Source organism: Cupressus sempervirens, chromosome 6, assembly GCF_028749045.1.
Source record: "Cupressus sempervirens isolate cs-2001-9-10 chromosome 6, ASM2874904v1, whole genome shotgun sequence".
Taxonomy (NCBI): domain Eukaryota; kingdom Viridiplantae; phylum Streptophyta; class Pinopsida; order Cupressales; family Cupressaceae; genus Cupressus; species Cupressus sempervirens.
Window position 1 is genome coordinate 279930937 of NC_143123.1, and position 72089 is coordinate 280003025.

Below are 72089 nucleotides of genomic sequence, written 5' to 3' on the forward strand. Positions count from 1 at the left end.
GAGATGGGTGATCTTCCTATTTATCAGTCTAGGGAGTTCTAGATTTTATCTCAGGTAGATTATGACCTTCCTTTGGATGAACCTCCCCCCCTAGATGTTGTGATTGAAAAGGAGATAACTCAAAGTGTAAACTAAACCAAAGAAAAAGAGCTGGTATTATTACTAAAGGGGTAGAAACTAGAAGCAGCAAAAAAGTCTAGCAAACCAAGATAAATTATCTTGCTTCTACTCTGGATAAATTTGGAAAAAGAGTAGAACAACAGTCCAAGGTGAAACTGGATGTTGGTCATCTAGAAAAATCTGGAAGAAGAACCACTAAGAAAACCAGAGAGTTAGAAAGTATGCAGAATATTGCTGATGGTAGGCAAGCAACTATTTTGGATTTTACCCTTAAAAATTAGATATGAAAATCATTATTTGGTATATTAGGGGGCTGAATAGTATTCATAATTTGGATATTGTTAGAATTTTGTTAGATAATAAAAGCTTGAGTTTTTCCTCCTTCAAGAATAAGTGCCAAAGAAAGAACTTTTCTAAGGAAGTTGTGAATAGAAGAACAAATTTGATCAACAATCCTAGGTGATTTTCCTAGTCTAGGAGGTTTCTTTGGTTGCCTCACTTTCCAATATTTTTTTCTAGGTTCTAGTGTCCTCGCTAGTTTCTTTTTTTGAACATTGCTATTGGTTTTAGGTCCTTGCTTGACCTGGTTTAATTGTACTGCTGGTTTCAGGTCCGTTTAAAACTTGGTAGAGCTTCATGGTATATCTTTATTTTTGATGTAAAGGGTTTCGAGGCCCCTTCAAAACCTACTTTTACCTTAATCTAAAACATATATTATTGCATCAAAATAACAACCTCGAATAGATGTTACATTCCTCAATTTATAAGAAATGGTGCTAAAATAGGACTCCACCTTTTTTATATCAATTGATGGGTGCATGAGCCTTTATATGTCTTAAAAAAAGAAAGAAGTAGTAGATAAGAAGAAGGAAGTTGTAAGAGGATCTAGGAGTCACTTGAACCTCTAAAAATGGAACCTTGGCCTTCTCTAAACATTTCTAGGAGTTAAACTATTGTCAGAATTTGTTTCTGGTGCATGGAAAGCTCTAAATTTGAAATTGATAGTTAACTATTGTTGCACCTCTTACTTCTTAAAAATTTCCAATGAACCTTTAGAATATCTCATCTCTAGAGTAGTGCACCTATGCACCTACTCAAAAAAATCTAAAATTTTCCCAAGTGTGAAACCTGAATTTTTAGCTTTTGGGTTTTCTTCCCCTTTATACTAGAGTGATGTCTATATGTTTGATCATGATTTTATCTATAATATCCATCACTTGGAAATATTTTGATAAATATAATGCCTCATATTTATGCCTAAATATTTGTCAATAGTTACTAATATCCATTTAAGTTTCTACAAAATCATTGAGTCTACCATCAAGTCTCAACAATACCTCTTCAACCTTGAATGCTTGCGTAACATCTTCATCAGAAAAATCATCCTTGAATGTTATTTGGAATTGTTCAACTACTTCTTGTACTAACTTGAGCTTCATTTTTGACTCATCTTCAAAAATATCAAGGGAAATAGAATCATAATACAAAGTCACATCCAAAATTTGCTCTTGAGATTGGCCTTTTAACTTCTGAATATCTTCATGAAGTTCTTCCATGACCTTATTTCCAATAGCTATCTTCTCAATCCAATCCTCAAGTTTATCAATCTCATCTATTGTATACACTTCCATGAGTGTATGATACCTTTGAACCTTTTTAGTTTGGAGTGCTTGAAGGTCTTTTCCCCAGGAATGTAGCTCATCCATAAGCCCAAAATATTGGTCTAGTATAGATACTAGTTTCTTCTCATTAGAATGAACATTATGCAATAGGTTCAAATTAGCCTATATTATCTCTATACCCTTCTACTCAAAATTTTCATTCCATTTCTAACATGCTCCCAAAAATGAATCAACTTGGACACTCCCCTTATCTCTCCTTTCTAGTGTCGTAGTGAGAGTGACCTATGGGTTTTCTTGATCCAATGGACCTACAATTCTATGTAGATATCCTCTTCATAGCTTGTTTTCTTTGTGCAATTTTTTCAACTCATTCTCATTATCATCAAAATTCCTAAACACCTCCCTAATTTCCATAGTAATCATTACTTTAGTTGTGTCTATTATGGGATTTCCTAATAGGACTTTTGTAATTTGATAGTCCTTAGGAGGAAAATCTTTGGTCTCAACATGTGGAGATGAATATGTGAGAAAGTAAGTCCTAATTTATATTCTTCATTATGAAGGTCAATTATTGTGCATCATCTATAGGTGGTTCAATCCTCTTGATGGTTTGTACTAGCACATCCATGCTCTCCTCTTCATTCAAGATTAGTTGTCACTTTTGTCAAACCATAACTTCCCTCTTTAGCTAGGCTGGTATAGTGTCCATAGGAGACAAGTACTTGGTTGAAGAGGAGGTTTTCCTAGTAAGCCATTTTCCCTTATCAAGCCTTTTCAAATTCTTCTCCTTGTGTAAGATATCTAAATTTAGTATCCCCACATTTGTAGTATCGAAAGTCCTCACCTCTATATCCTAAGAAGTTTTTTGAGGTTCTTCAAGTATTTTTCCTTCCTTGGATACTTCATCAATTGGTCTTTTTTGAAGCTCTTCTTCACACACTTCTCTCTCTTCTTTAGTGATAGGAGGGAAGGGAGTGGCTAATCCTTTGTCCAAAAATGACAAATCTTGAAATGGTGGTTGTGAGGTACCTAGAGATCCTTGAGGTAGAGGTGGCATTTTATTCCAATCCTCTCCCAAAGATTGGTTCATGGGCGTATCTTGTATTTTATCACCTACAATTTTAGTCCCTGCTGGCATAAAGTCAAAATTAGATATTTTGAAGATATCTGTTCCTTGCCCCTCTTGCTCATCTATCCACTATTTTTGTTCATCCTCTAAAGTTGTAACCTCATTAGGTTTCCTAGGAATATATGGTCATGTGATGGTGGAGCTCCTCCCTCTCTCTTCCTAGTTAGCCCTTGCCAAGAATTTTCTTTGATTCAACAAGAGATTGTCTTCTTCATCTTCTTCATCCTCTTCATCCTCTTCAGGGATGGTTTCTAGGACTAGAGGGATAGGTATAACTTTTCTTTGTATCTTCTTCCTCCTAGTCCTTCTAATCATAGGTCTAGCTCTAGCTTTCATAGTAGGTGAAGGAGAGGTTTGTTCCTCTTGTGTAGGTGGGGATACCTCCTATGCTTCCTATTCTAGGGTTAGTTCTAGTGGAGGCACCTATGGAATATCCTAATTTTGAGCTACCTCTTTATTTTGAGGCTCTTTGTTCTCAAGTGTTTGAACTACCTCTTGGGCTTAAGTCACCTCTTCTGGTTGAGGTTCTTCAACTTCAAGTTTAGCTTTCTTTGGAGAAGCCCTTTTCCTCTTATTCTTCCTCTTCTCCATCTTGAAGTAACCAACTTCTCTATCATGCTTATATATCATTTTTGGCCTAACTAGAGATTGTGAAGGGAAAGTTGGTATTGTTTTTTTGGTACCTTCACCCTTAACTGGGTGTGTAGTGGCATGAATGATCACAATTTGAGGAACTTGGTCTAGCTTAAAATGCTTTTGCATTCTTTTTGGTGTCAACCTTTGCATTCATAATTGGTCTATCAAATTTCTTGTCGTAATTATACAAGGCATCTAAGACCTCTTGATTGTCTTGTTGGACAACCTTAAGTGGGACCTTTATCTTCAAGGCACTACCCACTAGATATAGAGTCATCCTACAATAATCCCTAATTTAGATATCATAGTCATCTATTGTGTTCATCTGATGATCTTCCACTGCATCTTTATGAACAAATTGTTTCCCTACCAAAAGTTAAACTCTACCAATATTATCAAAAGATGTACAAGGAGAGTTATAATCTTCCAAGGGATATTGATCCCATTCTACATCAAAGGTCATGATATCCTATTTCTACTCAACTTAAAATGGACCTATAGTGATGGGCCATACCTAGGTCTTCCTATGTTGTTTCCTCACTCTATCATATGTAGATGTGAGTTGTCTTGCAATCTCTATTAAAATGAGCCTATTTGATGGATATCTTAGGAATTTCTCTAGATTCATAGTTGTACTTACTACCCTTAGATAGGTGAATGTCTTGAATTGGGTGTAATAGGCACCCATCTTTGCAATCTTTTTTGGTACCTCTACAAACATCCTCTTCACATAATCACCCTCAATGAGCTAGATGATTATAAAAATGAAAGCATTGTTGACTATTAGATATTCTTTTATTTGATCTAAGAGCTTCTTCTCTAATAGTTGGGGATATACCGTAGAAGGCCAGGTGTTAGCATCTTGCATGTGTCCTTTCTTATACAATCTTGGATAGTGAATTGTCCTTGCTGCTAGTAAATACACCAAGCATGATGTCATGTAAAAATTGGGGTTATCTTTGAATCCTACCAACTACTCATCTAAATTTTCACTTAGTATTCTGGCCCAATCAATTGGCATTTTAGTTGTTCTGATGGTCTTGATGAAATGTAACATCCAAAAATTCAGGTGCCTAGCTATCGCTAGACCCATAACCCTTCTTAGAAGCACAATGGAGTATCTGATATCATCCTTCATGTATCCTCTAGTCATATCTAACTTGCTTAATCTTCATCCCATTGATGTTCTCTCTATCAAGAATGATGGTTGTATGATCTCTTTAGTTTCCTTTTCATGTTTCATATATAATTTTTATGCTTGATGGTAAGTAATTTTCACATATTGATTCGCTCTCAGAAGATGGAAGAATTTCTCAATGTTCCTTAGTCTTAAATCTAGGGCTATCCCTTTTATGCTCTTCACAACTCTTTCTACTGACACATAATTCTCTACCAAGGCCATGACAAGCTCTAAATATTGCATCAATGTGGGATGTGAGGCCACATTATTCAAGCCTAATCTTGAAAATGTTGAGACCATTAGGGGCCTCTCCTTAGGCTTGTTGCAAAGTATCAATAATGCATTCCAATCTATATGTCCCAACTTAGTATCTCTAATCTATGAATGTGCATCCTAAAAGAGTAATTTCTTAGGTGCCCCTTGAAACTTGAAAAAAACTAGTTTTGGAGCCATCTTCTTTGCAAGTAAGGACAATGAGGAAGCCATTTTATCTACACAAAACATACACACATTAGTTTCAAGGGGTGAAAATTAAACCCTAACAAAACGTTGATTACCAAAAAAACAAATGTAGAACACCAGACCCCTTGTAAAACTAGTTAAACCTCCTAAAACCCTTGATTTATAGTTTAGCACACCTTGCATACCTTGATAGGTGTGCTAGGTGCACTAAATAACCCTTTAAAGGTTATAAATGGGTAGTGGTGCACCTATGCAGGTGTGCACACTTTGGAGTGCACACCTACACATATGTAGCTTAGTATGTGCAAAGGGGGCTTAATTGGACTAGCAAGGTTATGGGTGTGCATATGCACACATTGATGGGGTGTGCATATATGCACCCTTACATTTATATCTAGGGTAAAGGGTCAAAAATGTTGCACATATGTGCACCATTACCTCAGTCTCTTAGTTAGGTTTTGATGAAAGGTGTGCACCTGTGCACCTTTGATAGGTGTACATGTGTGCACCTTTCCTTTAGGAGTGTTTATTTAAGTTTTTAGAGATGAAAATAGAGGTGCACGCCTACGCACCTTAGATAGGTACATATATGTGTACCTTTATTATGCTTTGACCAAGTTTCATGTGCAGAAGAGGAGAAATTTATGCAACACTAATGGTGCAAAGGTGTACTCTCGAAGGCTCTGAAGGAGCAAATGAATAAGGGGAGTAGGGTGGTCTTGGGTATTTATAGAGCCAGGACCATGCACACCCTATGGATGTGTGCACATGTACAGGTGCATACCTCCAAAGGGTGTGCATGTACAAATCCACATCTAGCACACTTGCGCACCCATAATAGGTGTGCATGTGCACTAGGTGCACTAGTACACACCTTAACCTCTTAATTAGCTTTCTAGTCAAAATTACTTAAATCTGACAACTAGGTTTTTTAGTCAGGGTAGTAAGCAAGACATAAACTCTAGGTAGTGCCCTAAAAAATACTCAAACCCTGGACTAGGGTTCTAAAAAGTAAAAAATTTAATAGGGGGTCCCCATCTCTAGAAGAAATGGGGCATGCACTATGAATCCACCACACAAATGTGCTACTAACCTTCACAATATTATCAAATTTTATATGAAAAAAATCCTCCTATACCATAACCATCTGTTATCCACTTTAGCAACTAAGCTTATCATCTTAGTGGGATCCATATTAAATACATTGTCTCTGGATCTTGTACATATTCTAATTAACTTACCATCTTAATCTTTGATAATGTAAGTCTTTTCTATGAATTGTAACTAATCACCTTTATCTACCAATTGTCCAACACTCAACTATTAGAATATACAATCCACCAATATAACTGAGAGGAGGTGGAGGGGGAGTGAATCACTTATCCAACTATTATGACAATTACCAACCTTATTAAATCTTAATTATATGGGAAATATAATTTTAGAAACCACAACAAAATACTCTTGCAAAATAACACTAGATATGTTAACTAAGAAAACCATTGGTCAGAGGGAAAACCCTGGTGGGATGGTACACAAAAGAAAATGTACTAATATAAATATTCCTTGTTAGAGGATGGACCATATTAAGAGTATATTAAAAATATTTAGTACATATTAGTCCCTATTAGGAGACCTTGAATCCCTATTAGGATTTGCAGAAGACAGATGAACCCAGTATCCAAAAAGTTTCAGGGGCAAGACTAATGAATCCATTTTACAAATGATCTCTATATGATTCCTCACAAAATAATAGAATTGAAGTGTATTGCTCCTTCCTCTTTCTCTCTCCTATTAACCAAAGTTCTGCTCCTAATCTTGATACTAGATTACAAACTTCACATCCAATAATCCCTTTGATTGCTTACTTGCATTTACCAAATAATCTACTCTTGTTTTCACTTCCTTGAACACTTCTCATACTAGTCACACTTTACAAACAAGAAAAATACTTTCCTTTATACGAAGTCCTTTTAAAAATTCCTTGATTCATCCTTGAGGCTTTCCCAATTAATTATAATAGGATTGCAATAAGATAATTAATTATTTTGGCACTACATAGCATTGTCAGCTCATACTCTACACAACTTCTCACCTGTGTGACTTTAGGACTTGCACACTTGTGGATTTCATACAGACTATTGTTTATTACTATATAACTCTACATACCATGTTTTTTCCTCTGTTAAGAGGTAAAATGTAATCATCAGAAACTAGTTTATAGGTACTTTATTTCTGCATTGCTCTCTATAAATCACATATATCTTGCATATCTCTTCAACTTATGTTACATGCACTTAACCTCATTTTCATGACATAGTGTGGAACATGTCCTTAACTTGGCATCAACTGATCATCAAAATGTTCTTAGTACAACCACAATCTCAATCTGCTATTTTTTCAATCTTTATAGAATTACTACTATGTTGACATCAATGAAAAACATAGTCATGAATGTAACATGTCAATACTACCACATTTTCTCCAATGCTTAGGATAATCCCCAAAAAAAAAAATACTAGAAAATGACTATTTTAAATTAACATAAGATAAAAATAGCACTAGATCAAACCATCCCACTCCACCCTCAAGATAGTATATAAATAGAACTAGATAAAAATAGGACTAGATCAAACCATCCCACTACACCACTCAATAGACATAATGTCTTAAAGAAAGGCCTCTCAACCAAATAATAAGAAGTGAGTGACCATTTGTAGATCTTTACAACTATATCTACTATATCTACTATGATTTAAAGTGATTGCAAAAGATTTAACTTTCCACATTTGATAATAGTGGGAGTCTCTACTAATTAATTAATAGTTGGAGTCTCTACTAATAATTAAATGATATAATTAGTGAATACTATTAATGTTTATAGTTGAGAATAATATTACCTCAATAAATCTATTACCTCAATAATATTATGTGAAGTTGTCATAAAATCTTTAGAAAACATATTCATATTAAAAATCAATCTTAAACATTTTCATATAAAATCTTTTCTGTTAAGAGGTAAAATGTAATCATCAGAAACTAGTTTATAGGTACTTTATTTCTGCATTGCTCTCTATAAATCACATATATCTTGCATATCTCTTCAACTTATGTTACATGCACTTAACCTCATTTTCATGACATAGTGTGGAACATGTCCTTAACTTGGCATCAACTGATCATCAAAATGTTCTTAGTACAACCACAATCTCAATCTGCTATTTTTTCAATCTTTATAGAATTACTACTATGTTGACATCAATGAAAAACATAGTCATGAATGTAACATGTCAATACTACCAAATTTTCTCCAATGCTTAGGATAATCCCCAGAAAAAAAACCACCAACATTCATGCTAACAAGAAAGCTACTATGGAGACATATATTTAGTTCTATTTTTTGATGACTATTCTATGATGATGACTATAATGTTCCTAAAAGATAAATCTGATGCTTTTCAAGTTCAAATGGTATTTGGCTAGAGTTGAAAAAAAAATAAGGAAAAATATGAAATGCTTGAGATCACATAGAGGAGGTGAATTCATCTTAAATGAATAAACCGATTTCTGCAATGAAAGAGGAATAAAAGATAGGTATTGTCACCTAGGACACCAGAGAAGAATGGTATAGAAGAAAGAAGAAATAGATCCATCATGGAGTGTATAAGAAGACTAATGCCTAAGGAGAATGTTGCACCAAAATATTGGAGAGAAGCAATTAGTATAATAGTTCATACCCTTAACAAAGTTCAATTAATGAAAGGTACAAAAAAAAAAACCCTATGAATTATGGTATATGTACAAGGCTAAATTTTTTTTCTTAGAGTATATGGAAGTAAATTCTATATCTTGAAAGATGTAAGGAAAAGAAAACTTGATGCAAAATTTAGTGAAGGTATATTCATAGGGTACTCCAATAAATGTAAGGCATACAAATAGTTGAATCTTACTACTCACAAAGTCATAGAAAGTGCACATGTGAAGATTGATGAGTTTGCAAAAAGAAGTGAAGAACAAAGAAACAAGAAGCTTGAAGACTACAAAAAAAAATTTTACTATGAGGAGGAACTTGAGACTTTACCAAAATCAATTGAAGCCCATTAGCAATAAAGTGATCATAGAAAATCATTGGCAATATAATCCAAGTCAAAGATAATACAACCTGAGTTGTAGTCACAAATAGTGCAACTCAAGTTACAACAAGATTAGTAGAAGGAACCCAAGTCAAAAATAGTACAACCCGAGTCATAGTAAGTAGAAACCAAATTACAAACAAATCAACAAGAGGAACCTAAGAAAAAGGTAGAATATCATGGAGAACCAAGTGAACCAAGTTCAAAATCAAGAAAGAAAGATCTAAGACTTGTGAAATATGTTAGAAGACATCATGCACTTGAATAAATAATTAGAGCAGAAACAAAAGGCATACTAGCAAGGAGCAGATTAAAAGTTACATATTTTCTTAATGAATTTGAACCTAAATCTATAAAATATGCTTTAGAAAATGAAGGTTGGACATAGAAGAAATGAATAAAGAAATTAAGAAAATAGAAAAGAGTAATACTTGGTCTCTTATGCCTAGACCTAAGGATAAGAATCTGATTAGTTTAAAATGGATATTCAAAAATAAATTAAATAAGAAAGGAGATGTAACAAGGAATAAGGCAAGGCTAGTATGCAAAGGATATGCACAAGAACAAGGTATTCACTATGGGGAAACATTTTCCACTATTGTAATACTTGAAGGATTCATAATACTACTAGCATATTCTACAAAAAAGGGATTCAAATTATATCATATGGATGTAAAATTGACTTTCTTAAATAGAATCTTGGAAGAAGTATATATTGAACAACCTAGAGGTTTCATTGATCCAAAAAAGAGACATGGCATATAAACTTCATAAAGATCTATGTGGATTGAACAAGCTCCTAGAGTATGGTATGAAAGATTGCATGGATATCTAGTAAGAATTAGTTTTGAAAAGACAAATGATAATAGTAATTTATATATAAAGGAAGGACCACAGGACAAGATATTACTAGTACAAATATTTGTGTATGATATCATATGTGGAGGACATGTGATGTTACACAAATAAATTTCTAAAGAAATGAGGATATTATTTCAAATTTTTATGTTTGGAGAGAATTCTTTGTGGGTCTACAAGTTCATGAAATGAAGGATGGCATGTTTATCACCCAATCAAAGTACATCAAGAAAACATTGAAAGCATTTAGAATTGAGGATTCCAAACTAGTTGAACACCTATGTCTACTAGACATAAAATATCAAAGAATGATGATCCAAAATAGGTAAATTAGACTACCTATAGATTAGTGATTCAGAAACTTTAGTATGTGGTACACACCAGACTTGATATTGAATTAATAGTTAGCATAGTTGCAAGGTTTTCTGCAAATCCTAAATAAATAACATAATGAAAATAAAAGGATTCTAAGGTACCTAAAAGGAGCTAAATAACATGGTTTATGGTATCAAAAATGAGGAAATCTTGAGTTAAGAACCCTTACTAATGTAGATTGGGAAAGAAGCATTGATGATAGAAAAAGCACCAGTGGAGGAGCATTCTTTCTTGGAAAGAGATTAGTATCTTGAACAAGAAAGAAGAAGAATTGTATTTCTCAATCAACAACATAGGTAGAGTATGTTGCTATAGCACTCAATTTTTCTAATATAATATGGATTGAACAATTATTGGCATATATGAAGGAAGAAGTCAAGGAACTAATGGTTATCTATTGTAATAACACAAGTGCAATCAATATATCCAAAAAACATGTGATGCACACAAAGATAAAAACATTACAATCAAGTATCATTACCTAAGGGAATTGGTTCAAGACAAAGAGGTGAGGTTGGAATATGTGAATATCAAGGAGAAGATAGCAGATATATTTACCAAGGCTTTACCTAAGGATGTATTTATGTATCTAAGAGGTAAACTAGGGGTTATTCCCCTATCTAATTCTCACTAAAGAACAAGATAGTGACACATCAACCAAGTTTTATTGAAGATCTATTAATTTGATGTAGTTTATCACACTGAAGGTGTAAAATGTAGACTATATTTCATATGAATTAGTATAAAGGGTACACAATAACTTCAAAGTTTGCATCCTTTTGCATTTGATGTCAAAGAGGGTGAGTTTAGTGTCAACAAGGAAGATTTGATGTCAAAGAGTAAGAAGAGTGGATGCCAAAGAGAAAGAGGGAGATTTTTGTATTTTAGAAGGAAAAGTATTCAGATGATGGAATCTATAGCAAAGAAGGAGAAAATGATAATAGTACACAACAAAGTGATAACACATGAAAGAGGGAGAATTCATTTTGGAAGCAACTAAGACAAATCTAGGTAAAATCATAAAGGGAGTTGGTATGGATGAGAATAAAAATGAAATTAAGGATATTATCAAATTGGTCATACTCTTATCATTATATTTTGGAAAGTTGTGTTGCCATAAATTCCAAAGAAGGAGAATTCTAGAAATAATTCTTCAAATTGAATGTTGCCTTTGATGTTACAAAATGTTAGTACTAACTAAGTAGTCATTCAATGAAGGATATCCTAGTTATAATGTTAACTGAGTAGTCAAACATCAAAGGACCTCTAGTGTTAACTAAGTGATCAATCCCAATATTCAATAAAGTGACATCAAAATGCAATTGTGTAAGTTTTTAACTGATTAAGGCTAACAATTTAGATGTTTGATGTTTATTTGAAAGGGTATTCAAGCTAGTTTTTCAAAGATTATGATATATAAGAAAGGTCAAGTAGTGAGGATAATGTGGAAGTAAGGAGATGCATAATAAGATGGATCTATAAATGAAGATAGAGCAGGAAAGTGTGAAAGATAAACTGCAAAGAATATTATGGTCAGTAAGGATATAAAGGTCAAGCCAAAAAAAATATTTAAATCAACAAAGGAAGTTGATTTATAAATCAAGTCAAATTGTTGTTCCCTTCTAACCATTGTAGTAGTAAATAAATCTCTTAACAAAGTTGACTTAAAAGTCATTTTATAAATCCTTTAACAAGGTGACATTTCAAGATTGACATGTTTGAAGACCCCTAACTAGGCCATTCCTAACAGGGTTATCTAATCCACTAATAAGTTTATACTTAATAGTATGTATTGTAACCTATAACAAGGTTGGATCCTAATAGAGCTTATTTCAAAAGAGTGAAAATTATTGTGATTATTTGCATGGTAGTTTTCTCAAATTGGGTTTCCATCTTAATTCTTGGTGTCATCTATGTTCAAGTTATTTTCTTTATGCTTTATGTTTTTGCAACTAAGTTACCAAATGTTAAAATAGATTAATATTTATAAAATTTCTTTTTTAACTGAGTTACAATATTATTTTAGTTATAATAAAGTTGGAAAATATTGCATTATTTATTAAAAATTTTGATTTGACATCTAGGGACAGGGAATTGTTTTGTGGTAGTCGATTCACCATTCCCCTCTCAATTACTATCTTCATTTCCAAAACTTTTGAAGGTGATAAGCATGCTAAAATAATCAAACTACATAATTGGATATGTTTTTTTCAATATACTAAAATTATGGAAGATGAATCCATGAGAAGTTATATGGGTAGAATATTAGAGATTTTTGCAAGAATTAAATCTTGTTAGGGATCTAAAAATGAAGATGAGATTATTTGGAACATTTTGAAAAATTTGACACCATCATTCTGTTGGAAGCATGAATGTTGATGATATTCCTATGGGGGAGTATTGTAGAAACATGATTAGACACTTTTCTTAAGTTTACTTAGGTTAGTGCATTGTTTTATTATTTTACATTATTTTATCATTTCTCTTTATGAGACACTTAGGAGTTTGTGCACCTTCTTGAGTTGTCATGTAGACAACACAAAAATACACAACTTTAATTTAGCACATGTTGTCTATAACACGATGTACATGTTTCACCTTTGTAGGCTTATCCTCTCATCATCACCCTTACTTTCGTGCATAATGGAGGATAACCCATATCTGGTGGACACGTGCCTGGTTGTTGGACTTATCATGATGCTGATTCCAAGGCATTCTAGATGCATCTTAGAGGCCTTTATAATAAGGCACTCCTAGTGTACTTGTACATAGAATTGAATACTATATATTTATTCTAATCATACTCTGGTCTAATTTGTGCTTATGTTTTGAGTTCTTTGGTCTTGGGTAAATTCTGCCCTAAGGTAGATTCTTACATGGTATAAGAGTTGAGGGAGATACTCATCACATAGCCATTGGAGACCTCATTGCTTCATCTCTTTAAGGGACTCGATTCAGATCCAAAGCATCAACTCCAATTGGGAGCATTTAAAACCAAAGTGGGTCTTGCCATTGTGTCTGAAGTGACAATTTGATGAAGATTGACTATAAATTTGCCTATTTAAGGCCATAGTCAACTGGGAGGCAAATTTTTTTTGTAAATCAGAACCTGAAGGCCCGATTTGCAAATCTGGGTATGGTCTTTTCTGATCTGTTAATTTAATTTTTGGATCAATTTTTTTGTACAATTTCAAATTATTTTTTCTTCAAAATATTTTCAGGTGGCCAAGTAGAGAAATTTTTTTAGCACAGGCACTGGGCAGTGACACGCTGGCCCTATGCAGTACAGTATTATTTCATAAGGATATTCTAAATTTTTTAGACATCTACAACAATTTCGACCACACTCAATAGGCTATACCATTAGTTATCCAAAAAATAATATTCGGTTGCCTTGTGGCTCAAACCCACATTTGACAAGCACCTCCACATTACCATGGATAGTAGCTCTTGGTTTGTTACTTGTGGTGATTTTTATTTACATACAAGCAAAGCCCCACATTTTAACAATGTGGGACTAAACATAATAGTCCCCCTACCGCTTTTCCAAAGTCTAGTGATCACAAAAGAAACTCTAGCATTTTTAGATCATATTTTGAGCTCGCCTATAGATTCCTTTACAAATGCCACATCACTGGCATATTTTGATCATGTAATTTCAGCACCTTCTTTTGAAACTCGACAATCGTGAATTGATTTCCTGACAGCTCTAGCTCTTCCATGTGATGAGTCACTGAGAAATTGCCAAAGTGACACATGTTGCTTCATAAGCTGTAGAGCTCCGTCAGCAACAGTGTGGACCCAATTTGCCAAGCAGCTAAATCTTGAGTAGACACATGGCAAACTACCACATAGGTAGTCCAGTCAAACTACTCGCTCAGTCGAAGACACATCATCTATCATACGTTGAATCAGCTTTCCATGTCCAAATTTTTTGTATAGTTTGTACCATCCGTACAAAGACACATCATCATTCGTATAAGGTGACATCATTATAGGCTTGCACAGTTGTTGATGTTAGCAAATCATGAGCCTAAATTTGATGATCATATGACCATCATTCTAGGGCATTTTTAAACTATTGTGATAGCTATTTGATTGTCAAATTTAACACAGTGTTTTCCTCTGTAGACCCTTCTTCAAATGTAGTTTTGATTTGGCAGCCCGACTTCAAATAGCCATAACTCAATCATACGACCTCCAAATCAAGTGCAATTTTTTTTATTTTGGATGAAGTTACCTAAATTTTTTAGTGGTGTAGCTATTTTTTGGTTTTGGTGAATGAATTGGCCATTATAAGCATTTTTGTGACTTTACCTATCTAATCCTACTTTTTGCAACTTCAAATGCATCGTACGGGCTCATCTAGACTCCTTTTCAAGTTTCATTTTTTTTGAAAGTGTATATTTTTTCATCTAGTTTTTAGATCTGCAATTAGATTGTAGTCTTATTTGGAAAAAAGTATCACTTTCAGAGATAGGTCTTGTTTTGTATTGTAATGCTTCACAATTGACGTAATCTTGAGCTACATTATAATAGTCCAAATTTTTACTTTATACAGAGGTTGTAATTAGAAAAATTTAAAAGCCCACTTTATCCATTTTGTCAAGTGGCCCATTGTAAATGCACTATATATAAAGTGCCAAATTTTTTTTATTTTTTTTCGGGGGGGCGGGGGGGGGGGGGGAGGATTTTTTGATTGCATGAAAAAGGGAGGGTGTACTGTGTACTGTGTCTCCTTGATCTTGTGTTCTTGCATTGTGGGTTCTTTTTCAAAGTTAACTCCACATAATTGTGCTACTTGGAAAGAAAACATTAAAGAGCCATTGGTAGAAAAAGGTTTATGGCATTATGTCATTGGTGCAGCCAAGAAACCTCCTACTCAGGCTGATGAAGCTTGAAAAGAAGATTGGGAATCCAAATAAGAGATGGCCTTAGGAACCTTATTGAAAAATATGTATAATCCTATTAAATTTCACATTAGGAAGCTTACAGAACCAATAGAGGTTTGGGCTAAACTAGAAGCTTTGTATGGGATAGTAGATGAAGACATGGCTTACACCATAGAGGATAAACTTCTCAAGTTGGATCCTAGAAATTTTGACACAATTAAAGACTATCTTACTCAAGTAGAAATGTATAGGGAATAGTTGAAGGATTGTGGTGATCCCATTAAAGATGGAAACATGATCAAGCACATCATGACTCATCTTCCACCTGAATATGCTCCTTTTTTTTCTAGCTTTAATACACACAAAGTGACAATGGATAGTGCCTATGTTAAGCCTTCATTCGAGAAATTCTCAAAAATTTTGATCTTTGAACATGACAATCTAGTGGGAATGGGAATTCTCAAGTCTTCCAAAACCAAAGACTTGGTAGCAAATGAAGGTAATTCAAGTGGCAAAAACTCAAACAAGAAGCAGAAGCAATGGAAGGCTAAGCCACAAGATGACAAACAATAATCCTCCTTAAAAGAACAATCTTCCACAAGTCAATCTTCTTCCACTCAACATTCTTCTTCACAACAAGGAAAGTCTTCTTCGAAGAACAATAAAAAAAGGAGCAATTCCAACAAGAAGGAGAAGAAAACATGTTCCTATTGTAAGAGGAATTATCATGCTGAACATTAGTGCAAAGATAAGATTTTTGATGAATTGGTCAACATTATGAGGAAACACAAAATTGATGTTCCAAATGCATACAAGGATAAGGGTTCTTCATCCACTTCAAAGGAAAAGGGACAAGTTTTAGTTGCTAGTACATACAATGCTAAGGAATGGGTTCTAGATTTAGGAGCAACTTATCATATGGGTGCCTTAAGAGAGAAATTTTCCTCTTTAAAACCTTCAAATGTACCATACATCTATGTGGGAAATGATACTCAAGTTGAAGTAGAAGGTAAAGGGAATGTTGAGTTAGAGAATGGCATCTTCAAAGATGTACTTCATGTTCCTAACATTAGCACCAACCTTCTCTCCATCTATCAAATCACTCACTATGGATGTGGCAACAAAGTAGAGTTCCTCCCTGACATAGTAGTGGTGAAAAATCTAAAAGATGATTCAATGGTGGTGATTGGAAAGGAAAACCATGAGACTAGACTTTATTCTTTCTCACATTTTGTGCCTAAGTCCACGTTTCTTACCTTTTTGAATCATTCAAACACTCAAAGTAAACTATGGCATGAAAGATTTGGACAACTTAATTATCGCTACCTTCAGCAATTAAGTAGCAAGGAAATGGTCATTGGTCTACCTCAAGTCAAGTTTTCAGAGGGAGTATGTCCAAGTTGTGAAGCAGGTAAACATCCCAAAGAGAAATATGATAAGGGGAAGTCTTGGAAGGCAACTGCTATTCTAGAATTGGTTCATAGTGATGTAGCTGGCCCTTTTCTAGTACCATCTTTTGGTAAGTCCTGCTATGTTCTCAAATTTATTGATGACTTTTCAAGGTACACTTGGGTCTTTTTCCTTGGTCATAAGAGTGAAGTCTTTGACAACTTTATCACATTAAAAGCTCAAGTTGAGAAGAAATCTGGAAAAGCCATCAAGATACTAGGGACAGATAATGGAAGAGAATATGTCAACTCCAGACTTATAGACTATTGCTCACATGAGGGGATAGATCTTCAACATTTAGTTGCATACATGCCACAAAATAATGGTGTAGCTAAAAGAAAGAATAGAACCCTTAAGGAAATGACTACTTGCATGCTTCAACACAAGTCTCTCGATCAAGTGTTTTGGGCTGAAGCCATGTCCTATGCCAACTACATCCAAAACCAAAGTCTGCATAAGGCCTTAGATGGGATAACACCTTTTGAGGCATGGTGTGGCAAGAAACTAAGTGTTAAGCACTTCAAAAATTTTGGTTGTCTAGCATGGGCAAGGATACCTCCACAAAAGTGAAAGGTATTAGAACCACAAAGAAAACCATGCATATTTGTTGGATATCATAATCATCTCAAGGCATATAAACTAATGGATCCAGAGACTCATGAAATATTTTATGAGAGGAGTGCTCACTTTGAAGAGACATGTCCAAGCTTGGCTTCTTCAACTCCTCTTTCTTCCTCCTACATGGATAGTGATCATAGTGATGAAAGTGACACGAAAGATGAGTTTCCTCCAACTTTGACTCACGATTTACCACCTTCATAGGGTCAACAAATAGTTGAGGACATTCCTCCTCCTTCTTCTTCCACTAAACCTTGTTGGGCACAAAAAACTCTTGATGTAACAGGTTCATTGGTGGGAAATCCTTCAGACGCTAGGAGGACTAGGTCACTACACAAGTCATTTCCACATGCATAGATATCCATTTCTTTAGATCCACAATCTTTTAAATAAGCATCAAGAATTCCAAAATGGGATAAGGATATGGAGGAAGAATATAGTTCATTGATGAAAAATAACACATGGGGCTTAGTTCCCCTTCCTAAGGGAATAAAAGTGGTTCAATGCAAGTGGATCTATTGAACCAAATTTGCAGCAAATGGAAGTGTGGATAAACATAAGGTTAGATTAGTTGCCAAAGGTTTCCCACAAGTACTAGGTATTGACTATACAAAGACTTTTGCACTAGTTTCCAAAATGAACTCCATTTGCCTAACACTAGCAATTGTTGCAGCTCAAGGTTGGGTTGTACACCAAATGGATTTTAAGAGTGCATTTTTGAACAGTGACCTTCATGAGGAAATTTATATGGAGCAGCCACAAGGATTCGTATAGGATTCTACTATGATTTATAGATTGAAGAAGTCTATTTATGGTCTAAAGCAGGCTCCTTGAGCTTGGTATGCCAAAATAGATTCCTTCCTCCTCTCAGTAGGTTTCACCAGATGTCATTCTGATTCAAATGTTTACATTCTTTAGAAGGATGACTCTCACTTGATCCCAATGCTTTATGTAGATGATTTAATCATTATAGGGAGAACTGCATCCATCATAGCCAATGTCAAGACCTCTCTACAAGATAGATTTTCCATGACAGACTTGGGTTTGCTACATTACTTCCTTGGCATTGACATCATACAGTCTTCAGCAGGGATTTCACTTTTATAGCCCAAGTATTCTCTTGACTTGCTTTCTCAGTTTCACATGAGTGACTTCAAGCCCACTCCTACTCCCTTCCTATCAGGTGTCAAGCTAGAGGCTAAGTGCACCACTCCACTTATTGATGCAACATTATATAGACAATTAGTTGGGAGCCTTATCTACTTGACACACGCATGCCCCTATATTGCCTTTGTAGTTGGTATGGTTTCATGCTTTATACAAGAACCTCATGAGCTTCATTGGAAGCCTGCCGAGTGCATTTTGCACTATATCAAGGGAACACACACAAATGGGATTCTTTATGCAGTAGGTACAGGGCTTCAGTTGATTGGGTACATAGATTCAGACTATGTAGGAGACTTAGATTCTCAAAAGTCTACTTCAAGGTACATATTTCACCTTGGCTCTAGCCCTATTTGTTGGCAAAGTAAGAAGCAGAACAATGTTTCTCTTTCTTCCAAAAAGGCTGAGTATCAAGGGGCTATCAATGCAGCTATAGAGGCTCTTTGGTTACAACACATCTAGAAGGAGTTTGGATTTGATCTATCTAAGCTGATAGTTATTCATTGTGACAATCAGAGTGCCATTGAAATCTCTAAGCATCCAGTTCAACATCAGTAGACAAAGCACATTGAGGTTCATATGCACTATATCAGAACTTATTCATGAGCAAATCATTGCACTACAGTACTATCCTATAGCAGAGCAGGTCACTGATATATTCACCAAACCCTTCACTAAGGTCAAGTACATTCATTTGTGAGATCTCTTGGGGGCGTAGGATGTTGTAGAAATGGGAGTCCCTTAACTTCTCTTTTCTTCTTCTTCTTTTGGGGGAGGGATTTTTTCCTCTTCTAAGGTCTTTTTCTCTCTCTCTTCTTCTCTATTATACTTATCTCTCTTTTTGGAGGAGGGTTTTTCCCATGAGGTTTTCCCTCTTTCTCTTCTTTATGAGAGATTGCATTGTGTCATTCTATAGCATTTCTTTTGTACATTGGTACCTAACATGGCCTCATAGCCAAGACCCATTATGCATTAGTGAGCTTAAGTGCACTCCCCTAAGTTGCACTTAAGGGGGGGGGGGGGTGTTGGTGTAAATAGGTATTTACTATTTACACTTTACTTAAGTTTACCTAGGTTAGTGCATTATTTTATTATTTCTCTTTATGAGACACTTAGGATTTTGTGCACCTTCTTGAGTTGTGATGTAGACAACACAGAAGTACGCAACTCTAATTTAGCACATGTTGTCTACAACACTAATGTGCTTGTTTCACCTTTGTAGGCTTATCCTCTCATCACCACCCTTAATTTCATGCATAATAGAGGATAACCCATATTTGGTGGACATGTGCCTAGTTGTTGGACTTATCATGATGTTGATTTTGAGGCATTCTAGATGCATCTCAGAGGCCTTTATATTGAGGCACCTCTAGTGTACTTGTACATAGAATTGAATACTACATAGTTATTCTAATCATACTTTGGTCTAATTTGTGCTTGTGTTTTGAGTTCCTTGGTTTTGGGTAAATTATTCCCTAAGGTAGATTATTACACTAATAATTTTCTAGTATATGTACTTAGCCTTGAAAGTGTAAGATATTAAGTCTAGAAGAAGTTATGTAAGTTTCGATGAAGATTTTTTTGAGTTAGAGTTTATAGAAGCATATTCTAGTAAAGTTGTTATATCTCTTAGTAGAGTTATTATTCTAAGAATCTAAAGTTAAAGATGTAAAGAAGAAATTTGGTGATGACATGGTTAAGTTCATTCATAATAATATTATGCATACAAAAAATTATTCAATTTCCAAGGCAAAATATTAATGTTATAACTAAGTGTAATGTATTCTTAATGTAGTCCTATAATAATTAATTGAGAAGGTATAACAATTGACTCAGGGAATTTTTTTATGAATCTAGTATAAAGGAAGGACATTTTCCTTTATCATAAGAGTGGATGTAAGTGAAGTGATTGTAAGCAACATGAAGAGTGGAATGTGAAGTTGAGCAAAGCATAGTGGAAGTGGAGGAAACTTCATTATCAAGGTTTTATTGTGTGATCCAAAGTTGGATACTTGGATCCAAGGTTTGTGACCTAGTTTACAAGGTCTGATAGTGATTGGTTTAGTTAATAGGATGGAGCAAAGAAGTTGAAGTGAAGTACATATAATTATTCTACAAGGAATAGTTTTGAGATTAGTTGGATAGTGAGTTTGGTGGTCTTTCCCCAAAAGCTATTTGGACAGTGGGTCCTTTTATCTTCTACAACTCCTAATAGGGTTGGAATCTCCTAACAGGGATTCAAAGTCTCCTAATAGGGACTCATATGTACTAAATGTTGTAATAACTTCCTAACAAGGTCTATCCTCGAACAAGGAATATTTATATTAGTACATCATCTTGTTAGCATCATTCCCATCGGGGTTTTCCCTTTGATCAAGGGTTTCCCTAGTTAATGTATATGGTGTAATTATCTATGTGCATCTTGTTATGGTTGCTATTTACTTTGATTGAATGGATAATATTGTTTAAGTTTGATAAAAAAAAATTGATTGTTTGATAACTGATTCACCTTCCTCCCCCCACTTTGTTATCTTGGTGGGATATTATTTCTAACAATTGGTATCAGAGCATCAGGTCCTTGAAGATAAAGTTTAACAAATTTTGGAGATCCATGGTAAGAATGTCTAGGAAAGATAGTCTATAGTTTGGTGGAACAAATTATGATAGCTGGAAGGAAAAGATGAAGACACATCTATTTTGTATGGGTCCAGGATATTGGGTCTTGATAAAATCATCAAAGACAATCATTGCTGAAAAAGATTTGGAAACTTGTACTAAGGAAGGAAGAGATCTTTTTATGTGTGAAATGATAGCTAGAGAAGCACTATTGATTGCACTTCCTAAAATTGAATAAAATCAAATAAAGTCAATTGTTACTTCACATTTGATTTGGAAAGCTTTGGAAACTAATTTTAAATGTGATGAACATTCTAAGAAATTGAGGCTACAAAGTTGGATTTGTCCATTCCAAGATGCTAAAATGATGGAAGATGGATCTATAAGAACATATGTAGGTAGTATATAAGCAATTACTACAGGTCTTAAATCTCAAGGAGGAACCAAAGAAGATGATCAAGTTATATGGAAGATATTGAAGAGCTTAACACCACCATTTAATTCAGCAGTTCAAATGATATAGTTGTTGATATTGTGTACTAAAGATTTCACAAAGGAGACATTGCTTAGAAGACTTGAAGCAGTTGAGAATGAGCTTAGATAGTTTGGAGAATTGACCAAAATAGAAATAATTTTTAGTTCCTTGAATATTTGACCTAGTTTATCAAGGACCACAAGTGCTAGACGAGACTTTACTAGCAGCAACAAATATAATGAGGATAGAAAGATTGAAGGAATAGCCCTTTTGGTAAGAAGAGAAAAAGATGTTAATAAAATATTTAAATGTTGGACTTGTGATGAATTTGGTCATCATGCATCTAAGTGTCCTAAAAAAGAGAAAAATTATAGAGGAAATTTCAAACCTAGAAGAGATAGAGAATGTTTGTATGCAAATGAAGAAGGTGATTCTAATGAAAAATTAGTAAGTGCTAGTGATGATGAAATTAGATTTGTAGCTATTAAAGAATAAAGTCTAGAGAAAGTATCTTTGGTGTCATAAGTTGAAAAAAAATCTGATTAGATAATTTATAGTGGTTGTTCATGTCATATGACTAGTGATATGAACAAGTTTGTTGACTTCAAAAGCCAAGATGGAGGCATTACCAGAGTTGGAAACAATGCAACATGCCAAGTTAAAGATATTGAATCTATAACTCTTGATGGTAAAAGTAACATTGAGGATGTATATTTTGTTGATGGTTTGAAGCACAATCTTTTGAGTGTTATTCAACTAACTTGCATAAAGGTTATTAGTTGCAGTTCATAGAAAAGATATGCATAATTAGAGACAAAGATGGAAAGGTAATTGGAATATGAACCAGATCTAGAGGTAATGTATTTCATTTGAATTGTACTGAAATGACATGTTTAGTTGCAAAGGTAGATGACAGTTGGTTATGGCATAAGAGATTTTGTTATATAAACTTTGATAGTATTGTGAAGATCAGTAGTATGTTTGCAATTAGAGATTTGCCTAAGATTGTAAAACCTACTAACACATATTTCAAGGAGTGTGTTTTGGAAAAGCACAATAAAGCTTCTTTTCCCTACAAGAAGTTTACTACTACAACAAAAATCAGATATTGTACACATAGATTATATTTCATAGAGTACAACAAAAGTAGGGTATGTAGTAGCAAAAAAAAAATTGTAATCAAATCATGTGGATGAAGTAGATGCTAAAGGATATTGGAATAGAGTTTGTAGAACCTATTATAATACACTATAATGACACAAGTATAGTGAGTATGTCTAATAATTCTATATTGCATTCTAAGACTAAGCATATATCTATTAAGTATCATGTTTTGTGAGATAAATTTGTAGAGAAATAGATCATATTAGAGTATGTAATTACAAAAGAGAATATTGTAGATATATTTACAAAGTCATTTCCTGAAGATACATTTGAGTCTTTGTTAGGTATGCTTGGGCTTATGCCTATGCCTAATTTTGAGTAGATGATGTAAAAAGTGCATATTTCTAGTGGTATAGACCACTATTATTTATCTAGACTGAATGTTGATGCTTCCTTTATGGGGGAGTATGTAAGATGAGAAGAGTCATCAATGACTCTTGGCAATGGATATTAAATAGTACTTTTGGACACTTGATTGAAGATTTGAAGTAGATTATTGACATAATGAAGCCTTTTTCATTGATTCCAATGTGGGAGAAGTATTCATGAAAAACATCCTCTAGTATAATGCTAGAGAGAGTATACATGATAACATCTTATGGTAGTATGGTAGTATGGGAGAGAATTGTTGATTGATGTCAATGGGAAGAAATATTAAATAGGGAAGAAATTGTGAACAATTCAAGTCCATCCATGAAAGCATGACAAAACTCATAGGATATGGATTTTTGATTTGATTGATGAAGAAGATTTGAAAAGAAGAGAACAATAGAAGCAATAGTAGAGTTTAATTTGGTGTTGTTGGAACATAGATGTTTTTCATCTATGTTTCCATTAATGCCAAAGGGGGAGATTGTTAGCATGAGTTCTGACCATATTCCTTTGGAGGAGTATCTTAAGCATTGGAAAAATGGATATCATGATTCACATATTGCATTCATGATTGTATTTTCCATTGATGTCAATATAGTGAAGATTTCTAGAGTAATAGACAAAAAAAAAGGTCATATAGATTATTGATGATCAGGTCAAGTGTAGTTAAGGACATGTTCTACACTATATTTTGATGATGTGGTTAAGTGCACAAGAAGAGTATCAAAGACATGTAGAAGATATGCTTGATTTACAAAAGATAGTAACAAGACAAAGTACTTGATAACTGGGTTCCAATTATTGATTTGTATCTCTTAACTAAGATAGAATCATGATGAATACAATTAGAAAGTGATAATAGACACCCTAACGATGACATTAGTGAGTGCACAAGGTTAGAGGTCACACATGTAAAAAAAATTAAAGACTATGGGCTAACAATGGTTTGTAATTACAAAAATATTTAAAGTTTTATAATATCTTAATGAGTTCCTATAATTAATTGGGAAATTATAAAGGCTGACTCAAGGAATTATTTTGAGGATATGGTATAAAGGAAGGTTATTTTCCTTTTGATGAAGTATGTAATTGATGATTGATTGATGTATTAAGTGTAAATTGTGCAAGTAATATGAAAAGTTGGTAAATGTGTGTAAGCGATCTAATAGGTTATTTGGATGGGAGATTGGTGATTTGGTATTGAGATCTAAAGAGAATAAGTCTAATCAAGAGGATAGAGAAGATGAATTCATTCCATTTATATTTTTCTACAAAGAATAATATAGAGACTAGCTAGATAATGAGTTCATTGCTCTTACCCCTAAAGTTGTTTGTGTAAGAATTTGGTATAGCTCTGATACCATGTAAGAATTTGCCTAAGGGAAAAATTCACCCAAGAACTAAGAACTCAAACACAAACACAGCTATAGACCAAAAATGGATATGATTAATTAATCAAAGTATGTCCTAATACATTGCTCTATTCAGTATGTGATGTATGTACAAACACACTAGGAGTGCCTATATATAAAGGCCTCTTAGGAAGCACCTAGAATGTTTCTAGAAAGAACCAGGAGATAAGATAAACATCATGACAACTAAGCACATGCCTTATCCATCATTCTAGATGAGTGGATAAGAATGAGAAGGTTGTATACACCATGTGCTTAATTAGTGTGCTAACTCCTGTGTTGTAGACACCATGTAAATAAAAGAGGTGCAGACTCCTGTGTTGTCAACATGACAAATCACAAGAGTCACATACTCCTAGGTGGCTAATAAATGAAAAATAAAAAGTATGCATTAACCTAAGTAGACTTAAGTAAGTTTAAATAGTGAATAATTATTTACACCAACACCCTCCCTTAAGTGCAACTTAGGGGAATGCCCTTAAGCTTACAAATACTAGGATGAAATGCATGATGGGTCCCAGCTACTAGGCCATGTTAGGTACCCATGTACAAAATGCAAATGAAAATCTCTCATAAAATGAGGTAAGAGGGAAAACCTCATGGGAAAAACCCTCTCCCAAAAAGAGAGATGAATAGGGATGCATGGAGTAATCAAGACCCCCCCATTACGACATACATCTAGTATATACAAGAGAGAAAAGGGAGAAAGACAAAACCTCCTTAGAGGAAAAAGTCCCCCCCAAAAGTAGTGTGTCAATCAGTTAGAAGTGCTCCAATGAAGATGCTAATCCATGAACACTGGATGATGTTCCTCCCCTTTGGAAGAAACAAATACAAGGGTACCAGTGAGATATGTCCCTTGTATGGAGAAGGAATCTCTATGATGAATGACATCTTTGAAACCTGTTCAAAAGTCCCTGTGTTGATACTAATAATGGCCTCCTCCAAAACTGCTAAAGAGAAGTAAAAATTGAACAAGGAGTGTGGTAGAACCTATCTTAGGAAACCAACAGTCTTCTCAATGGATGAAGAGACCTCCTAAAAATGTTGTATATAAGAATCCACAATCATGCCAACCTAGAATTATTGATCATGTAGAGAATGGACTTGAGGGTCAGAGTGGGCCCTCACAAAAACTGTAGAAGAATTTTGCCTCAGCAAAGAGAAGCAATAGATCATCATAAAAGTCTCCGATATCCACTATGTGTGACTTCAAGAATAGAGGTGAAATGTTTGGCAAGAAATCATCACCTGGAAGACGAGGTGTACCCTATAGTGTTGAAGTACATGAATCTGTCACTATGGAAAAAGAAGATGAATGTCATCAAGAATTTCTCCCACATCTTCAATGTGAGACTCCATGAATAGGCCTGCAAGGGTGATAAGGAATTAATTGCATGAAGGTAGAGTAGGAAGATATAAAGGGTCCTACTGCACTGAATCTGAAGCATTTGTGGCTAGAACAAAATCAGTAGGAGCAACAAGAGCCAGAGGTGTGATCTCATCTGATGTTGAAGAAACCATAGCTAGATTGACTAGATGTAGAATGTTCTTTAGAGATGGAGGATCACAAGGATCTCCATATGCTTCCCAAATAGACATCCAAATATCATAAGGAAAATGTGCCATTCTAAGAGGAGAAAAAGATCCCTTAGTCATACTGTTATACAGAAAGCGATGAAGGTGCACAAGATTTATCCAATTAAAATGTGGTGGCATTGAATAGAGGTAAGGAAGAAATTTTGGATGGTCTCTTAGATGATCAAGTAGCAAAGCACTCCATTTGTGATAGTTTCTTTTTGTCAACTTGGGTCTAATTCCATACTGACAAATATGACAAGACTCCATGAGATCAATCAATGAAACCCCAAAGAATCAAAGAACCCCCCTAATGAATGATTTAGGCACTTGGTAGCCACTTGCCAATTTAGGGCCTACTTCTGAAAGTAGTATTCTTGTCTACAAAACCTATAAGCTATTTGTAGATCTAGAAATTAGACCAAAAAAAATGCACTTTCAAAAAAAATAGAACTTGATTTGGAGTCTAGATGAGCCTGTACTAGGCATTTTAAGTGGGAAAAATTAGGATTTGTGAGTTGCAAAAAAATTCAAGAACAAAGATCTCAACCCACCTACACCAATGTGTAGATCATGAAATCCTACCCCAAAACAAAAAAAATTGCTCACAAAAAGGAGTTCATATGAGGGAGATATCATTGTTTGAAAATCATTATTGCTGTTATTTTTTCAAAGTCGCCGCCGCACCTCCAAAAAAAAAATGGCTCTAGATTTTGCCTTAGATGTCTGATTTGGATGAAACAAAATCTGATTTGGGGGGTTTTGCAAGCTTCAATCTTTGCCTACAAAAAATGTCTCCTATGGCCCTATGGCCAAAAAATTTCCAAAAAATAATGTAGATCTAAAAAAAAAAGTAGAGATGCAGATAAAAAAATGTAGATCTAAAAATTAAATGTATAGATCCGAAATGATCATACCAATTTTGCAAATCAGTCCTTCGGGTGCCAGTTTGCAAAAAAAATTGCCTCATGGTCGACTTTGGCCTAGGATAGGCAACTTTATAATCAATTTTCATCGAATTAGCATTTTGGATGCAATGGTGAGGTCAGATCTGGCTCTGGATGCTCCCAATTTTTGTAGTGCTCTACATTCGGGTCGAGGTGTTGAAGCAAACATGGTCGTGAATGGCTATGTGATGAGAAAATCTCCAAACTCTGATACCATGTAAGAATTTGGTATAGCTCTGATACCATGTAAGAATTTTCCTAAGGGCAAAATTCACCCAGGAACTAAGAACTCAAACACAAGCACAACTGTAGATCAAAAATCGATATGATAAATTAATAGAGTATGTCCTAATACATTGCTCTGTTCAGTATGTGATGTATGTACAAACACACTTGGAGTACTTGTCTATAAAGGCCTCTCAAGAAGCACCTAGAATGTATCTAGAAAGAACCAGGAGATAAGATAAGAATCATGACAACTAAGCACATGCCTTATCCATCATTCTAGATGAGTGGATAAGAATGAGAAGGTTGTAGACACCGTGTGCTTAATTAGTGTGCTAACTCCTATGTTGTCAACATGACAACTCACAAGAGTGCACATACTCCTAGGTGGCTAATAAATAAATAAATAAAAATATGCATTAACCTAAGTAAACTTAAGTAAGTGTAAATAGTGAATACTTATTTACACTAATAGTTTGGATGGTGGGGTCCATTTACCTTCTACAACTCCTAATAGGGTTAGAATCTCCTAATAGGGATTCAACATCTCTTAATAGGGACTGATATGTACTAAATGTATTTCACTGGCTCATAGGAGAGTTCATCCATTAACAAGGAACAATTATAATAGTACATCATTTTTGGGTACCATCCCCATCAGGAATTTCCCTTTGATCAAAAGTTTCCCTAGTTAACATATCTAGTATTATTGTGTATGTATATCTTCTTGTTCTTTTTTATTATATTGTTCACATGATTAAGGATTAATAAGTTTGATAACTATTTTAATAGTCTAATAATTGATTCTCCCCCCCACCCCCCCTCTCAATTATCTTGGTGGACTTTATTTTCTAATAGATCTTGACAACAAAGCATAAGCAAAGGCTTAGGGGTAGAGGTGGTAGATTTTAAAGAGGCAGAGGTAGATCTTATGGAGAAAGTGGAAGATCTAACAATACCATGCTACATAAAGGTAAATCTATATGAAAATATTATGACAAAGGCAATACCAAGTGGAAAAGTCGTAGTTCTTACCAAGGAATATGTAATTCTTACTAAAGTAGTTATGGAAGATGAGGATTAAGTGGCAACTAATTTAAATGTGGTGAAGTGGAACATATAACCTTTGAATCTAAACATTCTAGAAGGATAAATAAAGGTAATAATGGCTTAAATATTGTGATTCAAGGGGATCTTAAGTGTTCACCGAGTGGACTTGAGGCTGGAGAAAACTTGATGTTAAGGAGAACTCTATGTAGTGAATGAGTTGATGAAGAATCTATCCTAAGAGAATTCTTTTCAAAACTAGATATAAGATGGTAGGAAAATGTTGCAACATGATCATTGACAGTGGCAGTTTAGTAACTTTGGCATCAAAGGATTTGGTTACAAAGTTGTAATTGTAGAGGTTGATACACCCTAAACCCTATCATATTTCATGGATTAGGGATTGTGCATAAATTATTGGTAAGTGAGAAATGTGTTGTGAAATTTAAATTTGAAAACTAATTTAAAGAAGTTTGTGTGATATTATGTGTATGAATTGTTGTCATATTTTTTGGGTAGATCTTAGTGGTATGATATACATGTTGTGAATGATGGTAGATTGAGCCAATATACTCTTTGGGTGAATGAAGTAAAGAAAACATTGTTGCCTTCGATTGAAGTTCTAGATGAGGTAAATTGTACAATTATTAGAGTTTGTATGGTTAATGGGAAATAATTTGAGAAGGAGATGAAGGAGAACCAAGTTTTTTTTTGTGTAATTCCTATAGGGACAAGTTGTGATAGTTATGGCCAAGAGAAAGAAAATAGTAATGGTCAAGCAATAAAATTTGGTAGAGGCCAAGTAGTAGAAGCTGATAGTATTAGTTGAGTACCACCAAAGATTGAAAATTTGTGTAGTAAATATAAGGTGATCATTCTACAAGATATCCCTGATGGTTTAACAATAGTAAGGAGTATAAGCCATTGTATGGATCTGATTCTTGGAGCTAGATTTCTTAATAAAGAACCATATAGATTGACACCTATTAAAAATAAAGAACTCAATAAATAATTGCAACAGTTATTATAGAAAAGTTTTATCAGATAAATCATGAGTCCATGTTTTGTGCTTGTTATATTGGCACCTAAGAAAAATGTAGAATGGAGAATGTGTATCGATTCCAAAGCTATTAATAAGATAATATTAAAAGATCCAGGTTTTCTATGCCAAGGATGGATGACATAATGGATTGTTTGAGTGGAGAAAAATGTTTTACCAAGATTGATTTGAAGAGTGGCTATCATTATATCAAAACCAAAGAAGGTGATGAGTGGAAGGCTGCTTTCAAAATAAAGGATAGTTTGTATGAGTGGTTGGTTATGGCTTTTGGTTTGAATAATGCACCAAGTACTTTCATGAGGTTGATAAATATGGTCCTAAAATATTTTTGGGTAATTTTTTGATTGTTTTGATTACATAAAAATAGGTTTTTGAGGACCTAAAACCTTGTACAAATTATCATAGAAATAAGAGTAGAGTAGCTTAGATGGAAAAAAGCCTTAGTACCTAAAATAGAGTAGGCTAAACCAACTAAAACAAGAGGCCAAGAAGCAACTATGCATAAAAGGATAGAAAAAGTAAAGAAAAAATGACAACATCGAGAGAACTGCAAAGTCTTCAAAAGATCAACTACTTAGTCTATTAGGATGTTCATGTTTTCTACAAAGGCTTTAATATCATCTAACTCTTTTTCTTCCACAACCTCACTCTTCTTGGAATTAGCCCTTGTACACTTGCTAGGACCCTAGTCCTCTTTCATATCCTTATAGCCTTTTCCTTCACCTTGTTTGAGCTTGTTCAATAGGGTGATATAGTTGGGAACCACTATCTTCAAGATAGTCCAATTTTGATTGGCCAATTTCTTAACCATATTCTCAAAATTACCCACTCTATTGTTCAGACCATCCAATATTTTATGAAAGTATTTGCTTAGCTTGTCTAGATTTTTTTTCTTAGCTTCAAGTGGTGGAATACATTTCATGAAATTCTTTACCTCTTTAGCATTTCCAATAAGCTCAGAGAGTCTATCAATATGTTGACCCAGAGTTCATTCTCCCCTAGCTGTCCTACTAATCTGATCAAATTCTCTCAAGATACCATGTATCTATTGCTTTATATTTCTAATATCCTTCTTCCAAAGATTCCCTTCAAAAACCCCTAATCATCCACATCCCTATTATGCCTAAGGTAATCTTCATTTCTTCCCTTTTTTGTTCCTATCAAATTTAGCCTCTTTAAATCCTATATCTGCATCCAAATCTTGAGCTAGTATATTTTTCCTTTTTCTCTCCATTCTCTTAATCAATAGTTCATCATCAAAAGGAATAGAATCCCTTACTATATTCTTTCCCTTGTTTCCAGAGACATTTCTTGAGATACCTTTTTTCTCAATGCCCTCTTCCTACTCCTCTTTAGAATCAGTGTCTTGTTCAGATTCAATCTCCTTCATCTTCCTCTATGATCTCCCAAGATCACATTTCTTCCTCTTCTTAACCTCAACCTCAAAAACCTCATCCTCTATATCCTCATCAAAATCCTCCTTTGGTTCACTTCCCTCCATCTCATTATGTAAATTTTTCTTGCTCAGATGAGTTCTATCCACTTTTTTGGATTTCAAAAGGTTCATAGCTAGAACCATTAAACCCTCATGACAAGCATAATCACCCTTAGGATCATTTTGAATGGCTAAAATAGTGCTGCCCAATGATTTCCTATAGTAGAAGCAGAGATTGAGCCTAACCTTATGCCTAAAATCATTAACCAACATAAAATGGTGTTCACATATCTTTGTAAAGTGGCCATCTAAAGTAAGATATTCAATCACCACAAAAATTACAAACCTCCAAGGGCAAGAAATGGAGCTAAGGATAAAGTATGAATTACCAATTTTTACTAGCCTATTGTGCTCCTTAATTGTATCCACAAACTCTTCTACCACCTGATCTGAAAGCTTCTTGGCTTGATAGAAGTTGATACCCTTAGTGTCAAGACCCATAGCTTCAATAATAATGTCCTTAGTAACCTCCATTCTCTGATTACCCACAAAAATACTCCCATGCTTCCATATTTTGATGAATCGGTAGGTAATAACAGGGTTACTATCTTTCAACTTCTCCATAAATCCCATCAAATTATCCTATTATAGAATGTCCCAAACCTCACTCTTTTTCTTCCATTCTTTGCAACTTGCCAATTCAATGCTCTTTATATATTTCCTCCCATTTTCTTCAAACTATAGTAAGTGCTCTCAATCCTCAAAAAAATATGCTACAATAAAAACCCTATGTTGAAATCATAGTAAAGGATTTAGGTTAGAAAATAGACCCACAATCTATGTGGAAATGAATGAAAAGTCACTACCCAACTCATAATAATCCATCGATTCCCAATCCTACCCAAACCATAATTAATCCTTGATGCCATGTTCATCATTAATGAAACTATTTTGTTTGCTTCTAACTTTATCATAATCAATCATGGACAACCCCTCAATAGGAATAATATCACCTTGATTTTAAATTAACTTTTCATGACTTTTGCATGCCACATTAGTAGCCTAGTTAGTAACTTGATTAGTTTCTCTATAGTTATGGGTGAAAACACAATTGTCAAAATGATTGATTAGATTAGTGGCATTTCTAGTGATATTATAAATAGTCCAAGAAGGATTAGTAACTTTATGAAGACAATTTATAATATTAAGGGAGTCTCCCTCAAGCCAAATCTTTTTCAAATTCAAACTTTTGGCATAGTTGAGGCCATACAAAGCTACACTTGCTTCCACCACATGATTAGTTTGTTCCCCATTAGGAATGACCATAACACCCAATCTATCCCCATTCATATTCCTGATGATGACACCACAACCCACCATTCTTGGGTTACCCTTTGAAGCCTTATCAAAGTGAATCTTACACCAATCCTAAGGAGGACAATCCCATCTAGCCAAATCCCTTAATTTAGGACCATTTTGAGAAAGACTAAGACCATCCAAATTCTATTTTGAATCACTTTTTCTTCCCAAGAATTCTGAGGTTGGTACTATTTTCCATAATATCTAATATTCTCTATCACCATATTCTTAATCTTATAGAACAACTAGCCAAAATTAGTTTCTTTTCCCCTAAACACCCTATCATTTTTCTCCTTCCAAACACCCCAGCAAAGAAATGGGAGAATGAAATCCCACAACAACATAACCAAAGTATTACTAGAGGGAGACTTCTAACTATTAAATAGCTCTTGAATGCTAAGTGGGAAGACCCAAATAATATGCAACAAACTACAAACCTTTTCCCATAATCTTCTAATATAAGAACAATGAATAGTCAAATGGTTAACTGATTCATTTGCTTCCTTACAAAGATAACATCTAATAACAATATTAAAACCTCTCTTCAACAAATTTTTAGTAGTAAGAATTTTATCCTAAAAAATAATCCAAAAAAATATGTTAGCCTTGGTTGTGATACCTTTAAACCAAGCTTTGGCCTAGCAAGGCTCCTGATAGTCTTCAAAGGCATTAGTGTACACCAAAGACACAGAAAAAAACCCATTGGGATTATGTTTCCATATCAAGCTATCCTCCTCTTGAACTTAAAAAAAAATCATTCAAAATCTTGTTAAGATCATTAAGTTTATTATCCACTCTATTGAGGTTCACCCAATTATCCTCCTCCCAATAATCCTCCATAGAGATTCTGAAAAGGTTCTTGCATTGTTCCATAAATCCATACCTCTAATTAGAACTAGGGGTATGATAAAGAATCTAGATATCATCCCAAAAATGAATAGTCCTCCCATTTCCCACCTTCCATCTAACCCCTTTATTAATAATCTGCCTATTTTCCTGAGCATGTTTCCAAATCATTGAACCCCCTTGTAAAGTCTCATTTCTTAGGAATAGTTTAAAATCTTGATTCTCACAATTATACTTATCATTACAAATGTCTCTCCATTCTCCCTTCTCTATGTGTCATCTCCAAATAAACTTGGCAAGTAAAGAGTCATTCATAGAAGCAAGCCTTCTAAGACCAAGGCCTCCTTTATTAATAGACATGTAGACTTTCTCCCATGCAATTAATGCCAATCTTTTCTTGTTTTCCATACCCATCCATAAGAAAAGTTTCTAAATTTTCTCAATATCTAAAGAAAATGTTCTAGGGATCAAAAAATACTTAAAGCATACAACGACACATTCTATAAAGTGGATTTGAGAACAATAACCTTACCAACCTGGCAAAGGAGGGATCCTTTCCAACCTGATAACTTAGAATGGATTTTATCAATGAAAAAACTCCAAAAAAATTTAAGTGGTTCATGATAGAGGGTTAAGCCAAGATAAGATCCTAGAAGGGTACCAATCTCACAACCAATAATTATTTTAATTTTATTCTACCTATTATCATTGACATTGATAAAATAAATCACACTTTTATTCCAATTGATAATTTGGCTAGAAGCATTCTCATAATCCTCAAGAGCTTTCTTGATGTACCTCACATTCCTAATAGAAGATTCTCTCATAACAATAGAGTCATCCAAAAAAATTTGATGGTATATAGTAAGATCTTTATATGAAGCTTTGAGCCCTACAAAATCTACCACAGGCAACATTTTCTCCATAAATCTACCTAAACATTTAGCCATGAGAATGAAGAGGATAGGAAAAAGTAGATTCCCTTGCCTCAACCCATGAGAATCCTAGAAGAAATGGGTTGGAAAACCATTGACAAGAATAGAGAAGGTGGTAGAGGAAACTAGCATAAAGACCAACTCCAAAAATCTTTGATTAAACCCAAAAGCTTCCAACCCTCTTTTTAAAAAATTGCACTCCACCCTATCATATGCTTTAGATAAATCAAGTTTAAGAAGGAAACCCTCTCTCTTAGACATAGTAAGGGAATGAATATTCTCATGCACTAAGATGATAGATTCGAAGATCTACCTACTAGGAACAAACCTATTTTTTGTTTGGAAATCAGATTAGGAAGAAAAGATAAAATTTTGAGAGTAAGAACTTTTGAAATAACTTTATAAAAAGAGTTAAATAAATTAATTGGTCTAAACTAATCCATGCAATTAGCACCATGCTTTTTAGGAATCAAAGAGAGGAAGGTACCATTCAACTCCTTGAGAATTTTTCTAGATCCAAAGAACTCCATTAAAAATATCCTCTTGAATGATAAACCAATACCTATGAAAAAATAGGAAAATAAACACATCAGGACTAGGACCATTATCTCCATCAAAGGAGAAGACGACCTTGGTAGCTTCATCATTAGAGAGAATAAAAATGAGGAATTTATTTGGTTAATGTGAAATACAATCAAGAAACAAATTTTTCTTATCTTTATCCAGATTGGGATCACCTTCCAGCAGATTACTGAAAAATCCATAGATTCCCTTTTTATAATCTCATCATCATCAGTAGGCACCCCATGAACAATTAGTCTAGAAATTTTATTAACCATTGTATACTTCAAAATAGTCATATGAAAATACATAGTGTTCTAATCCCTTTCCTTTAGAAACACTTTTCTAGACCACTGTCTCTAATACACCTCCTCCTTAGTAATAATATCATGCATCTCAATCAACTTCAAGTTCTCCTCCCTTCAAACAATCCCATACCCTTCTACCTGAATATTGTCTTGAATCTCTTGAAGTTCTTCAATAATCTTCCTTTTATTGTCAAAAATGTTCCTAGAGGTATCCTTATTTCATCTTTTAATATTAATTTTAATATTTCTCAACTTATTAGCAACTTTGAACATGGCAATACCCTCCATTTGGATACTCCACCATTCCTTGATAAGGTTTTCTAGCCCTAGATAAAGAATCCACATCTTCTAAAACCTAAAGGGATAATTCTTCTTAATAGTTAAGGGGTCAACGAAAAGAAAAATGGGGTAGTGATTTGATCCAACTCGAACATGAGCATAAAGAGAACATTTATATTTCAAAAACTAGTCACTACTAATAGAGGGCTCTATCCAATATACCTTGAATAAGGTCCTTCCTAGATATTTTGTTAGTCCAAGTATAATCAACCCCATGCAAATCCATATCATGTAAGAGACGACTATCAATAAAATTCATCAACTCCAATCTATTGTCTAAGTTAGTCTAACTAACTCCCATCTTCTTGTTCTCTCTCAGAGGAGTGTTGAAATCCCCCATAATGATCTAGTTTTTGTTGACAAAATTATTTCTTTGATTAGTAAGGGCTTCCTAATGTGCCTTTCTACCCAATTTAGAATTGGAGGCATAAACATTAGTAAGCACCCAAGAAGAACCATCCTTAGTATTGGAGAATCTAATGTTAATCATATTTCTATTCTAAGAGATAAATTTACCATTAATATATCTATCATTCCAATAAACTACCATACCACATGAGGCCCCATTAGAATCACTCCCAAGAACCTTTCCACCCCAAAAAACCAATATACCTTCAACTTTATCCTTTAACATTTTAATTTATTGTAAAAGAACAATATCCGGCTTGTTATTCCTAATCATATTTTTCACCATATCTTACTTGTGAGGATTATTTAATCCTTTGATATTCCATGATATAAATTTCATTTCTTATGGAAATATTTTAAATCTAAGATAGTCCTCTGACTATCATCCACTATACTCCTATTAGTCTTCACTATTCTTTTCTGTATATTAGAGGGTCTTCCTACAAAAATAGGAGTTAGACCAATATCTCTAGATTTGATACCTTTCCCAAATGGTGTTAAAGGTAAATAAAAATCCCTAACTTTGTTGATTTTAAGATCACCTTTTTTAGTGCTCTTTCCAAATGGAGTATTGAGGATATCCCCTATCTTATTGCTTCTAGTTTTCTTGCTTAACAAAGCATTCTCTTTATTCTTTTAAAAAAATTAAACCTCATTTTACTTTTTCAATCTTGAGGTTTTTTTGCTCCCATTGTCATCCAGTCTACACCAGAGTCATCATCCTCCCCCATCAAAGCTTTAGATATGTACTCATCATCCATCCTCCTAGGATTGCTCTCTATAGATGTCACATCTAAAAGAGGTCTAACCAAACTTTGAAATACCTTCCTCACATTGTTACATTCTTGTGTCTCATGTGAATCCAATTCATTACTTATTACATCTTCAATCTGAATCTCACCATCTACTTCTTCACCCCCATTTTTGAGACTTCCCTCACCCCCTTCTAGGGCCAATATGGGAACGTCATGTTTCCTGTTATGGTCCAAAGGTACCTGTTCCTAGTTTTTCATTCTAGAACTCTCAAACCACTAGATTGAATCTACCTACTTAGAAGCCTTAGCAACCAAAGTCCCCTTCTCAGCACCACCACCTTTTTTAGTATTCGCTTCCTTGGAGTAGCATTGCACAGTTTCAACAAAATCCTTCATTCCTTTACAAACTCAAATTTTCTTTAAAAAAATTTGGGCTCCAATCAAATATGGGAATCTTTTTGCCCATTGACTAGATTTTTTGCAATGAAAATAGGCAAAGGGGATGAATTCATACTCTATCTTTTGCTACCAAGTTCCTATTTTATATTTAAGTGAAATGACTTCTGGCATATCCACTCCTTGATAAACCCCCACACAAATTATGGCATAAGTCAATCTTCTTTTGGAAACTATAACTAGATCCATTGATAAAATTTCACCAAAAGCATTACCAATACCTTGAAACACATCCTCTACCAAAAAATCCAAAGGAAAACCTTGGAGTCTAATCCACATGGGGTGGTTCAATTATAAATTCATCTTGAGAGTTCATATTTGGTGACTAATTATGCAAGAGTAAGGTATGTTTTCCCATAACCCATGGATCATTGCATAGAATCTCACATTTTTCCTCTTCACAAGAAAAGCTAAAGGATAAACACCCTTTAGCTATGGCAGCTATGTCCACTTGGCCTGTCAAAGCCTATTTCCTTCTAAGAAAAGCACAGACAACCTCAATATTGGGCCTAGCTCCTAAAAACCTCCCTACTAGAGTCAAATCCATCCTAGAAATATTACTATCTATGATTTGATCTAGGATCTCTAGTGTTAACATACCTTGCTTAGCAAAAAAATATTCTTAATCAGAGGAAAGGAGGACTTATCTATTGGCTTGGCACCAAACAAAGTGGACCACTTTTTTACTAGAAATGTAACGAGCCTGGGACCCCCTACCCCCTAGATCCTTTCATGTCCCACCTTCATTGGTATTCTTCCCCTCTTCAGAGTCCAAATTCATCCATGCATGAACTCTAGTGCTAGACAATCCTACCCCAATCCCTCCTAAATTTTTGAATCCATCTTTCCCACTCACCACACCTTGCTCTCCTGCTCCACTCCCAATGAAATGAAAATTCATAATTTTGTAATTATTTATTTGGATGATATTCTGACATTCACTGAAACTAAGGAAGAACATCTTGAGCACATTAGGCAAGAGCTATAGAAGCTAAAAGAGGAGAAGTCGTTGATTAATTTGGAGTGTTCATTCATGTAATAGGAGATTATGTATATGGGATTTTTGATTTCAATTTATGGTTTGAGAATGGACCTTGACAAGGTAAAATCAATTTTAGAATGGCGTACACCTAAGAATGTGGGTCTGGTAAGATCATTTAATGGTTTGGCTAGTTTCTACATGAGTTTTATAAGGAATTTAAGTTTTGTTTACAATGTTATGAATGAAAGTATGAGAGAAGATTAAAAAAATTCAATTGGACACATGGAGATGATAAGAGTTTTAAGACTTTGTAACAAAAAGTTGTTGAGTTATTTGTATTGGCTTTACTTGATTTCAGAAATGTATTTCAAGTTGAGAGTGATGCAAGTGGTAGTAAAATAGGAGCTATGTTGATTTAACAAGGTAAACTTGTGTTGGAATTCTTTAGAATAAATGAGAGGGGGGGAGGGGGGGGGGGGGGGGGGTGTGAATTAGTTATCCAAGGATCTTACAATTAAATCTTTTCACAATTAGTGAACCCATATCCATAAAATATTTCCATCATGCATGCATCCATTATATTATGCAATCACTTAAACTTGTAGGTTACTGTCAAATCAACTTTGCAAAAATGTAAACATGAAACAAAATAGATTGAATAACACATTTGACACAATGATTTAATGTGGAAACCCAATTTGAGAAAAACCACTAGTAACATGCTACTCATTCTCACTCTTTTGAAGTGATGCCCTATGAAAGACCAACCCTATTAAAGGCTTCAATGCATGCTGTTAAATATGACCTGGTTAAAGGATTTCAATCACCTTATTAGGAGTGAGACTTGTTAGAGGACTTTAGATCATTCACTTGGAATGTCACCCGATTAAAAGATTTACAAATGACTATTAGGTCAACCTTAAATCAATTGATTTTCCCTAGACTAATATAATAATTGGAAATTAACAGTAAGGCTTGATCTAATAACAACTTATAACACACTTGAATATTATAGATCACTATTTCAGCCCTCCATTCTACTTGTCTTTCACACACTTTAGATCTGATAGCTTGTTCACCCTTCAAGCATCCATACTCTTAAGTGATTTTTCTTTGCTTGCAAATACAATCTCTTCTCTTAGGTCACTAAATGAAGCAATACCTTAGACTCCTTGTCTTCCTTAGGTTCTTTCACATGACAACCTCTACTTCTGATCAACCATCTCTATAAATAGAGAATTAAGATCATTTATCATTCATCCTCCATCATTCATTTTAGGGTTAGGTCAAATTAGGTAGGATTCAATGAATCTACCCCTTATTTCATTTCATTCCCTTCTAGAAACTTATCCTTTAATCCTCTTTGAATTTTCCTCAAAATGGTTTATCATGAATTTTGTGCCACTAGCTCATCAACCTTATCTTCCACACGGTTCACACAATCCAAGAAATCAAACTTGTTAGCTTAGATTCATCAAATTCTCAATCTTTTTAATACTAACACTTGACATTAATTAGCTTTTGATGCTTGGCACATACTACATTAGTAGGCATCCTCTATCAAATCACTCAGCACCAACTAAAGTTTACTAGTGTTTGGCATCAACTATATTTTACTCAGCTTACACTAAAATTGACATTGCTCAGCTCCAACTAATTTTCTACTCATCTTTCACTAACTTTTCTTGGAACCTATTGTACAAATTTTTAAGCTTGGTATACAAAATTTGTTTAACTTATTCTTCTATACTTAATTAGTGTAACCAACCTTTGCAACCTTAAGTAGATTTTCAATGCACTATAATATCACTATCATAACTGATCCTTGTACTCCTTTTCCATATAATAACTCAACCTTTCCTCTGGGTACTATTGTTACCTCATTTGAACAAAACTTCTTCTTCAATCAAATAAATGATAGTTCTTAAATCATATAAATAATTGTCTTACCATTAAGTAGCAGGTTTGACATCAGTGACAAAACAATGATTGAAATACATTTATCATACTTGTATCAATTTTTTTTTTAAGAATCTCCCTCTTTGGCATTGATGGCAAACCAAAATGACTAGACTTAATTAGTAAGACCAAAAAAATACCAAAAAGAAAATAATTCCTTGTATTGAAATCTCTCCCTCTATCAGTAACTTTGATCCTCTAAATAGTTTACAAAATTCTATTCTGAACAATAGATAATCAATCAACTCATCCTTATGAATCCCTCTTGATCACTTCTTATGTCTCCCTCTTTATAGGTAGATGTAATCAACAGGTACTTCTATCTCTCTCTGGAACTAGGATTTCTCACTTATCTCCCTCAACTTTCATCTCCCTCTTTGACAAGAATGCCAAAGACTTGTCATCTTCATATGCAGATATGAATATTTTCAATTTCTCCTTTGGCCACCTTGCTTGTGACTAATTTGTAGCTTTGGCTCTTTGATTACTTTAAGAAGCTCCTAAAGTAAAATCTATTGCATCAATGTATAACACATGTCAATCAACTTGTTTGATGCAAGGAACTCCTCATACTTCTTAGATAGCCTTTGATAGGGGTAGCAGCCCTAGTTTACATCTTAGATACTCATGAGAATCCTTACATATTACTTTTGTGAAGATATTAGCTATTTTTTGTCTTGTGTTAACATATTCCATCTTCACCTCATATCCTGAACTAATTCTCTCAAGTAATGATACTTGATTGCAGTGTGGTTAGTCTTTGTATGCATTAAAAGATCCTTTGATATATTTATAGCACTTGTATTATCACAATAAAGTATCATAGGTTTATTGATTTTCTCCTTCATACATTTGAGTAGTTGTTTGATCCATACAATGTTTGTACATTTTACTATAGTAGCAACATATTTAGCTTCAGCAGTAGATTGAGAAATGCAATTTTGTTTCTTAATAGTCCATGTAACCAACCTTTTGCCTAAGATAAATGCTCCTCACTAGTGCTCTTTCTATTATCAATATTCCCAACCCAATCAACATCAATATAGGCTCTCAATTTGAATTTCTCATTTTTATTTTTGTATAGACCATAGTCCTCTATTCTTTTTAGATATCTCATTGTTCTCTTAACAACCATCAAATGATTCTCCCTAGGAATAGTCAAGAATTTTGCAACTATCCCTATAGATAATGTAATATTAGGTCTGTTATGTACTACATATTGTAATTTGCCAATCATGGACCTGTATAATGTTTGATTCACATCAGCTGAATCATTGTTCTTTGACAATTTATGGCTTGTTACCATAGGTGCACTTACTAGCTTGGAATCATCCAATCCAAAAGTTTTCAGTATTTCCTTAACATACTTTGGCTAATGTATATAACATATTTCATCTGATGTACTTGCAAACCCACAAAGAACTTAATCTCTCCAAACATAAACATTTCAAATTATTTCTTCATTTTATTTGCAAAAGCATTACATAAGGTGTCTTGACCTCCAAATATGATATCATCAACAAAAATTTCAAATAACAAAATACCTTTTCCTCTCTCTATCTTCAAGTAGATATTGTTGTTATCATCAGTCCTTTCAAATCCAATCTTCACAAGAAAATTATGAAGCCTTTCATAAGATGCTCTCGGCACTTGCTTCAAACCATATAAATATTTGTGTAGTCTACATACCATGTTTTTTTTGTTAACATCAACAAATCCTTTTAGTTGTTCTATATAAACATCTTCCTCTAATATACCATTCAGACATGCAAACTTAACATCCATTTGATAAAATTTGAAACATTTTTATGTAGCATTGTATATGTGAAATGTGGGCCTCAAATCCTCACCTACACTTCAACATGATCATTACCTAAAGAGATTATCTTAGACTGAACACTAAATTGTTCATCTGAGTAATTCAACAATGTGACCTATTGTCTTCTAGCTAAAAGGATTTTGCCTTTGCTCTCAGACCAAGAAGTGGGAAACCAAAACTTTTAGTACAAAGGATTTATGTAGCTATATGAGAGTGCATTTAATCTAAATGATATGCATTCTAATCTAATAATGATAAAAGAAAGTTACACTATATGAGTGTATTTTAATCTATATGATATGAAGACTAAGCAATTATGAGAGCTATGAAAGTATTAAGCCAATGAGTATCTATTTTGATAGTAATTTGATGTAATTCAATTCAACCTTTTTTAATGAGAAATTGGAAGCCTCTTAAATAAAATTTCTAAAATCAATCAATGGTCAAGATCAATATGGATGAACGGTCAAGATCAAAGATGAGATTTAGTCAAGATGGAAGATTCCCTATGCAAGTGAGGTTAACCAACTCAAATCCTAAGTGTGATAGAGAGTTAATTGAAATTCACCTAAGTGTGAGAATAAGTTGATTAGGTCAATTCCAATTCAATAAATAGATCACTTAGAATTCCCATTCCTAAACTAAAGAGAAGATTTGAATAGATTATTTAATTTAATAAAATAAGATATGACATCATAAATGCATATTTTTAATTAATTGAATAATTACATTCAATTATTAAAGTAAGGACATTATTAAATTAAATACATTTAATTCCCTTGCACATTAGCTAAAGAAGTAATTTAATTTAATCAGAGTATGAACACTTTCAATTAAATAAAATTTGATCAATAGGTTTAATGAAGCTAATTTGAATTGATACTTATGAATTAAATAAAGAGTAGATTAATTCAAATTAGGGTTTTCTACATTTGACACCTAGGTCAAGTATTGATTAATCAGAATAAGAATTTCCTAGTAAAATAGGACTTAGGGTTGATCAAAATAGATTATAATTGGTTAACATTATAATGTGCCAATTTTGGGGTATTACATTTGCCCCTCTTTGAATGAATGTGCAAGTAGCAAATTTGATTAAAAGAAATTAGAAGTATGATGCAAAGATCAAGAAATGAGATTGGTTTTGAAATTGATGATATAGAGACCAATTGATAAGCTTTTAAAGATTACCTCTAGAATGGAGCTTAACCTTAGGGGATCCAGATAGAACACCTAGATACCAAGATTGATAAGCTTTTAAAGATTATCTCTAGAGTGGAGCTTAACCTTAAGGGATCTAGATAGAATACCTAGATACCAAAGATTGATAAGCTTTAAAATATTATCTCTAGAGAAAAGCTTAACCTTAGGGGATCTAGATAGAACACCTAGATACCAAGTTGATAACACAAAGATTGTTAAATTTTATAAAATTGTTCCCAAAATGAGACTTAGTTCTTGGGAGTCAGGCTTTAGACTATCCTGATAGTTATCCATTAAAAGATGACAAGACTAATAATGATTCATAGAATCATCCCCAGAATGAGGCTTGATCCTCAAGAGTCAAGGTTTAGACTATCTTGATACCTATCCATTGAATAGTGATCGAAAGAAAGAGATTAGAGTTGTCCACAGAATGAGGCTTAACTCTTAGCAAAACTTAAAATTATTTCTAGAATGAAGCTTAATCCTTAGCAAGAATTTGGAATTATCTCCACAAGGAAGCTTAATCCCACAGAGTCTAGATAGAATATCAAAATACTGGTCCAAAAGGATAACAAGATCCAATCATGAGTCATAGAATCATCCCCAAAATGAGGCTTGATCCTTAGGATTTGAGGTTTAGATTGTCCCAATACCTTTCCATTGAACTTTGATAAGAACTACTATAAGATGTGATCAGCTGATGAGAAGATAAGATAGATGACATAGATGTTATATAGAGAGGAACAAGATGCCCCAAGTGATGAGATGCCCCGAGTGATGAGGATATAAGATTCAAAATGAGTTGAAATTCAGATTCAATGATGTAACCATCCTGCCCATTCGAGAGTGAAATCAAAAGATGACACACCAGAAATAGTGATGCAAACTAGTATGTTAAGAGATATTGAAGAAAGTAGAGAGACAAAAGAATATAGAAGAGATCAGAATAATCAAAAGAAAATTTTGAGTCAATCTAGAATGATTTCAATGTCTAGAAGACCAAGTTTGACCAAGGTTGACTAGAGTTGAGTTGAGTTGACTTTTTAGAAATTTAGAAAATTTGAGGAAAATGTGATTTGAAAAGATTCCAAGATTCACAAAGTATCAACAAAAGTTGGACTGCACAAGCATTCGATCGTGTTGGTCCCAAAATATTAAAATGCATTTTTGAGCTATTTAAGTGTGTCAAATTTTGAATTTGATCCTGACAATGTATTCAAAGTAGTCAAATTAGCTAGGGGGTGATTTTTATGCAAATCAAAGCACTTTGAAAAATTAGATCAAAACCTATAAAGGGCCCAAAGGGTCATTTTCAAATCATTTGTGCTTTTGTCTTTTGTGAAGAAGAGAGCTCTGAGGCAAAAATGGTGGTCCCCATGTAGATACAACATTTTGAGCACTCCTAACGACATAGTTAGCCAATAGAGTATAGACCTCTAGTGAGTAGTCAATAATCTTGCTTTGTACTTTGATTTTCATTTATTTTGAGACGATTTTAGCATTTTTTAGGGTTTTTTTTTATTTTGTCATATCAAATTTCACACAAGGATGTCTCTCCTCACATGAGCTGAATCGCCTTTCACGTGAAGAAGTACCAACACTATACTTCATTGCTTGGCTTTATGGGTTTCATTGTGTGAAGGATACCAATATTTCATGTGAAAACCCCTAATTTTATGTCATTTTTCACTTATACATTGATTGCTCTTCATGTGAGAAAGTGTCTCCTCACAAAAAGATGCAAAGTCTCACGCAAAAACTTGCATGTTCATATGAAATTCTAGTGTAGAATGCAATTTTTAGTGTTTAAAATTTGACATGTTGCAATTTTTCTTTTTCTTTCATATTTTTTGTTCAGTTGGGACTGATTGTGTACTTGTTGTGTTCATGTGTGCAGGTTACCTTTCATAATGTCAGATTTTGATCCCATTACCCATTGTATGGAGCTCTATTGTGACAACTCAATGATGCTGACATGCCACATATTGATAGGCTTGGATTATCATATGTTTGCTAGATTCCACTAGTGTTGGTGAATCATGGCCTTTTGATAACACTAGTAAAGTGTTTCCATTCAAAGATGAACACATTCCATTTTCCATAGGGGGAGATGATGATCACCCCAGAGGATATCTACAAGATACTCCATATACCATTCCATAGACCATGGGTAGTTTATGATATAGTTCCATGAGTAGGTATAGAGACACTTAGGGCCACCTTCCAAGAGAACCTGATTATGGGTAGAGCCATCATGTGGGATGAGTTAGTGCATATCTATGGTCCCACTCACAAGTTGTCATTGGTATTAGCAATATTTATCAACTATTTCTTGATGCTAGATAGAGGCTAGCACAAACTAGAGTGTGGATGGAGTAGGATGTTGTAGATGATGTTAGCAACCATAGAGAGATATGGATGGGGTTAGTGCATGCTTGCTCACACGTATCATGAAATGCATGAGATAGTGTACCATGAGAGGAAGAGAATGGCCACTAGGGTCTATGTTCTTTAGATATGGGCATGGGAGCACTTGCCAGTTACTAGGCCCAATTTTATAGATAAGCAATAGCCTATGGAGCTACACATTTGTAGATACAGAGGTTAGCTAACCCAAAAAGGTCTAGGGAAGACTGAGCATTGTAGAGGCCATCTGGATGACTTGGTGTTAGTAGTATGGTGGCCCTAGAGAGAGACAAAGGACTGGGACAATGTGCAAGGAGAGTTGAGTCATATGTTCACCTCTCAACCACTGATAGGTCAATCTTTATAGATGGTGGAGAAATTTCCTCTAACATGAGTGTGGCAATAGTATGACTAGCCATATGACATATCACAGGAGTATTGTTACTATGTGTAGCTAGCAATAAATTTGGAGTAAGGAAGGTCACTGAGATTAGATCTAGGTAGATCAGTGATAGATATGTGCAACTTGGTTGTGACATAGTGCCCAACTATCTATCAATTGTAGTGGATGGAGGGATGACTCTTGCATATTAGGCACATTTTTGTGAGTCATCCCTTTCCACGGTTTATCAATCTAGTGGGAATGGCTGTACCTATTTAGCTAGTGTAGGCACCATAGGCACCATCACAATAGCCCTAGTAGGAGGGAGTGAAACATAGGATATGCCAGGTGCAAATTCCATCATGGTAGATGAGAGTAGACCCAAGTGTTGGTAGTAGTAGTGCAGGGTAGAGATAACCTCAAGGAGAGATGGGTTCCTTAGGAGCCATCGAAGGAGATGCACAAAGGTAGAGCAGCCAAAAGAGTAGGGAGATGAGGAGATGTAGGATCAACCTACTATAGGAGCCCAACATGGAGATATCCTAGTACAAACTCAAGAAGCCTTGAGGAGAGCTAGAGAGTAGATACAGACAACACAACAATAACTAGGAGAGCTATAGATATAGGTAGTTGTTGGAGACTCCCATATAGAAAATTGAGAGTGTGAGATCCATGGGCTATGAGAGTAGTTAGAGAAAGAGGCTTAGTGATTAAAGCTCAAAATAGGATGAGATTTAATTGCAGTTAGGTAAGGTAGCATACTATTTTATAGCTTATGTAGTGGTCATACTAGATGAAGCTAAGGAGGTGCCTCAATTTTCATGGTATGCCCAAGAGTCAGGATGTGCATGACCTACAACAAGACCTGATATGCCTCCTCCTCCTCTAGGAGGTGAGGGTAGAGGAGAGAGTTAGATTCACATTTACTCCACTTTTTGGTCTGGCTATGTATCAATTGGTGTGTTAGCACCATTTTGTATCATTTTGAGATCGACAGCACTCGAGTAGCATCAAATTTTACACAAATGTACACTTTTGATATATATATATATATGAGATTTTGATTCAAGTACCATTGCATGTGCCACTTTCTCTCTTTGTCTTTATACCTTGTTATACATGATGAGAAATCTATGCTATGGTTTATGAATGCAAATATGATGTGATGTATGGATGTAGTGTAGATGATATGAATCATGAAATTATGTATGAAATGAAAAATATTAATGAACTAACATCTCATGTAGTGTTCTATTTATTGTTGATAGTGACAGGTATCCCATGAAGATCGATAGGATGAACCAAAGAACCAAATGCGTGTGCAGCTATGAAGAAACATGATACTTTGAAGAAGCTAACAATTCCTCATCACAAAGGATGCAAGTAGATCTACAATTGAACCATGTGCTTATGCAATGCAACTCTATGCTAGATGTAACCTTAAACTAGATGCAACCCTAGGTATGGTTACCAAGCTTCAATAATTATCATCATTGAGCATGTAGTGAAACCCCAAATGTCATACAACCCCCACTGATATTGCAATAAAAGGAATATGAATAGGAAATATGTTCTAGTTTTGTCAAGAGTTAATATAAGCATCTAAGGCACAAGAAGCTAGAATGACCAGAATATTTATCCTTTTAAATATAGCAAGTTAACATAAGCATCAAAGCATAAATGTGAGGATGACCAAAACATTTCTTGTGCATAGACACACCAAACACACAAGAGATCCTTCTTATGCTAAGTGATCAATAATTATTCTATTTGCAATGACCCTTGCATGCATAACCTAAGATAGAAGTGTGCTAGGTATACTCATAGTGAACTGTATGTTCACTTATCAGGATGAGTATCAGTATTTATTGTAGCATAAAAAGTTCACTCCAAAAAGAAAGGAGAAGGACCAACCTTAATGAATATTCTACATAAAATTAGTCAAGGTACACATAGCCATCCAATATGAGATAGAGGTTCTTATAGTGGACATCCCTTTTATATGGATACTTCAGATCATTGGAACTAACCGTCAAATAGAAAACAAAGAAAACATCATGCCCCCAGTCCTTGCTTCTATAGTTGAAAGAGACATCATTGAGTTTCTCAAAGAGACATGGTAAATAAAAATAAAAAAAATAAAAGAAAATCTCACCATATCCCAAACAAATTGATGCAGGAGCATCGTGGGTTGCATTGCTATCCTGCATGTTTTCAATTTTTATTTTACTGCTGAAACTTCATTTTCTAGTTTTTGGGTGCCTATTGTAGATCATATAACTATTTTTACATAATGAATGAAGGGCTGTTCACTTGAAGGATTCAAGAGGTCCTAGATTACTATCTATGTTCCAGAGTGCAAGTCCTAACTCAATATAGTTTGAGAGATAGGGCAATTCTCCCAGAACATCAATTTTTGGCAATTTTGTGCGACAGTTTCCTTTGCCTAACTTTCAAAATGGATGCACACTTTTCCTTAATGAATCAAACCTTTAAGGGGTTTTAGAGGACCTAGGTATCTACCCACAGTTTGAAGTGTGAATTCTAACTCAATCAGAGTGAGGAGATATCATGATTTTTCTCGGACATCAATTTTAGGACAATTAATTGCTGATGCAGGCTAACTTGTGTATTTAATTTTGGTTTATTTTCAATTAATATTTGTTGAGAGCCGACTTGTTGCTTCTCCATGTTCTAGAATAATTCATAATCCATTTTGGAAAGTATAAATAGAGTTTTTGGGCTTAGAACTAGGTAGAATTAGTGAATTAGGAAGAGGATTACAAAGTAGAACTAAAAACTACGAATTTGTTGTTGAATCTTTGAACGTGAAAGTATTTGTATTTGACCATAACCAAGAAGGCCTTATAGCTGGGCATGTATGAAGATATTTTGATAAATCAATAAAATTGTTTCACTCTTCTTCCTCCTTTGGTTGTTGTTCTTTATGTTTTCTTTTGTTGTGTTAACTCTTGCAAGGTGGTTCAGAGAGTTGGGTGTGCCATTGGCCCTAGTTTTCCCTGTCCTTCCTTGCATCACAAATTCATTATTTTGAATTCAATTTTTTTTTGTTAAAAGATTGATTTCAAGTGTCAATTTTAATAATATGTATGAAATAAATCTCTTCAGTAGGGTGATAATAGTAGATCGACACAGTTAGAACAACTTGTGATTGAAGTCAAAGAGGAATCTTCAATAAGAAGAACCTTAGTAGGAAAATGAGTGATGGTAGATAGACATAGTTATAACAACTGGTGATTGACATGAGAGATTTTCTATGAGAGGAATCTCAAGAAGTGATACTAGTGATAGAAGTAGACACAGTTAGAAAAATTGGTGACTAATGCTTGAGAGATTGTCTATGAGAGGAATTTCAAGAAGTGACACTAGTGACAGTAGGTAGATGTAGTTAGAACAATTGGTGACTATCACTTAAGAGATTATCTATGTGAGGAATCTCAAAAATTGACACTTTTGATAGTAGGAAAACATAGTTAGGATAACTAGTGACTAATTCTTAAGAGATTGCTTGTGAGAGGAATCTCAAGAAGTGACAAGAGTAATGGTAGGCAAACACAATTAAAACAACTGGTGACTGATGCTTAAGAGATTATCCATTAGAGGAATCTCAAGAAGTGAAATGAGTGATAGTAGGTAAATACAGTTAGAACAACTGGTGACTGATGCTTAAGAGATTCCTATGATACTTTAGGGTGTTTCCCTTGAGTTATGACAAGATTCCATCCATGGATACATGAGTGAAAGAAAAAAAATAAAGTAGGAAAGAACTATACAAGAGCCAGAAGATGGGCTGCAAGGCATAACATTGGAACAAAAGGTACCTATTTACCAAGTTTTCACCTTCTTGGTAGAGATTCTTTTTTTTTGCTACCATGATGCCTATTTCTAGGTTTTCAACAATGATACCTTTTTTTTGTTTTTTAATTTTTTTGTATTTTTCTTTTTTTGATTTTTTTTGGTATTACCAAGGTGCCTATTGCTAGGTTTTCACCAAGGTAATGATCTCTTTTAGGACTTTTTGTAGTTTTTAGATTTTTTAGGATATTTAGATTTATAAAAAGAGCTTTTGGAACCAAATCAACTATAGAACCACTTCAGGTGGAGAGTTTTGATAGGCTCCTTGAGCACCTCTCCCTCAACTATAGAAAGTTGGTAAGAATTAGATCCAAACACTACAATGATTATATGTGGACTAAATGAATTGGGTTCAAACTTCCATTTTTGTACCTATTGTTGCTGATTCTTAGGTTTTTCTCTTAGAATGAGATCACCTAGTTGGAAGTCACATGGCTTAACTTTCTTATTGTACCTCCTAGACACACGTTGCTAATAAGCTCAAAGATGGTCACATGTCACCTATCGATGTTCATCCAACAATACTAGCTCTTGAAGCTAAGATATTCTATAATCATCATCAGTAATGAGGCCCTTCATGGAGATTCTCAAAGTAGTAATCTCAACCTCAATAGGAAGCACATCATTCACTCCATATACTAAAGAAAAGGGCATTGTACCTATTGGAGTCCTTATACTTGTTTTGTATGCCCATAAAGCTAGATTAATCTAAAGGTGTTAGTCCCTTCTAGATTTTCTTATTATGTGATGCAAGATCTTAAGGATTTCCTTATTGGATGCCTCTACTTAACCATTATCCTAGGGGTAATAGATAGAAGACCAATGTTGCATGATTTTGAGCTTTTTGCATAACTCCTTAAGATCTTTATTTTTAAACTATCCTCCATTGTTAGTAATAATGGAGGAAGGTAAACCATACCTACATATGATGTAATTCATGATGAATAGAGCTATAGTTTTTTCATTTTCTATAGAGAGCGGGACTACCTCTACCCACTTAGTGAAGTAGTCCATAGCTATAATGATGAACTTATGTCCATTTGAAGAAGACAAGTGAATTTTACCCACAAGATCAAAGGCCCATTGTTAGAATGGCCATAGTGTGATAGATAGAATAAGCTCCTTGGCTGGAGCATGAATTAGATTCCCATGGAGTTGGCATTGTTTACAAGACTTGGCATATTTGATTACATTTTGCTCCATATTCTGGCTAATAGTAACCATCTCTAACAAGTTTATGAGCTAGTGTCAAGCCATTAGAGTGAGATCTGCAAATGCCCTCATGGGCATTGATTAAAGCACATTTGGAATCATCGGGTTCTAGACACCTAAGGAGTGTTCCATTAAGACCTCTCTTAAAAAATTCATTAGCAATAATGACATATCGTGAAGCATTACAAACAAGGTGGCATTTTTCATTCTAGGTCAAGCTACCCAAAATGGTTTGGTCGTGTAGATAGGAGTATATATGGTGGTAGCAGGATGAATTATGTCCTATAATAGAATAGATCATCTAAGCTTCATGGGTATCATAGGTAGGGTAGAGTAATGTTTCTATTAGGAACTCATGTCAAAGATCATTCTCTGGCATCTGTAACAAGGAAGTGAGAGTAGCCATGGCATCAACCACTTTGTTGCTTTCTTGAGGAACCTACTAAAAAGTGATATGAGCAAAGTATGTCTTCATATCATCCACCATGCATTTATAAGGGATCAATTTCTCATATTTCATCAAATATACATCATTGACCTAGTTGATTATGATTTTTGAATGACCAAAGATGTTCAATTGATCCATTCTCCATTCAACTACAATCTTCATGCCATTAATGAGAGCTTCATATTCTCTAATATTTCTCATACAAGGAAACAAAATCTTGTATGCCTTAGGTAGTTAATACCTTTGTGGTGTTATGAATAGTAGTCCAACACTAGATCCTTGTTGTGTGAAGGAACCATCAAATAACATCACCCAAGTTTGATGTGTGAGTGTCAGAATTAATTCATCAAGAAAGTCAACATTTAGTGGAAGAAGACTCTACATGGGTGCCTCTGCTAACTGATCAAAAATTGCATGTCCTTTGATAGCCTTCTATTTGATATTTTGAATGTCAAACTCACTCAAGATCATGACCCACTTAGCCAATCTCCTTGTTAGAGCTGCCTTGCTAAGTAAGTACTTTAGTGGGTCAATTTTAGCAACCAATTGTGTAGTATGGGAAAGCATGTAGTGTCTCAACTTTTGGGAAGAAAAGATGACTACCAAGCAAGCCTTCTCAATAATACTATAATTCCTTTCATAGGAGATCAACATGTGACTCGGATAATAAATGGCTCTTTCCTTGTTATCATTGTCTTCTTGAGCTAACAAGATACCCAAAGATGTTTTTGTTGCTAAGATATACAAAATAAGAGGCTTTCTATGAATAGAAAGCATCAAGATTGGTGGATTAGCAAGATATTTCTTTATCCATATTAGACTCTAATTACAATCTTGGCTCCAATTATATTTCACACCTTTATGTAGAGTCTTGGTAAAATTTTGTAACCTATCCACTAGCTATGAGATGAATCTACAAATGGATTGAAGTCTTCCTTGTAAGCCCCTCATCTGACTGATATTACAAGGTGGAGGCATGTCCATGATTGCTTGAACTTTCTCTAAATCAACCTCAATTACTTTTTCAAACATGATGTAGCCAAGTAATTTCTAGATGTTACACCAAATGCACATTTCTTGGGATTAAGTCTTAGACTAAATTTCTCCATGTGATCTAGGATAGGTCCTAAATCTTGAAGGTGAGTTTCAAATTTTGCGCTCTTAACTAGAGTATCATCCAAATATTCTTCCATTTTTTTGTGCATCATGTCACGAAAAATTGTAGTAACTACTCTCTAATATGTAGCACTAGCATTTTTCAAGCCAAATGGCATCACATTCCAATAGAAAGTTCACTATGCACAAGTGAAAATAGTCTTTTCTTGATCTTCTGGTGCAATTTTGATCAAATTATTACTAGAAAATTCATCCATGAGTAAGTACACCTCATATCCTACTATCATGTCCGCTATCATATCAATGTCAAGGAATGGAAAATCATTGTTTGGACATGCTAAATTTAGATTGTAGAAATCTTTGCAGACTCTGATAGATTTTTTATTCTTGGAGACTAGAATAATGTTTGATATCCATTCAGTGTAATCAATAGCATGGATGAAACTAGCTTTCAGAAGCTTCTCCAGTTTAACTTTGACAAGTAGTGCAACATGAGGATGCATTTACCTAAGTTTCTATTTGACTAGTTTAACTCCTAGCACAATAGATAAGAAATACATTATGAGATTAGGATCTAATCCTAGCATATCTAAATATGCACATGCAAAATTTATCTTTTTCTCTTGGAAGAAAGCAATGAATTCCTCTTTTTGTTCTAGAGATAGTGATTGTGCAACATGTATCGTGCGAGGCTATTCCTCTATTCTCAAGTTGAAAGGCTATGTTGGTTCTATCAACACTGACGATCTTTCCTAAAACTGACTAGGAAGTGCATCAAATATCTCATCCATAGCTACCTCAGAGAGTTTTTCACCCTTGGATACATATTCTATTTTCACTATTTTAGATTTTGATAATGCAAAAATGTGGTTTTCACCATCAGACCTTCTATTTCTTTTATTTTTTATTGTATGACTAAGATAGTTGATGTTAGCTTCAATAATGTTGACAATTTGTTTGCTGGTGGAAGATGTTATAAGTTTGATAGTGTTTAAGTAATAGGCAAGAGCATAGTCATTCTAGAATATGAGGACTTCACTAGATGCATTGGAATTCTAGTCTATGAGCTCAAGATAGGTGATTGAAAGAGATGTGGTGGGTTTGATTGCATTCATGATATAATCATTAAATGTTTGGATAAGAAATTCAAGATCTAGAGTGGCTTCATCCACAAGTGTGTTTGAATTCCTTTGAGCATTAACATCATTTATCAAAGACTCAAGGACACTAGTTGGATAGGACTCATCTAACCCAACCCTAGATGATTCACCTACTTCAAGGAGGTTTTCATAAACATGAACTTGATTTATGTCTTTGTATTTAGTTGCTTCTGAGAGAGAGATGAACTCATACTCTTGAGAATCCATACTACATGGAGATAGACAATATAATTATCCAATAGTGATAGGAACAAACTCTCCTTCATTATCTAGATTTTTACAAAGGTACTCAATGCGTAAAGCATGACTTGACTCTCCTTATTCTTGTTGGGTATGATGTGAATTAGTAGTATCCTCAAAAGAATCACTATCACCATCCATGGTACTAACACATGGTACAAAGTCATTTGGTTCTACAAAGAACTTAGCTAGATCATCAGGAATTGGATAAGGATAAGGATCTTCATCATTAGTATTGTCTTTATGGTCATCAAACTCAGCTTGTGACTTAGTTTTAGATGAACTCTCAAGTTCTGGTATGAATTTATTAATCCTTAGATGGAAGGGAATCTTCTTGAAGCCTAGACCAGATGTGTCTCAATTCCTTCTAGCTATTGCTTTGATAGGATCAATTGGGCCATTTTTTTTGCATCCAATAGGTCCATTCTCCTTGTAGCCAAAGAATTTAATGAGTTTAAGGTTGGGACCATAATTTTTAGGAGTAATTTTATGAGACTATTCTGTAAGGTCAACTAGAGTTTCCTCTTTATAGATCCATACAACAATAGCTCTATTTTTAGCTTCCTCCTTAAGAGGTACAATAGCTTTGACAAAAGTACCATCATACTTAGCTTGAGGTGTCAACACAAATGGTCTCTTCACCTTAAATGGTCTCCCATAATGATGGGGAGACTCGGGAAGAGATGTCAAAGAAAAAACTAGTTCTATGTGATATTCACCCATTCCAGTTTCTTGTAGCTTGAGTGACTGCTTAGTTTGCTTCAGCTTGTTATCATGATGGTCTGTTGATTCTCTATTAGTAGGTACAAAGTTTTTAGTAGATTTCAGAATGTTATAGTTATAGCTAGTACTTGTAGGTATGGTGACTTCAAAACCATGAAATGGGAATTTTATGCATTGATGGTAAGTGGAAGGCATAGCTTGCATCTCATTTATCCATGGTCTTCCTAACAAGCTATTGTAAGCCAAGGGAATGTCAAGGACCTAGCAAGTGACATCCCTTTCTACAAGACCAATGTAGAGAGGCAACACCACAAGACCTATAGATTTTTTCTCAACTTCATCATATGCTTTGATAGTTATCTTATGGTGGGGATCGATGGACTCTACAGAATAGTCTATTTGTCTAAGTAGTGCAGCAAAGAAAATGTTTAAATTGGCTCCATTATTAATGAGCACATGAAATACATATTTCTAGTATATCATGACCTCAATGTGTAGAGGTTGATTATGTAGATGACTCAATGAATTGTCATCCTCCTCAAAGAAGGAAATATAGTAAGGTGAGGTCAAATGACCTACCATAGATTGAAACCTCTCAAGATCAAGATCTTGAAGTACATTTACTTACCTCAGTGAGGGCTTTGTTGAGAATCTACCTATGAGCAAGAAAGACTTTGAGCACCTTGAAGATCATGATTTGAGAATTTGTTTGTTGTAGCTAATTGAGGATACTATAGCTAGTAGTCACAAAATTTGTTGCAAATTTTATTCCTTTTCCAGAAGGACTAACAAGAGGTTTATCTTTGTGTTGTTTGAGATCAAGAGTAGAAGGTGCGAGGCCTTTGAGAAAAAACTTAGTATGGGAATACGTAACAACATTAGCATAAGACTATGATGGTTCATTGTTAGATGTATAGGAAGAAGGACTCCTTAAGACAAATGGTGTCTTGGGTTTAATTTTTTCTTGTTTGTCTTGATGGTGATAACATCACAGTACTTAGCATCCACAAGTTCAACCATATGGACTATCTCATCATCATCATTACAGTACATATAGTTGATCTTGTTATGAGATTTCTATTTTGAGGTTTCTCCTTTTTCATAAGATGGGAATTTATCCTTGAAAACTTTTGATCTATATTCTTGTTATGTCCATCCACAACAATGTCACCATTGTCAATGAGGTGTTGGACTTTGTGATGAAAATTGGTGCAGTTGCTAGTTTTGCGACCTTTGTTTTGGTGATATTCACAAAATGCATTTTCATTCCACCATGCTGATCATAGTTGTGGATCATAAGGAAAAAAGTTATCCAATGGAGAAATAAGCTTTTTTTAAAGCAAGGTCTTATAGACCACATCCAAAGGTTCACCAAGAGGTGTATATTCTTGTTTTGGATGTGAGATACCAGATGTGTTCTCTGGTTTGTTTCCAAACATCTTATTCTTAGAAGGAGGTTTCTCAACATTCTTGGATGCTTTGAGGTTGTCTATAAGATTGAAGGCTACCTTTAGTAGATTTAGGAGTAATGTTGTCAACAACTCCATCATACGCAACCTCTCAATTTTTGTTCACATACTTGGATTTGTCCTTATTAGAGGTGGATCCTTGTTTAGTGTCTTTTTGAAAGGTTAGTTTACCCTTTTTTACCATGAATTCCTCTATATAGATAGCTTGTGTGACCATGTCTTCAAAGGTGCATGGACCTTGAAGTTGAACTCTGTATGCAAAATTAGGTAGGAGATTATCAGTGAAGATGTCAAGTCACTTTAGGAATTTTTTGTGAATATTTAGTGTAAAGTTATCTCCATCTTTGAAGGAATGTGAGGAAAGGTTCCCCAACTTTATGTTTAAGGTTACACAAGTCTGAAATTTTAATTGAGTGTTGTATGTTGTGAGAGTACTATTGGAAAAATAAGTTAGCAATCTCATCAAACATTTTGATACGAATATGCAAGTGTGAAAACTACTCTATAGCCTAACCACCTAGACTTCTTGGGAATAGACACATGAGATATGTCTAATTATGCATAAATTCCATAGAAAAGGCACCAAATTCCCACAAATGATCTTGGGGATTGGTAGTTCCAAAGTATTTATCATACTTAGGTAACTCAACTACTCTTGGAAAAGGAGGCATGTCTATACTCTTGTCAAAAGGGAATGGACAAAGAGCATCTAAGGTGTATTTTTTCATAGGTTTGTCTTTATCACACATCATTTGGGCTAATTATTCTTGCATGATCTTTAGTTGTTTTTTCAATTTGGATGTTTTAGTTTCCTCTTTAGGTGTAATGATAGTCTCAACATTAAAGTGATGAGGTAGCTTGGCTCCCTCTTGAACAAGTTTGAGAAAGTATTTTTCTTTCTCTTCATTAAGAAATATTTCCATGACTTTTTGGAAGTTTTTGTGCTTACGACATTTTAAAATGTGTTTAGGGAGTATTTCTACCTCTTCCTCATTCTCATTAGTGAAAAGAGGTTCCTGACGTTTTCCATTCCTATTTTGATCTTGGTCTTTACAATGTTCTCCATGTTTAGGTTCTTGATCAACCATTGTAGGTATATGATAAGTTTTAGTGTGTTTTAGATGGAAAGGTCCTCTAAATAAGAATTTAGTTATGTTGTTTGGAGATATATGGCCTTTGCTAGTTTTGAGATTTGATTGATACAAGGGTTTCCTAGTTTGTTATAAGTTTATATAGAATGTTCTTTGAACATGAGGTGATCTGATAGGTGAAGGAGATCATGAAGATTCCTCACTAGATGAATTTGACATGTATAAACTAGAAAGTGACCTCTGCCATGATTATGACCCCTAGGTCTACCACATCTAAGTCTAAGGGGATAAAACACATTTTCACTTATTTTTTCCACAGTCATAGGCAAGGACAAAAAGAAAAAACCTAGACAAGGACCACACCTAGAATGTAGTCTCAAAAAGTGAGATACGAGTGTTGTATACTAAGGTATAAGTTGTCTGAGTAAGGCTAGAATAGCCAAAGATTATGACTATCATGACATAGAGTATGACAAGCTTGAAAGGACAAGGACAAGATAGACAAGAGATGAAACTAGTTTGTGTATAGGTCACAAGTTGTTAGCTAAGAAAAATGTCATTGTCTGAAATAGTTTATAGACAAAAAAGTGGTAAAATATTGCAGATAACAGACAAGATTTAGAGTGTACATAGCTCTGATAGAATAGGTTAATAGTTTTAAGATGAGATTCCACATGAGGATTCCCAAGGAACCATGTAAAAAGGTACAAAGATCTAGGAAAAGATTAAAAAAAACAAATTTTAGAAATTTTTCTCGTGTGAGGACTTGTACAGAGCTACATGAAGATGTGTTATATTGACAAAAAGATAGACTTCTGACATAAAAGGATAGAATTTTCAAGATCTTGCGTAGAGATTTACAGAGGACCACATGAAGAAGTGCTGACCAAAAAGGTTCTCACATGAAATTTTACAAAATTGGGCACAAAAATAAGGACCAGACTAACAACTGGGATAAAATTTTGAAGAGATTTTGCAAGTTTTAGACAATTCTAGATAGATTGTTGGTTGTTTTGACATATTTCAGATAGATAGCAAGATGGTTTTCAAGTTATTAAATAACATTTTGGTTTTGCACAAGACAGTTCATTTTTAGATAACATGGGAAGCAATCAGTAGTCACAAACAATCCAACCAAGGACAAAGCAACTTAGAGGAATGGGGGAGTCTTGACCTTTAGTTTTTTTGAAAGGTTTGGAAAAGTTTAAGAATCAATAACAAACACACTTTATCCCTATAACCAAAAATGGTAGAGGAATCAAAACTTTTGTCCCACAACTTATGTGCATCTATTCACCTCACATAGTCATGTCACCCTACTAGAGGGCACCCATGTTTTTGGTGTATTCCAAGGGCTCAATAATATATACACTGAATGAACACCCTTGTAGCAGGGGTCAAGTGCATACACCACCTTCTAATGCCTAGGTACATGCCTATGGTGAGTTCTATAGGAGAGATTTTTCCCCCTCCTTGCACAAAGATTATGCCCCCTTTTAGAGGTGAACTAGGTAGCAACTAACTAAGAGGTTTTTAATTGGTATCCATTCATATTAACCCTCAGTGGCTTCACAAGAAAAGTTGAGACTAGCAACCCACACCAGCATCTAAAATTGCACACACCTGACTAGTAAGGCTAGGGCTAATGCTAGCCAGTGCAACAAATAGAACCTCTTCTTGATATGCAATATTAGAATGAAGAAGAGGAAATTAATAAGGCATTGGAGTTGACAAGCCCTCTAAGGGTTGACTCAGACTCATGGTCTTGATCTAAGGGTCCAAGTTTCTAATTTCCCTAAAGGGAAAAGAGCATACTCCTCTACCTCATCACCTCAACCAAACATTCAAGACATATTAATTACTGAGTTAGCTTAATCAATCTAGACTTATCCTTTCTCAAGATTTTCATTCCCTAAAAGGAAATCATCTCTTAATAGAAAATACTCATGCTAGAGAACCACTAACTTTCTTGCCTCCCTCGAGTGTCATCTTTCAAATGCTTTTAGATTTCTAATTTACTCTTGGGAATCACTTCCAAGTAGCAAAGAGCATACTCCCCTATTCCCCCATCTTGCACCCTATGAAATTCAAAAGCCCTAATTATACTATGTGTGGAAAGAAAAAAAAAGACATGACATTTAAAGTGGGTTTGAAATAAGTTGATGGCATCTGTTTCTTTGACAAGTGTCATGCAATCAAATAGTTAGTACATGTTTGAAGCATTTAGATATAGACATCTTCATCAAAATGTCCTACAAACCATTGTTAAGCTACAAAAAAACCAAAAATCCAAAAGAAAATGCTTCAAAGAAAACTAGTCAAACATAATGTTAAACTAAATTCTAGAAAATTATATTTTGTATGTGTTGTAAAATTTTGTGCAAAATCCTACATAGGCTAGCACAAGAAAATGTTGTGCACCACATGAGAAACTATGCAATTATGCACTTGTTCACACAAGAAAGTTCAATGAAAGTGAAAAAATCTTTAGTTCTTCATACAAAAATGAGATTTCTCGCACAAAAATTTGAAAATTTGTATGGACAAACACAACAAAATCATTAAAAGAATAGAAAACAAAGAAAATGAAGCTAGAAAAATTGATTTCTAGGCCCCATGGTTGGCACCAATATATGTGAAATGTGGGCCTCAAATCCTCACATACACTTCAACACATCCATTACCTAAGAGATTATCCTAGAATGAACATTGAATTATTCATTTGAGTAATCCAACAATGCAACCTATTGCCTTCTAACTAGAAGGATTTTTCCTTTGCTCTTAGACTGAGAAGTAGGCAACTAGACCTTTTAGTATGAAGGATTTATGTAGCTATATGAGATTGTATTTAATCTAAATGATATGCATTTTAATCTAATAATTATAAAAGAAAATTACACTAAATGAGTGCATTTTAATCTATATGATCTGAAGACTAAATAGTTATGAAAGCTATGAAAGTATTAAGCAAGTGAGTATCTATTTTGACAGTAATTTGATGCAATTCAATTCAACCTTTTTAATGAGGAATTGGAGTCTTTACACTTGATTTGTGTCACACTCTAAACCATTCTATCCAAATGATTCCATGAGTTGGGAATGTTTGAATGCCGGCTTAGAGCTCCCTATCCACAGAGTGCAAGAAGCTAGTATTCAAGCATGAAGGCTCTCAACCAAGCTTTAGAAATGTGCTTCTTGCTAGTAAACCATGCAATGGGAGGTTCTTTAAGACAAGAGCAAGAGTGAAAATATCTTCAAGGAATCCCTCAAGAATGCAATGCAAGTATGGAAACTAAGCTAAGATGATAATGCAAAATGTAGCTATGCTAAGCATGTATGAGAGTGTTACAATACCATTATTAAGCTATGTGAGATTAACCTACATGTAAAAATGAAAGCTAAGCTAAGCTAGAATGCCATGATGCCATGGATGAGAGAATGTAGACAAGAAATAGAAGTTCTCCACAAAGCTCCAAAGAAACCTGTTAGAAAACCTGCAGCATAATAATATTCAAAATGAGGATTGATTTGAAGGGGAAAGATCTCTCCCTTTTAAAGTTGTATGGATGGTAGAGATCAAGATGAAGATGGTGGATGATCAATGGTGGAATTTGAAAATAGGTGTGATCCATGTCCACACACAAGTCAACCAATAGAATATAAGTTGACTTGTCATATAAGACAAAAGTCTCACAAGCCTTTCCTTTTAATTGTAAAATAGAAAAAGGGCATTATGTGTGCACTTTAAGTGGGTTAGAAGAATGGGGTGTTTTATTTAATTAAAAGGGGACATGTTCTTTTAATCAAATAATGAATTTAGGATAGCATAGTTGAACTATAGGTTATAATCAAATAAATTGATTATTAGCAATTTGGTCTAGGTAAATGATTAAATTAATTTAGCCAAAATGTTGAAAAGGGGGCTAATAGTCTAGATGACCATTTTCAGGTGATTACATTTTCCCCTCTTTGACTAATGCATGATCGATCTAGGAACACATTATGTCAAAGAAAATAGAAAGCCAAGTAGGCGGTGATAGATATAGATATCTGATTTTGAAGAACAAAATGTAGAAAAAGATAGCAAGTCCTAAATGTATAGCCTGATAGTGGTAGTACTAAATGTAGAACACGAATTAGTATGCAAAGAACATTAACAAATAAAGTAAACATTCACAAACCAAAAACTAAATTCACATATATGCTTAGACAAAGAAAGAAAACAAGAAGTGCAAACCTCACAAGAAAAAGTACTCCATGCTTTCTTGATTCTGTAGATGTGTCCTTTTGCTGTGGATGTATGCTCAAGATGCTCAAAAGCTGCTTCAATGGAGATGGGTAATGGAAAATTGGTAGCTTTGTGAGCTCTCAATTTGGCATTATAAGGGTATGGTTGATGGCTTTGGTTCTCAAAATAGCATGGTAACTTTAGCTCAAAGATTGTTGATGAAATGGCTTGGGATGGGATTCAATTTATAGGCTAAGGGGTAGAGGGATGGAGGGCTTAGATGCAAGGATGGATGAAGGCTTAAGGAGGGCTAGGATGCACTCAAAGGAGAGCACATGGATTGTGCTTGTTTAGCAACAATGGGAAGGTGACACTTGTCACAAGGAGGATGAGTGTGAGAGGGTAGGGTAAAGGGTTGGTTAAAGGCATGATGAGTGGGGTTGAGTATGTAAGAGGGATGTAAGAGGAATGAGTGTGGAGGAGGGAAGAGTGTGGAAGATGGGTGTAAGAGTCATGAGTGGGCTTGTAAGAGTCTTTATGTTTTGTAAGAGCACTCATGACTTAGTAGTTGGGTTTTTTGAGGGGAGACTTTGGTTTGGATTAGGAAAGTCTTAAACTTGTTTAAGGAATGTGACAACATTAGGGGGTGGATGAGGCTTGGGTTTAGGATTAGCTTAGGGATGTTAGAGATGTGCAAGTGGATGACATTAATGAGGGTGGGTGAGTTAGTGGCTAAGCTTGGTTAGTATGGGTGGATGGGGTGGATTAGGCTAAATGGAGGATTAGAGATAGGTTAGGGGTTTTTGAATTTGAGGATTTCATTTATCAAATAGATTTATTTAATAAATGGGGATTTTTGGAATTAGATAGAAGAATAGGATTTAATTGATAAATAATAGATTATTTGATTTATCAATTAGGACTATAGATGATTAATTAAATTAATCAACTAGGGGATGAAAAAGGATTAATTAAATAGAAATTTAATTAATAATGCCTTTTTAGATAACTAAATAGGATTACTAAAATAGTGTAATCAAATTTAGGTGTCTACATTTTGCCCCTCTTTGACATAGTGTTGAGACAACACTATTTCAAAGAAGTTTGAATGAAGATGACATGAGGAAGATGTTTTAGCAACAAGGTTGCCCCAGTCTCGGATAAGAAGAGGAGAGACTAGACTTAGATGATGCCCCCTCAAGAAGGCGACGGGGAGAGAAATGAGGCTCGACAACTTCTTGAAAAGTACAAGAAATTGAGATGAGCTAAGACACAGGTTGGCAAAGAGAAGGGGCTGAATTAGCTCAAACTCTCACTACGGGAGAATGATAAAGGGAAATTAGAGGCACAAAAGTAAAGCAAGCTTAAGACTTTCCAAGATTGGGGGGGGGGGGGGGGAGATGGAGGAGCGGAGTGCTATAAAAGGAATCCATGGTAGGGAGATGGATGATAGAATGATAAAAGATGATGCAACAGGATTTCAAAGAGTCAGACTGGTGGAAGATGGGCTTCGGAGATCCCTAGGACTAGGATTGTGGATCTCGAAAGATGAGGCTTGGTGGATTGATTTGATTGGTGGATCCCTAAGACTAGGATTGTGGATCCCTAAAGCTAAGTGTGAGGAGTGATTCAAAGAGATACTGATGCATAAGCTGGGGTAGGAGCGACAGATGTAGGATATGGATGGGGGATAATGGAGATGAAGGGAATCCATTGAAGCTTTTTGAGCGGGGGGATACTTCAAAGAGAAGTACCACCATGTAGTTGAGCACTAGATTTGCTATAGGACTGTTGGTTAATTGCCAGGGTTACCAAGAACATCAAGGCCTTTTTACCAACCGTCCAGAGGACTGACGAACTGACTCAAAACAAACACACAAGGATTTCCCCAGTATCACACATGAATCCCAGAGGAAGCAGCGTGGAAATGACACTAGGTAACCCACAAGCAGAAAAAGAAAACAAGCAAAAGACCTGATCAAGACCTTATGCTCTAATTGCCCCATTCGTAGCATACCATGATATGGAAGATCGTGGCAACCTTGAGGAGGGAACAAGGAGATTGCTTGGAAAAGATATTTCAAGACCCAAAAGGGAAGATCCCAAATCAAAAGAAAGTGAAAATCCAAAAGAGAACTATTTGCCAATGAGATGGGTAGGACGAGGTACTAACGGACCAAGATCAGACATGAGGAAAGCTATATCCTGCAAGAATCTATCAGAGAGCACCTAAGCTGATGGATCTGGATGAGTGATGCATCTGGCAAGCTGAACTAAGAAGGATAACACTTTGGTGATAGGAGATCTAGCTAAAGGATGCATTGGAATATCTAACCAAGGTGTGCGATGTGTGCAAGATGTTGACCAAGGATGAACTAACATGAAAGTCGGATAGATACAATGATACTAAGCTAAAGAGGATGTACAAGCTGACAGACCAAGATATGTTACAAATGTACAAGTTTGTTCATTTTTTGGTTTTTTGTGAGATGGAAATGTTTGTGAAGGATGGGATGTCTATAATAGTTGATAGGTGGATAGGTAGATGGTTTGTGAAAAGCTTAAGGAAAATGGGATTCTGTGTGTGCATGTGATAGGATACAGGTTAGGATACAAGATTATTTACAAGCTAGAATATGGTACAAGCTTTAGACAAGATTCAAATATATACAAGATATGGTACAAGATTTACAAGGTATAATACAAGCTTTGGTACAAGATTTACAAGTTGTACAGGAGGTATTGACAAGCTCCATCAGATTTTGGATATTTGATTGGAACACCAAGGGAACAAGCAGGTGTTTTATGGGATGGTGGGTGGATGGATGAGGGATAGGATAGTGATAGATAATAGATTAGTCTTTAGCACACAAGGCACCTGAATTACCAGGTTTTCACCAAGGTACCTATCCAAGGCACTTGAATTGCCAAGTTTTCACCATTGGACGCTTATTTCTCTTTACTATTTTTTTTTTTTGTATTTTTCAAAAGCTGGGTATACCAAGGATCTTCAAGCATAGAACTTCTTGAGATGAATGATGTTAGTGGGATCATTCAAGAGTTCTCCTTCTGGTGTAGATAATTGATAGGCTCTGGAGCCAAAGGAGGCAGTAACCACATAGTGACCAAGCCATGTAGGTTCAAACTTGCCTTTCTTTTCTCGATCTGCTTGGACTTTCATATTTTCTTTGAGGACCATGTCACCTGGCTGAAAGTGTCATGGGAGCACCTTCTTGTTGAAATTCCTTTTGAGACGAGTTTGATAGACTGTGAGATGGTCATAGGCTTGTTGTCTCTTCTTGTCTAAGAGATCTAGCTGGGTGAGTCGAGCTACTCTGTATTCTTCATCTGAGATTTTCCCTCACAAAGATATGCGTAGTGAGGGAAGTTCAACTTCTATAGGTAATACCGCTTCGGCACCATAGACTAGGGAGTATGGAGTTGTGCCTGTGGATGTACGAAAGGAAGTTTGATAGGCCCATAGAGATGGATTTATTTGAAGGTGCCAATCACGGCCAGAATCATTGACAACTTTCTTTAGGATTTTGAGGAGGGTTTTATTAGTTGCCTCTGCCTGGCCATTACCTTGTGGGAAATATGGGCTAGAAAAGCAGTGATGGATGCGGAGGGAAGTGCATAATTCTTCCATGTTGAGATTTTCAAAATTACCTCCATGGTCAGTGAAGATGGTGGATGGGATGCCGAAGCGGCAAACAATGTGGTACAAGATGAACTTGGAGACTTGAACTCCTATAGCTAAGACTAGGGGGACTACTTCCACCCACTTAGTGAAATAGTCTGTAGCTATTATTATCCATTTATGTCCATCAGATGGGAGAGGTGTGATAGTTCCAACTAGATCAAGGCCCCAACAAGCAAAAGGCCAAGGTGGTGCAATAGGCTGTAGATCCTGTGCTGGAGCGTGCACAAGATTTGCATGCTGCTGACATGGGAGACACTTTTTGACAAAGTCACAAGAGTCTTCTTCAATGGTAGGCCAATAGTAGCCTACTCTAAGGATTTGTCGTGCTAGGACAATACCACTCGTGTGGGCACCGCAAAGTCCAGAATGTACTTCTTTTAATGCCATCGCGGCCTCATTTTCATCTAAACATTGTGAGAGAGTATTGTGATAACCCCGACGATATAGGGTATTGGCTATGATAACATAGATGGATGATTTTTGGATGAGGTTCTGGTGTTGGGTACGTGTGAAGTGAGGGGATATGATACCATCATTAAGGTAAGCATGAATTTCATGGTACCAAGGGGATTGGGGACCAACCAAGATACAAACACGGTTTGAATCCTCATTCGCATAGGCAGGTGTGAGGAGCTGCTCAACTAAAAACTCATACTGTGTAGCTTCTTGGGGAATTTCCAAGAGCAAGCCGATAGTGGCCATGGCATCTATTGCCTTGTTCTGCATTCAAGGCACTTGTGTAAACTGAAGCTTTGTAAAATGCTGGGTCAGCTGATCAACTAGCTCTTTGTAGGGTAATAGCTTTTCATCTTTGGTTTGATATTCATTTAAGACTTGTTTGATGATGAGTTGGGAATCACCAAAGACTTGTAACTTAGTGATATTCCATTCTGTAGCTATCTTTAATCCTGCTACAAGAGCTTCATATTTTGCTATATTATTGGTGCTAGAGAATTGTAGCTTGAAGGCTTTTGGAATGTAATCTCCTTGAGGTGTAACTAATAATATTCCTGCCCCTGATCCATGAGAGGTGTATGAGCCATCAAAATAAAGCTTCCATGGGGGCTGTTCTTCAATTAGGCAGATATGCTCATCTGGAAATTCTGTGAGCAAAGGATATGCATCTACTAGAGGTGCATCAGCTAGGTGATCTGCTATAGCTTGCCCTTTGATTGCCTTTCTGTCCACATACTGGATGTCAAACTCACTTAGTAGCGTAACCCATTTGGCCAAACGGCCTCTAAGTGCTGTTCTGGAGAGCATATACTTGAGAGGGTCAATCTTGGAGACTAATTGGATGGTATGACTTAGCATGTAGTGGCGAAGCTTTTGAGTTGAGAAAACAATTGCCAAACAAGCTTTTTCCATAGGAGTGTAATTGAGTTCATAACCAACTAGGGTTCTACTGATATAGTAGATGGCTCTCTCTCTGCTATAATCATCATGTTGTGCTAGAAGTGGCCCTAGAGCAGTAGGTGTTGCTGATATATACAAGATCAAGGGACAACCAGGAACTGGTGGAACCAAGATAGGGGGATTGGTGAGGTACTGCTTGAGCTGATCGAAGATGTGCTAACATAAAAGATCCCACTTGAAGTTCTCATTCTTCTTTAGCAAGTGTGAAAATGGTGTACACTTATCTGCAAGTTGGGAGATGAAGCGCCAGACAAATTGAAGTTTTCCCTAAAGAGAGCGAAGTTGTCGCAGTGTCTGGGGAGGAGGCATGTTTAAGATAGCCTTGACCTTTTTGGGGTCGATCTCTATACCTCGTTTAGAAACTATGAAGCCTAGAAGCTTGCCAGATGTGACCCCAAAGACACACTTCTTGGGATTTAGCATGAGATGATATTGGGTCAACCTATCAAAGACTTTCTCCAGGTCAGCAAGATGATCCATGAAGGTGTGAGATTTGACTAGGATATCGTCCACATAATCCTCCAAAATGCTATGGATAAGATCATGGAAAATGGCTTTCATAGCTCTTTGATAGGTAACCCTAGCATTCTTTAGGCCAAAAGGCATCATGGTGTAGCAAAAGGTTCCCCAAGGGGTAGTGAATGTTGTCTTATGCTGGTCCTCTTCTGCAATCTTGATCTGATTATACCCAAAAAATCCATCCATAAGTGATAGAATTTCATGTCCAGCTATAAGATCTACAATCATATCTATGTTGGGCAAGGGAAAATCATCCTTTGGACAAGCTTTGTTAAGATCTCTAAAATCAGTGCAGATTCTGATGTCACCGGAAGGCTTAGTGACAGGGACCATGTTGGAGATCCATTCTGAGTAGTCGATAGGTCGGATAACCTTAGCAGCTAACATTCTCTCTAGTTCAGCTTTGACTAGTAATGCCACCTTGGGGTGCATTTTTCTAAGCTTTTTTCTGACGGGCTTGATCTTTGGATCGACTGCAAGATGATGAACTACAAGCTTTGGATCAAGTCCTGGCATGTCCTTATATGACCATGCAAATCAGCCAATGTTCTCTCGTAAAACCTCAAAGAGGAGGTAAGCTTGGTCTTGTGATAGGGATGCAACAATGTGAACAATTCTAGGGATCTTTGAAGAACCAATGTTGACTTCTCTAGTATCCTCTATTAGAATAGAAGACACCTCTGGTCAATTATCTTGAGGAGGCAATACTAAATCCTCATGTTCTGCTTGTGGCTCTGGATTTTCTTGCTGAGGGGTTCTCTTCGCTGCCTTAGCTAGTCCCAGATTTACCTTAGTTCCAGTTTTGGGTTTATCGGAACTAGGTTGGGAATTTTCTCCAAAATACCCCTTGGGATCTAGCTTATAGATGTAGGCAGAATCTGGCTTTGTCTTCTTATGAGGAGTTTTAGCTCCCATGAATCTTAGAAGTGCTTCCTCTGATGCGAACTCATCAATATGTATAACACTTGGTTGGTCCCAATCTATGAGTTGTGGATGAGCAAGTGGTAGGTCAATGAGATGGATGGATAGTTCTCGGAGAATAGAGTCTCCTAGGAAGATTTGGTCTGGGATATCGTTATAGGCTCTCTTTTCAACTTCCTCAGGAATGTCTTCGATTTCGACAAGGTCGCGGTGGATGTTCGAAAAAGCGTGACCATTCTCGTTGGTGCCCCCAGTTGTGGGTATGCCAAAGCCAAGTCCTGAATTCGTTTCCCAATTATGTGCTTCGATGGGACATTGCATGCCCCTTTCTTCTGGTCCTAGTCCACCTCCTTGATAGTTCCATTTTTCAGTGATGAGCTTATGTTGCTGGGGATACTTTTGGCTGAAGTGATCAAGGCGTGCTTGATTTTTTGGAGGTGCATCCTTATGTAACCAATTGTTGATATCTGGAGTGAGCTCTTCATGAAGAGGGGTTTTTGAGGACACAAAGGTGGTTGGGCCAAACTGTTTGTATCGAGGAGGTGGAATCTCCCTAGCTTTTTGATATGTCGGTCGTCCATGGGTATGTGGATCAAGTGGGATTGCTCCGATAGCAAATGCATCTGACAAACTATATTCTCCACAACCTTTGCTGTTGATCTTTACGATATATAGGGTGGAGGCGAGGATGGTTTCTGCATCATTACAAGTGTGGGATGAGCTGGCGATGGCTGTGCTGATGTCTATTCCAGGGCAATGGTTTGTATATGAAGCTTCAACCGCATTACAGTAAGCAAAGGGTTCTGGATCGGCATGGATGGTTACCTCAGTGCCCTGATGCAGAAATTTGATGCACTGATGGTAGGTGGATGGAACGGCCTTCATAGCATGAATCCATGGGCGACCGAGGAGGATGTTAAATGGTAGGTTTAGATCAACAACATGGAAAACTGTCTCTTGAATGACTGGCCCAACCTTGATTGGTAGCAAAATAGTCCCTTCTGTGGTCCTTTCCAAGTTGTCATAAGCTTTGATGGTGATAACCTCACTCATCATATCTGCCTCAGTATACCCAGCTTGTTTTATGAATTTTAGGGTGCAAATGTTCAAGGCTGATCCATTATCTATCATTACTCTTTTCATGGCAAAATTGGATACCATGATGGCTATGCGAAGCGGAAGGGTGTGATCTGGCTCAACCGCGGGTATGTCGGTGGGTTTGAAAGATAGGGCACATGAGGATGAAAGGTGTCCAACAAGATTACAAAAATCAGTAGCATTGATATCATAAGGGACACGGGATTCTATGAGAGCACTGTCAAGGATGTCTTTGTACACAGGACTAGTGCGGAGAAGGTCTAAAATGGATATTTGGGCTGGCATGTTCCCAAGGTGTTCCAAGATATTGTACCAACTTTTTGATGGAGCTGATGGTGTTGATGAAATTGGTGGGCCTGCGATGTTAAATTGCGCTCTTTGAGTGGTGACCGCACACTCATTGTCTGGTCCTCGAATATTGATAACATTGACAGAAGGCTCTTTCTCAGATATACAACCTATAAGGCTACCATAGTCTATATAGGATGAAGTGTGGTCATTGTTCTTCCCATGCTGTTGGATTGGCTGGCGGTTGTTGGTGTTTTTCTGGATAGATGCTTTTCTAGGATTTTGGTTGTTGTGTGGAGGAAAAGCATTTTGATAAATCTGTAAGCCTGCATTGGGAGAGGTTTGGGCACCAACAGTGATTTCCTTTCGATCAATGAGGTCTTGCACATAGTATTTCAGTTTCATGCATCTGAGGGTGGTGTGACTGTTTACCCTATGGAACTTGCAATACTCATTGTCCTTGTACCATGTAGCTTTGGATTGGCTTGGATCAATTTGCTGGGTAGGAGGAAATTTGATGAGGTTTTCCTTAGCCAATTTCTCAAAAATAACATCCAATGGCTCACCAAGGGGTGTATAGTTTCTAGGTGCAGGTTGGAATCTGGGCTTTTGCCCTATAGCTACATTGATGGCATTAGCTTGATTGTTAGACCCTTGAAAGTTGGGTCTTGTATTGTGGTTTTGATAGCTTTGGTTATTTCATTGTTGGTAATTGATAGCTTGTTGGTTGTTTGTTTGATATGGTGGGTTAGACTGGTTTTGAGAAGGACCAACAATATTCACATGTCTGGTGTCAGTAACCCCATCTGTTGCAACATGCTTGTTTTTGTTCCAATACCTAGACTTGTCATTCGAATGTGATTGATTTTGGTTGGCCTCTTTGTAAATCTTTACCACACCATCTTTGATGAGTCCTTGCTCAAGGATCATTCCTTTCTCTTTGATATCCTTATAGGTCTGCAAACAGTTCATGGTCATGTGGTGGGCCAAGCTGGGATGTGCATTATCAATAAACATTTTCACCACATGGTGTTCTGGCAAGGTGCAGGATATGCGGGTGGTAAGGGTTTGCCATCTTTGCAGGTATTCGGCAAGGCTTTCTCCACCTTTTTGCTTGGTCTGGACAAGATCAACTATTGATAGCTCTGTTTCAACAAGATGGGCATATTGGGCTACAAATGCCTCAGATAATTCAGCAAAGTTTTTAATTGTGCCATAGGGGATTCTATAAAACCATTCAAGAGCTGGTCCAACTAAGCTTTTGGGAAAAAGGCGCAAGAGGAAGACATCATTGTATGCCACGTCCTGGCAATGCATGTAAAATTCTTTGATATGTGTGACAGGGTCTCCTTTTCCTCTAAATTTGTCAAATTTAGGTACCTCAAAGTGTTTGGGAAATGGTGTCATGGTAATGGCTCTGTCAAATGGGTAAGGACACACATTCTCACACTTGAATGTCTTTGGATCATTCCCTTCTTGGATGGCTTTCAGAGCTGTCTTCATTTGCTCCCTCTCTGAATTGATAGGTGATGGTTGGGTTGCCCCCAATGTAGGAGTGCCTTGAGGTAGGTATGTGCTAGATGGGGCCACTGAATATGGATGGCTGTGAGGAATTTGCTGATAGGGATTGTACATTGTTTGGGAAGCTGCATGGTGGATGACGGGTTGTTGAGGGGGAGGTGGCGCATATTGCTGCATGTGCTGCGAGGCTTGTTGTTGATATTGGATTTGAGGTTGGGATTGAGGAACATAAGCTGGTTGTGGGATAAATGGATTGCTTTGTGGAGGTAAAGTATAATATGCTTGTGAGGCTTGGGAAAAGGATCGGAGGGCTTTTGGGGTTTGACCAATATATGTGGGTTGTGCCCCCATTGGGGATGGTATCTGCAAATAATTGGTGGTTGGCTGGGGTGGTGGATTACCTCCTAGAAGTGGCATTGAAAAGTAGTTGGTAATTGGAGGTAATGGATTAGTTGGTGGTGGAGGTGGTGGGAATTGAAAGCTTGGGAATGGAACTGATGGGGTTTGATAGCTTTGTGGCTAGATTTGGAAGCTTGGTAGAGTGGTGGTGGGAGTTGGGGTCACTTGGGAGCTTGGTAGAAGATTGGCAGTAGCTTGTGGGTTTTGGTAGCTTTGTGGAGTGAAGGTAGTAGCTTGTGGATTAGGCTAAATGGAGGATTAGAGATAGGTTAGGGGTTTTTGAATTTGAGGATTTCATTTATCAAATAGATTTATTTAATAAATGAGGATTTTTGGAATTAGATAGAAGAATAGGATTTAATTGATAAATAATAGATTATTTGATTTATCAATTAGGACTATAGATGATTAATTAAATTAATCAACTAGGGGATGACAAAGGATTAATTAAATAGAAATTTAATTAATAATGCCTTTTTAGATAACTAAATAGGATTACTAAAATAGTGTAATCAAATTTAGGTGTCTACACTAAACACTAGGAAAAGATGATGTCAGAATTCAAGAAGAATGCTAACACTTAGCAAAGTAGATAGATCGAGAACAAGTGAAAAGATCAAACAAATGCTCCTAAGAAATAGATAGTTGTAGCAATTAGCGATAGAGTATTTCTGCCCCCTCGAGATTGAAATTGAAATGAGGTAAGGGGATGCAAAAACTGGCTAGACATGAGAAAATTAGAATATAGCAATGTCCAAGATGACAGATAGATGATTAGAACCCAAGAATGACTATAAGAAACTGATAAAATGCCCCAATTTGACTAGAGTTGACCTTGAAGGATATAGCATAAAAATTAGGTCAAAATGAGTAGAAAGGTGATTTTAGACATGAAACATTGAATTGAAGTAGATATGAAGTATGGAAATGATGAAGACATGAAGAAATGAAGATGCCCCAGTGATGATTTG